This window comes from Engystomops pustulosus, chromosome 10, assembly GCF_040894005.1.
Source record: "Engystomops pustulosus chromosome 10, aEngPut4.maternal, whole genome shotgun sequence".
Classification (NCBI taxonomy): Eukaryota; Metazoa; Chordata; class Amphibia; order Anura; family Leptodactylidae; genus Engystomops; species Engystomops pustulosus.
This window is the reverse complement of record NC_092420.1, coordinates 1,571,424-1,643,512: the sequence shown is the minus strand read 5'-3', so window position 1 is coordinate 1,643,512 and position 72,089 is coordinate 1,571,424. Positions and strand designations below refer to the sequence as shown.

General features: G+C 51.9%; 3 protein-coding genes across 3 annotated transcripts in view; 2 read left to right on the top strand and 1 right to left on the bottom strand.

Annotated features, from left to right (window-relative positions):
• HEMK1 (HemK methyltransferase 1, mitochondrial release factors N(5)-glutamine) overlaps positions 1-8,498 on the top strand; it is a 23,089-nt gene extending 14,591 nt beyond the window's left edge. The window contains exons 12-13 of the transcript XR_011850424.1: positions 7,928-8,010; positions 8,238-8,498. The gene's annotated coding sequence lies outside the window, so the exon portion shown is untranslated. The remainder of the gene's footprint in view (positions 1-7,927; positions 8,011-8,237) is intronic.
• On the bottom strand, positions 8,302-10,436 carry CISH (cytokine inducible SH2 containing protein). The gene is made up of 3 exons (XM_072128562.1): positions 10,198-10,436; positions 9,779-10,032; positions 8,302-9,108 (listed from the first exon to the last, which is right to left on the bottom strand). The coding sequence occupies exons 1-3, from the start codon at positions 10,242-10,244 to the stop codon at positions 8,606-8,608; spliced, it is 804 nt and encodes a 267-aa protein (XP_071984663.1). The 5' UTR covers positions 10,245-10,436; the 3' UTR covers positions 8,302-8,605.
• Positions 10,437-19,497: 9,061 nt separating this feature from the next.
• Positions 19,498-58,365, top strand: MAPKAPK3 (MAPK activated protein kinase 3). The gene is made up of 10 exons (XM_072128559.1): positions 19,498-19,795; positions 37,007-37,146; positions 45,985-46,049; positions 46,233-46,312; positions 49,144-49,270; positions 49,338-49,413; positions 49,494-49,618; positions 55,804-55,889; positions 56,428-56,508; positions 57,818-58,365. Exons 1-10 carry the CDS (start codon positions 19,616-19,618, stop codon positions 57,968-57,970), a joined length of 1,113 nt encoding a protein of 370 aa, XP_071984660.1. The 5' UTR covers positions 19,498-19,615; the 3' UTR covers positions 57,971-58,365.
• Positions 58,366-72,089: the final 13,724 nt, after the last annotated feature.

Sequence of the window (72,089 nt, the reverse complement as noted above, 5' to 3'; positions counted from 1 at the left end):
TATACTGGCTGTACTGGTGTATAGTGCCGGGTATACTGGCTGTACTGGTGTATAGTGCCGGGTATACTGGCTGTACTGGTGTATAGTGCCGGGTATACTGGCTGTACTGGTGTATAGTGCCGGGTATACTGGCTGTACTGGTGTATAGTGCCGGGTATACTGGCTGTACTGGTGTATAGTGCCGGGTATACTGGCTGTACTGGTGTATAGTGCCGGGTATACTGGCTGTACTGGGGGTATAGTGCCGGGTATACTGGCTGTACTGGTGTATAGTGCCGGGTATACTGGCTGTACTGGGGGTATAGTGCCGGGTATACTGGCTGTACTGGTGTATAGTGCCGGGTATACTGGCTGTACTGGTGTATAGTGCCGGGTATACTGGCTGTACTGGTGTATAGTGCCGGGTATACTGGCTGTACTGGTGTATAGTGCCGGGTATACTGGCTGTACTGGTGTATAGTGCCGGGTATACTGGCTGTACTGGTGTATAGTGCCGGGTATACTGGCTGTACTGGTGTATAGTGCCGGGTATACTGGCTGTACTGGTGTATAGTGCCGGGTATACTGGCTGTACTGGTGTATAGTGCCGGGTATACTGGCTGTACTGGTGTATAGTGCCGGGTATACTGGCTGTACTGGTGTATAGTGCCGGGTATACTGGCTGTACTGGTGTATAGTGCCGGGTATACTGGCTGTACTGGTGTATAGTGCCGGGTATACTGGCTGTACTGGTGTATAGTGCCGGGTATACTGGCTGTACTGGTGTATAGTGCCGGGTATACTGGCTGTACTGGGGGTATAGTGCCGGGTATACTGGCTGTACTGGTGTATAGTGCCGGGTATACTGGCTGTACTGGGGGTATAGTGCCGGGTATACTGGCTGTACTGGTGTATAGTGCCGGGTATACTGGCTGTACTGGTGTATAGTGCCGGGTATACTGGCTGTACTGGGGGTATAGTGCCGGGTATACTGGCTGTACGGGGGTATAGTGCCGGGTATACTGGCTGTACGGGGGTATAGTGCCGGGTATACTGGCTGTACTGGTGTATAGTGCCGGGTATACTGGCTGTACTGGTGTATAGTGCCGGGTATACTGGCTGTACTGGTGTATAGTGCCGGGTATACTGGCTGTACTGGTGTATAGTGCCGGGTATACTGGCTGTACTGGGGGTATAGTGCCGGGTATACTGGCTGTACTGGGGGTATAGTGCCGGGTATACTGGCTGTACTGGTGTATAGTGCCGGGTATACTGGCTGTACTGGTGTATAGTGCTGGGTATACAGGCTGTACTGGGGGTATAGTGCCGGGTATACTGGCTGTACTGGGGGTATAGTGCCGGGTATACTGGCTGTACTGGGGGTATAGTGCCGGGTATACTGGCTGTACTGGTGTATAGTGCCGGGTATACTGGCTGTACTGGTGTATAGTGCCGGGTATACCGGCTGTACCGGTGTATAGTGCCGGGTATACCGGCTGTACCGGTGTATAGTGCCGGGTATACCGGCTGTACCGGTGTATAGTGCCGGGTATACTGGCTGTACTGGTGTATAGTGCCGGGTATACTGGCTGTACTGGGGGTATAGTGCCGGGTATACTGGCTGTACTGGGGGTATAGTGCCGGGTATACTGGCTGTACTGGTGTATAGTGCCGGGTATACTGGCTGTACTGGTGTATAGTGCCGGGTATACTGGCTGTACTGGGGGTATAGTGCCGGGTATACTGGCTGTACTGGTGTATAGTGCCGGGTATACTGGCTGTACTGGTGTATAGTGCCGGGTATACTGGCTGTACTGGTGTATAGTGCCGGGTATACTGGCTGTACTGGTGTATAGTGCCGGGTATACTGGCTGTACTGGTGTATAGTGCCGGGTATACTGGCTGTACTGGTGTATAGTGCCGGGTATACAGGCTGTACTGGGGGTATAGTGCCGGGTATACTGGCTGTACTGGGGGTATAGTGCCGGGTATACTGGCTGTACTGGTGTATAGTGCCGGGTATACTGGGGGTATAGTGCCGGGTATACTGGCTGTACTGGTGTATAGTGCCGGGTATACTGGCTGTACTGGTGTATAGTGCCGGGTATACTGGCTGTACTGGGGGTATAGTGCCGGGTATACTGGCTGTACTGGGGGTATAGTGCCGGGTATACTGGCTGTACTGGGGGTATAGTGCCGGGTATACTGGCTGTACTGGGGGTATAGTGCCGGGTATACTGGCTGTACTGGTGTATAGTGCCGGGTATACTGGCTGTACTGGTGTATAGTGCCGGGTATACTGGCTGTACTGGGGGTATAGTGCCGGGTATACTGGCTGTACTGGTGTATAGTGCAGGGTATACTGGCTGTACTGGGGGTATAGTGCCGGGTATACTGGCTGTACTGGGGGTATAGTGCCGGGTATACTGGCTGTACTGGGGGTATAGTGCCGGGTATACTGGGGGTATAGTGCCGGGTATACTGGCTGTACTGGGGGTATAGTGCCGGGTATACTGGCTGTACTGGGGGTATAGTGCCGGGTATACTGGCTGTACTGGGGGTATAGTGCCGGGTATACTGGCTGTACTGGTGTATAGTGCAGGGTATACTGGCTGTACTGGGGGTATAGTGCCGGGTATACTGGCTGTACTGGGGGTATAGTGCCGGGTATACTGGCTGTACTGGGGGTATAGTGCCGGGTATACTGGCTGTACTGGGGATCGTCTGGCCTCCTCCGGCTCCGGGAGATGTTTTGTCAGTTCCCAGGAAAACATGAGGGATTTTCCGAGCCTCCGTCTTCCTGGGAAGAGCTCGCTGCACGCACTGTGATTGGCTGCGCTCGGGCTCAGGCTCCGCCCCCAGCTTTATCAGGATTTCTTAGAAAGGGAAGAGTTCCAGTGAATTGTAGGAGAGGGGGGGGGGGGGAGCGTAATAACATCACCCGGAATGTAATAAGGTTCTGTGCAAGTCACAGAGGTACACAGCCACGCTGCAGAGCAATGCCACCAGCACCGGGGGTACAAGCTAGTACTCGCTGTTATCAGCCATTACACCCCGGGGGGAGGAGACTGTACAGGGGGGGATACAATCTATTACTCTCTGTTATCAGCCATTACATCCCGGGGAGAGGAGACTGTACAGGGGGGGATACAATCTATTACTCTCTGTTATCAGCCATTACATCCCGGGGAGAGGAGACTGTACAGGGGGGGATACAATCTATTACTCTCTGTTATCAGCCATTACACCCCGGGGGGAGGAGACTGTACAGGGGGGGATACAATCTATTACTCTCTGTTATCAGCCATTACACCCCGGGGAGAGGAGACTGTACAGGGGGATACAATCTATTACTCTCTGTTATCAGCCATTACACCCCGGGGAGAGGAGACTGTACAGGGGGGATACAATCTATTACTCTCTGTTATCAGCCATTACATCCCGGGGAGAGGAGACTGTACAGGGGGATACAATCTATTACTCTCTGTTATCAGCCATTACATCCCGGGGAGAGGAGACTGTACAGGGGGGATACAATCTATTACTCTCTGTTATCAGCCATTACATCCCGGGGAGAGGAGACTGTACAGGGGGGGGGGATACAATCTATTACTCTCTGTTATCAGCCATTACACCCCGGGGAGAGGAGACTGCACAGGGGGGATACAATCTATTACTCTCTGTTATCAACCATTACATCCCGGGGAGAGGAGACTGTACAGGGGGATACAATCTATTACTCTCTGTTATCAGCCATTACACCCCGGGGAGAGGAGACTGTACAGGGGGATACAATCTATTACTCTCTGTTATCAGCCATTACATCCCGGGGAGAGGAGACTGTACAGGGGGGATACAATCTATTACTCTCTGTTATCAGCCATTACATCCAGGGGAGAGGAGACTTTACAGGGGGGGGATACAATCTATTACTCTCTGTTATCAGCCATTACACCCCGGGGAGAGGAGACTGTACAGGGGGGGATACAATCTATTACTCTCTGTTATCAGCCATTACATCCCGGGGAGAGGAGACTGTACAGGGGGGATACAATCTATTACTCTCTGTTATCAGCCATTACACCCCGGGGAGAGGAGACTGTACAGGGGGATACAATCTATTACTCTCTGTTATCAGCCATTACACCCCGGGGAGAGGAGACTGTACAGGGGGATACAATCTATTACTCTCTGTTATCAGCCATTACATCCCGGGGAGAGGAGACTGTACAGGGGGGGGATACAATCTATTACTCTCTGTTATCAGCCATTACATCCCGGGGAGAGGAGACTGTACAGGGGGGATACAATCTATTACTCTCTGTTATCAGCCATTACACCCCGGGGAGAGGAGACTGTACAGGGGGGATACAATCTATTACTCTCTGTTATCAGCCATTACACCCCGGGGAGAGGAGACTGTACAGGGGGATACAATCTATTACTCTCTGTTATCAGCCATTACATCCCGGGGAGAGGAGACTATACAGGGGGGGATACAATCTATTACTCTCTGTTATCAGCCATTACACCCCGGGGAGAGGAGACTGTACAGGGGGGATACAATCTATTACTCTCTGTTATCAGCCATTACATCCCGGGGAGAGGAGACTATACAGGGGGGGATACAATCTATTACTCTCTGTTATCAGCCATTACACCCCGGGGAGAGGAGACTGTACAGGGGGGGATACAATCTATTACTCTCTGTTATCAGCCATTACACCCCGGGGAGAGGAGACTGTACAGGGGGATACAATCTATTACTCTCTGTTATCAGCCATTACACCGGGGAGAGGAGACTGTACAGGGGGGGATACAATCTATTACTCTCTGTTATCAGCCATTACACCCCGGGGAGAGGAGACTGTACAGGGGGGATACAATCTATTACTCTCTGTTATCAGCCATTACACCCCGGGGAGAGGAGACTGTACAGGGGGGGATACAATCTATTACTCTCTGTTATCAGCCATTACACCCCGGGGAGAGGAGACTGTACAGGGGGGATACAATCTATTACTCTCTGTTATCAGCCATTACATCCCGGGGAGAGGAGACTGTACAGGGGGGATACAATCTATTACTCTCTGTTATCAGCCATTATACCCCGGGGAGAGGAGACTGTACAGGGGGGATACAATCTATTACTCTCTGTTATCAGCCATTACATCCCGGGGAGAGGAGACTGTACAGGGGGGGGGATACAATCTATTACTCTCTGTTATCAGCCATTACACCCCGGGGAGAGGAGACTGTACAGGGGGGGGATACAATCTATTACTCTCTGGTATCAGCCATTACACCCCGGGGAGAGGAGACTGTACAGGGGGGATACAATCTATTACTCTCTGTTATCAGCCATTACACCCCGGGGAGAGGAGACTGTACAGGGGGGATACAATCTATTACTCTCTGTTATCAGCCATTACACCCCGGGGAGAGGAGACTGTACAGGGGGGGATACAATCTATTACTCTCTGTTATCAGCCATTACACCCCGGGGAGAGGAGACTATACAGGGGGGGATACAATCTATTACTCTCTGTTATCAGCCATTACACCCCGGGGGGAGGAGACTGTACAGGGGGGATACAATCTATTACTCTCTATTATCAGCCATTACATCCCGGGGAGAGGAGACTGTACAGGGGGGATACAATCTATTACTCTCTGTTATCAGCCATTACATCCCGGGGAGAGGAGACTGTACAGGGGGATACAATCTATTACTCTCTGTTATCAGCCATTACATCCCGGGGAGAGGAGACTGTACAGGGGGGGATACAATCTATTACTCTCTGTTATCAGCCATTACACCCCGGGGAGAGGAGACTGTACAGGGGGGGATACAATCTATTACTCTCTGTTATCAGCCATTACATCCCGGGGAGAGGAGACTGTACAGGGGGATACAATCTATTACTCTCTGTTATCAGCCATTACACCCCGGGGAGAGGAGACTGTACAGGGGGGATACAATCTATTACTCTCTGTTATCAGCCATTACACCCCGGGGAGAGGAGACTGTACAGGGGGGGATACAATCTATTACTCTCTGTTATCAGCCATTACACCCCGGGGAGAGGAGACTGTACAGGGGGGGATACAATCTATTACTCTCTGTTATCAGCCATTACACCCCGGGGAGAGGAGACTGTACAGGGGGATACAATCTATTACTCTCTGTTATCAGCCATTACATCCCGGGGAGAGGAGACTGTACAGGGGGGATACAATCTATTACTCTCTGTTATCAGCCATTACACCCCGGGGAGAGGAGACTGTACAGGGGGGGATACAATCTATTACTCTCTGTTATCAGCCATTACATCCCGGGGAGAGGAGACTGTACAGGGGGGGATACAATCTATTACTCTCTGTTATCAGCCATTACATCCCGGGGAGAGGAGACTGTACAGGGGGGGATACAATCTATTACTCTCTGTTATCAGCCATTACATCCCGGGGAGAGGAGACTGTACAGGGGGGGATACAATCTATTACTCTCTGTTATCAGCCATTACATCCCGGGGAGAGGAGACTGTACAGGGGGGATACAATCTATTACTCTCTGTTATCAGCCATTACACCGGGGAGAGGAGACTGTACAGGGGGGGATACAATCTATTACTCTCTGTTATCAGCCATTACACCCCGGGGAGAGGAGACTGTACAGGGGGGATACAATCTATTACTCTCTGTTATCAGCCATTACATCCCGGGGAGAGGAGACTGTACAGGGGGGGATACAATCTATTACTCTCTGTTATCAGCCATTACACCCCGGGGAGAGGAGACTGTACAGGGGGGATACAATCTATTACTCTCTGTTATCAGCCATTACACCCCGGGGAGAGGAGACTGTACAGGGGGATACAATCTATTACTCTCTGTTATCAGTCATGTTGATTATGGGGGTCTCTGGTAACATCACCTTTATGTTCCTGCAGACAGTTGCAGTGTCAGACATTTACTGGAGTCTACGATGCTGTCAGACCTGAGTGAAGCCAGTCTATTACTCTCTGTTATCAGCCGTGTAATGATATTGTAGGCATCATGTCCCCCTGTTGCTGTGTTTCCTCCTCTTTCCTTGCAGGTGAGGATATGAGCGGCGCTGCTGGTGGTGGCCCCCGGGATGTCACGTATGTAGTTGTCCCTGTCACTCTCCCTCCCTCCTCGTCTTGGTTCAGTTTCTCAGAAAGCGGTGGCGGAGCGTTTCCTGGTAAGTCCTGAGCGCAGACGGGGGAGGGGAGAAGACTGACAAATATGTGTAACCCTGCCCGGGGCTGGGGGCGCAGAGCACAGACTTACCTGAGGGTCCGGGCCCCGTGACATCATCCCCAGGGTCACCCCAAAATGGGCCAAATGATGAAGATCTGTGAGCGTACGGCGGAATCCATCCTTGTACGATAAGGCAGATATCCTGCTCAGGGGAATGGGAAAGCTGGGTGATGTGAGTGTGTACTTCTCCCAGAGGGCATTTACTGCTTCCCAGGATGCTTTGTTTTCAGGGTTTGGATTAGGACATATATATATATATATATATATACACATCTATCTATCTATATCTCACTATACTGGGCAGCCAAGGGTTAAAGGGAATAAGTATCAGGAAGTATCAGCTGCAGGAAGTGGGAGAACAGGCTGATACATTGTGACAACTTCTCTGCTTTCTATCGGTTAACCCTTTGTGCGTGTTCCTGTGTGATATCAGTGGCTACGGAAACCCCCCACTATTTGCCCACCTTACACCAGTCCTGTGGATGATGGGAGTGATAGTTTCAGTTCTTTTATACTGTCAAAATGTTGTACGGCACCTTCTGAAACCTCCAGCGTATGGGAGGTTGTTGTCATGTGACGCCCCTCGTAGTCTGTGGGGGACATTTATCTACAAAAATCTACATTCCTGCAAAAATCAGCAACTTTCCAGTTTTTCAATTTGCAGCTCATCCATCTTTACTCTCCTGATGAGGACTTGAGGGCGCGTTTTTATTGCGTTTTAAAACGAATTACAACAGCTGAGAAGAGGTGATTTGCCTAATTACATTACTATTAACTTTTGCGTTTACAAAATGCAGTGTAAACGCGACGTTAACGCATGCGTTAATAAAGTTTTAACAAAACACAAATGTAAATGAATAGTTAACACATGTGTTAACATGTCTACACTGCGTTTTGTAGATGCAAATGTTAACAGTAATGTAATTAGGCAAATCACCTCTTCTCAGCTGAGTATCATGTTGTTTGTCACCCAGCTTTACTAGGATCTGAGAAGTTGTCAGAAGACGGCAGCCCCTTTAAATGATGACAGGACGACCATTTTAGTAAGAAATCCTATTTATTTTCATCTCCAGCGACCTGACGGATCGATCCGCAGCGTTACCAGAGAAGTGCGTCCCCCGCTGGCCTCATCAGAGTGTCTGCAGTTGCCCACAAAGGTCCCTGACCTCGCCAGTCCAGTCGTTACAGTGTGTCAGGGAGTAGCTGGAGATATCCGCTGGCAACAGAAGTATAAACCCCCTTCCCACCTCAGAAAAAACCGTGGGTGAGGGATGTGATAATAAATACGGTGATTATGTACAGTCTTGGACACATGGGGATGGACAGTCCTGCCCTGGAACAATCAGAGCTTAAAGGGGTATCGCTGCAGGTACTCCACCATGCGCCGGGGCAGAGGTAGTCCTGTCATGTCCGCTCCTGGCGCCACGCTGCGGTTTATTTGGAGCCGGCACAGGTGCTGCAGGCTCGGGCTCTCCCCGCTCCGGTGCAGCGGCCGCAGCAGCTTGAGGTGAACGGCGGCGGGTTCTTTAACCGATGTGGGTGCAGGGGGCAACGGGCTGGGGGGGTCCTTAGAGCTGTCGGAGCTGCAGGACGACATGTAATATTGTACCAGGCTGACCACGTCAGGGAAGGACAGGATCCGAGGCTTAGACAGCCAGTTAGAGTCCAGCCGGAAAAGACTGTCCGAGTACTCAATGCGAACGTTTGTGGGTCCGCGGTTTGTCCGGACGGACAGTGTGAAGAGGTAACTGGGGTGGGTGCTGTCCCGCACCAGGAAGACGCCTTCTTCCATTTTCTGGAGTCTTTGTTTGGCCTCTGTGGCTGTGATCGGCCCCCAGTACCAACCTGAGAGGAGAGAAAGAGAGAACCAAAGCGTCAAGACAGTAACCCAAACTGTTACTAACTTCTCTACTCTTCTGGGAAAGCTGGGTGGCATCAACACCGCGGGGACAAGATTCCAGATTCTCACAGTTTTATACAAATAAAGTTGTTGCGATTTTATATCCGTCATTAAGTTCATCTACATGAAACCAGGTTGTTTGGGGTTAAAAAGTGAACTTTTTGAGGGGGTCCTATGTGACTGCCGTATCGTGTCACCCGTGGCTCATGTGCTGTAAAAGTGGCGTCTGTGTCCGTGAATATATGAGAGCGCGAATATCCGGGTGAAAATCCTAAGGGATGACTTTATCACCAAGTTAACTCTTTTAGTATTTCTGAATACGTCACAGTCGAGGCCCCTCCCCCATCGCGTGCCGCAGTAGCGTCCTCCGCGCTCATACAGCGGTCGCCCCAATCCTGTTTGTCACTTTAACTCTTGCGGTTCCATGACGGTGCTGAAACTACGCAGTAAGTATTGGCGTCCCCCCCCTTCTTACTCCGATGATGATTTTTTTTTAGCGCCTGCCCGTCGCATCTCATATTATATGCACTCATCGGAAAGGGTTAACTACCTCTTAAAGGGGCGCCCTCTTCTCTGCATATACAATAAAGTTTTGCCTCGTCTCTGCGGTCTTACCGGACTCTCGCAGGTAGCAGAAGGTCTTGGCGATGCAGAGTAGATCCTCCTCTGGGTCCCGGACGGTGTTTTGAGGAGGTGGGAAGGGTCGCTGGGGTTCAGACGTCCTTGGGGGCACCTCAGGCGCATTTGGCGTGTGCCCTGGACAGGTTGGGGGGTTCAGGGGGTGCATGACTTGGTCGGCTGCAAAGCCCGGGACCCCCACACACGACGAAGGTCGACAAACCCTCTGCTCTGCCAACAGGCTCTGAGGACTGGAGAGGAGGAGAGAGACGTTAGAGAGACGCAGGTGGAGAGGAAAACACATGACGTGCGGTGTCCTTCAGCGCCGCGGCACAATAAGCGGAGACACGTCACGCTCTCTGCCCTGCGCTGCAGACTAGGTTGGCGCTACGGAAATAACAAACCAATGTTCTTACCCTCTGACACAAAGAATCATATCCGTCCAGGAGGAGCGGAAAGGCATTGGGTGTCCCACCGCAGAGACGGCTCAGCACCGGAGGAAATCGCTGTCTGCTGCGCGGCTTATCCACGGACGGTGTGCTCGGCCAGCAGATCGCAGCTATCTAACCCCGCGCCGCCGCTCTGCCCTGTCTATATATAGGTGCATTGGGTGTGTGTGTTGTCCCAGTGTAACAGCAGAACTCGGCTAATATATTTCCAAGAACTTTCCAGGAAATGTGGGCGGAACTATGTAAATCCACCAATGACAGGGGGCCGGAGGAGGAGTGGCCCGGTCGCAGCCGCCTGCCCTGGGAGGGGTCTGAACCACAGGGCGATAGGAAGTGCTGCAGAGGGCTCCAGCATGATGGAGGGAGGAGGCTGAGGCACTGGCACTGCAGGGGTTAAGGCTCGCCTTTTCAGTTTTTTTTTCCTTTGCATTTCCAGGGAATTGGTCTGATTCCAGAAATTCCGCTGGACATTCTTCAGCTGCGCTTCCCCGCAGTCATTACGTGATCTCACAGGAACGTCTCACTATATTTAGCAGGACAAGCAGCGGAAGTGGCCTCAACCTCCGCACATGATGTCACACTGCCAGAGGTGATGTCATCATGTTCTGCAGGGGCCATAATGATCCCCATCATTGATAACAGGGCACCGAGTGGTGGGAAGAAGAGAATTTGGGGAACAGTAGATTGAAGCTGTGCATTATGGGATTTGTTTGGGACCCCAGAAATTCTGTATCTGTTGCTGTTTGGGGTCGGACGGATCAGATTGAGGTTTCGGGGAGGGACGCGCTGATGATCGTCCCTGTATTAGGGGTCTCCTCCGCACAATCGCTACTAGATCAGAAAGTTTCCCTATATTTTGGGACTTTCTATGTCGAGACCATAAATAAAGGAGCGTTTACCCCTGGGACGGGCATTGTCCAGGAATCACTTACCCCTCCCTAATACAAGACCTGGGGACAATGAAAGTGTAAAATGTCATGTGACCCTGTGTGAGGAGTCAGGTAGGCGGAGCATATACTTTAATGTATGCAGCAGTGCCCAGGTCCGATCATCTCGTTACAGCTTCATTCTAGTAGCACAAATCTCTGGACGGTGTAGAAGGTTCTAGAAATATCTACAGCGTGGCCCTTGTGGATTCACCGCGACGCAGCGGGGAGTATGAGGTGCGAGGTTACCTCCTGCTCTGTGATTGGTCCAGGCAGCGATGACATCAGGGGTGACCTGGGTCATGACCGATAAGGCAGCTGCTATTTTGTGTCGCTGTCATCACATAAATTATTCCCATGACGCCTCCACCACCGAGATAGTCACAGCAGGAGTAGAGAGCGTGTCGTTACAGTGTGCCAGGTCTATGTACTACAGTATGGAGGCGGGGCCTAGACAGGGGGTGGAGCTTTGTGATTAGTATCGGTATATGGGGGGGGGGTGCTGGGATTGTGGGGTATCTGCTACATGTACTGATCCTGCCTCTGTCACATTGATCCTCTTAGCTCCTCATCAGTATCACTGATTGCTGTCAGTGAATGGGAACATTGATTATTTACGGGCAGAGATTAAAAATCAGCACTGATCTAATATCTGCGGCACCGCCACTCATCATCCGATAGAGATCATTGAGATCACAGTCCACATCACTGGGAAGGGTTGTATCAGGAAGTTTTATGGCAGCCTGTATCCTGCGCAATATAGCCGGCGGCCTGTATCCTGCGCAATATAGCCGGCGGCCTGTATCCTGCGCAATATAGCCGGCGGCCTGTATCCTGCGCAATATAGCCGGCGGCCTGTATCCTGCGCAATATAGCCGGCGGCCCGTACCATGGTTACTGTAGCCGGCGGCCTGTATCCTGCGCAATATAGCCGGCGGCCTGTATCATGGTTACTGTAGCCGGCGGCCTGTATCCTGCGCAATATAGCCGGCGGCCCGTATCATGGTTACTGTAGCCGGCGGCCTGTATCCTGCGCAATATAGCCGGCGGCCTGTATCATGGTTACTGTAGCCGGCGGCCTGTATCATGGTTACTGTAGCCGGCGGCCTGTATCCTGCGCAATATAGCCGGCGGCCTGTATCATGGTTACTGTAGCCGGCGGCCCGTATCATGGTTACTGTAGCCGGCGGCCCGTATCATGGTTACTGTAGCCGGCGGCCCGTATCATGGTTACTGTAGCCGGCGGCCCGTGTCATGGTTACTGTAGCCAGCGGCCCGTATCATGGTTACTGTAGCCGGCGGCCCGTGTCATGGTTACTGTAGCCGGCGGCCCGTGTCATGGTTACTTTAGCCGGCGGCCGGTGTCATGGTTACTGTAGCCGGCGGCCCGTATCATGGTTACTGTAGCCGGCGGCCTGTGTCATGGTTACTGTAGCCGGCGGCCTGTATCCTGTGCAATATAGCCGGCGGCCCGTATCATGGTTACTGGAGCCGGCGGCCCGTGTCATGGTTACTGTAGCCGGCGGCCCGTGTCATGGTTACTGTAGCCGGCGGCCCGTATCATGGTTACTGTAGCCGGCGGCCCGTGTCATGGTTACTGTAGCCGGCGGCCCGTGTCATGGTTACTGTAGCCGGCGGCCCGTGTCATGGTTACTGTAGCCGGCTGCCCGTATCATGGTTACTGGAGCCGGCGGCCCGTATTATAGTTACTGTAGCCGGCGACCCGTGTCATGGTTACTGTAGCCGGCGGCCCGTATCATGGTTACTGTAGCCGGCGGCCCGTATCATGGCTACTGTAGCCGGCGGCCCGTGTCATGGTTACTGTAGCCGGCGGCCCGTATCGTGGTTACTGTAGCCGGCGGCCCGTATCATGGTTACTGTAGCCGGCGGCCCGTATCATGGCTACTGTAGCCGGCGGCCCGTGTCATGGTTACTGTAGCCGGCGGCCCGTGTCATGGTTACTGTAGCCGGCGGCCCGTGTCATGGTTACTGTAGCCGGCGGCCCGTGTCATGGTTACTGTAGCCGGCGGCCCGTGTCATGGTTACTGTAGCCGGCGGCCCGTGTCATGGTTACTGTAGCCGGCGGCCCGTGTCATGGTTACTGTAGCCGGCGGCCCGTGTCATGGTTACTGTAGCCGGCGGCCCGTGTCATGGTTACTGTAGCCGGCGGCCCGTGTCATGGTTACTGTAGCCGGGGGCCCGTTTCATGGTTACTGTAGCCGGCGGCCCGTATCATGGTTACTGTAGCCGGCGGCCTGTATCCTGTGCAATATAGCCGGCGGCCCGTGTCATGGTTACTGTAGCCGGCAGCCTGTATCATGGCTACTGTAGCCGGCGGCCCGTGTCATGGTTACTGTAGCCGGCGGCCCGTATCATGGTTACTGTAGCCGGCGGCCCGTATCATGGTTACTGTAGCCGGCGACCCGTGTCATGGTTACTGTAGCCGGCGGCCCGTATCATGGTTACTGGAGCCGGCGGCCCGTATCATGGCTACTGTAGCCGGCGGCCCGTGTCGTGGTTACTGTAGCCGGCGGCCCGTGTCATGGTTACTGTAGCCGGCGGCCCGTGTCATGGTTACTGTAGCCGGCGGCCCGTGTCATGGTTACTGTAGCCGGCGGCCCGTGTCATGGTTACTGTAGCCGGCGGCCCGTGTCATGGTTACTGTAGCCGGGGGCCCGTTTCATGGTTACTGTAGCCGGCGGCCCGTATCATGGCTACTGTAGCCGGCGGCCCGTATCATGGCTACTGTAGCCGGCGGCCCGTGTCATGGCTACTGTAGCCGGCGGCCCGTGTCATGGTTACTGTAGCCGGGGGCCCGTATCATGGTTACTGTAGCCGGCGGCCCGTGTCATGGTTACTGTAGCCGGCGGCCCGTGTCATGGTTACTGTAGCCGGCGGCCCGTGTCATGGTTACTGTAGCCGGCGGCCCGTGTCATGGTTACTGCAGCCGGCGGCCCGTGTCATGGTTACTGTAGCCGGCGGCCCGTGTCATGGCTACTGTAGCCGGCGGCCCGTGTCATGGTTACTGTAGCCGGCGGCCCGTGTCATGGTTACTGTAGCCGGCGGCCCGTGTCATGGTTACTGTAGCCGGCGGCCCGTGTCATGGTTACTGTAGCCGGCGGCCCGTATCATGGTTACTGTAGCCGGCGGCCCGTATCATGGTTACTGTAGCCGGCGGCCCGTGTCATGGTTACTGTAGCCGGCGGCCCGTGTCATGGTTACTGTAGCCGGCGGCCCGTATCATGGTTACTGTAGCCGGCGGCCCGTGTCATGGTTACTGTAGCCGGCGGCCCGTGTCATGGTTACTGTAGCCGGCATGAGGCCTGTAGGGCAGGAGAAGGGGTCTTATACACCCCAGATATAAATGCCTGATACGTGGTGATGTGTGTTCTAGTCACTAAGAATTTCTTGGCGTCTCCTTGGGGTGCTGTCACACGTTGAATTCTTGCTTTTTTTGAATTCTTCAAGGTTTTCTAGATCTCTGCTTGCTGTCATTCTATAGAACCTTCCATGTGTATTTCCGCTGGATAGAAATCTGTCCCTGCTCTCTTGTGGTGGACAAACAGGTGCACGAGCCGTTATAATGACAGAGAGCGATCGGAGCCGTGTGATAATAACAGCCCATCCCCAGACCAGGACAATCTGTACTATTAATAATGGGCACCAGGTGGCGCTGTACTATTAGTAATAGGCACCAGGTGGCGCTGTACTATTAGTAATGGGCACCAGGTGGCGCTGTACTATTAGTAATGGGCACTAGGTGGCGCTGTACTATTAGTAATGGGCACCAGGTGGCGCTGTACTATTAGTAATGGGCACCAGGTGGCGCTGTACTATTAGTAATGGGCACCAGGTGGCGCTGTACTATTAGTAATGGGCACCAGGTGGCGCTGTACTATTAGTAATGGGCACCAGGTGGCGCTGTACTATTAGTAATGGACACCAGGTGGCGCTGTACTATTAGTAATGGACACCAGGTGGCGCTGTACTATTAGTAATGGGCACCAGGTGGCGCTGTACTATTAGTAATGGACACCAGGTGGCGCTGTACTATTAGTAATGGGCACTAGGTGGCACTGTACTATTAGTAATGGGCACCAGGTGGCACTGTACTATTAGTAATGGGCACCAGGTGGCGCTGTACTATTAGTAATGGGCACCAGGTGGCGCTGTACTATTAGTAATGGACACCAGGTGGCGCTGTACTATTAGTAATGGGCACTAGGTGGCGCTGTACTATTATTAATGGGCACCAGGTGGCGCTGCACTATTAGTAATGGGCACCAGGTGGCGCTGTACTATTAGTAATGGGCACTAGGTGGCACTGTACTATTAGTAATGGGCACCAGGTGGCGCTGTACTATTAGTAATGGGCACCAGGTGGCGCTGTACTATTAGTAATGGGCACCAGGTGGCGCTGTACTATTAGTAATGGGCACCAGGTGGCACTGTACTATTAGTAATGGACACCAGGTGGCGCTGTACTATTAGTAATGGACACCAGGTGGCGCTGTACTATTAGTAATGGGCACCAGGTGGCGCTGTACTATTAGTAATGGACACCAGGTGGCGCTGTACTATTAGTAATGGGCACTAGGTGGCACTGTACTATTAGTAATGGGCACCAGGTGGCACTGTACTATTAGTAATGGGCACCAGGTGGCGCTGTACTATTAGTAATGGGCACCAGGTGGCGCTGTACTATTAGTAATGGGCACCAGGTGGCGCTGTACTATTAGTAATGGGCACTAGGTGGCACTGTACTATTAGTAATGGGCACCAGGTGGCGCTGTACTATTAGTAATGGGCACCAGGTGGCGCTGTACTATTAGTAATGGGCACCAGGTGGCGCTGTACTATTAGTAATGGGCACCAGGTGGCACTGTACTATTAGTAATGGACACCAGGTGGCGCTGTACTATTAGTAATGGACACCAGGTGGCGCTGTACTATTAGTAATGGGCACCAGGTGGCGCTGTACTATTAGTAATGGACACCAGGTGGCGCTGTACTATTAGTAATGGGCACTAGGTGGCACTGTACTATTAGTAATGGGCACCAGGTGGCACTGTACTATTAGTAATGGGCACCAGGTGGCGCTGTACTATTAGTAATGGGCACCAGGTGGCGCTGTACTATTAGTAATGGACACCAGGTGGCACTGTACTATTAGTAATGGGCACCAGATGGCACTGTACTATCAGTAATGGGCACTAGGTGGCACTGTACTATTAGTAATGGGCACTAGGTGGCGCTGTACTATTAGTAATGGGCACCAGGTGGCGCTGTACTATTAGTAATGGGCACTAGGTGGCACTGTACTATTAGTGATGGGCACCAGGCGGCGCTGTACTATTAGTAATGGGCACCACGTGGCGCTGTACTTTTTGTAATGGGCACCAGGTGGCGTTGAATTATTAGTAATGGGCACCAGGTGACGCTGCACTATTAGTAATGGGCACCAGGTGGCGCTGTACTATTAGTAATGGGTACCAGGTGGCACTGTACTATTAGTAATGGGCACCAGGTGGCGCTGTACTATTAGTAATGGGCACCAGGTGGCGCTGTACTATTAGTAATGGGCACTAGGTGGCGCTGTACTATTAGTAATGGGCACCAGGTGGCGCTGTACTATTAGTAATGGGCACCAGGTGGCGCTGCACTATTAGTAATGGACACCAGGTGGCGCTATACTATTAGTAATGGGCACCAGGTGGCGCTGTACTATTAGTAATGGGCACCAGGTGGCGCTGTACTATTAGTAATGGGCACCAGGTGGCGCTGTACTATTAGTAATGGGGACCAGGTGGCGCAGTACTATTAGTAATGGGCACCAGATAGCGCTGTACTATTAGTAATGGGCACCAGGTGGCACTGTACTATTAGTAATGGGGACCAGGTGGCGCAGTACTATTAGTAATGGGCACCAGGTAGCGCTGTACTATTAGTAATGGGGACCAGGTGGCGCTGTACTATTAGTGATTGGCACCAGGCGGCGCTGTACTATTAGTAATGGGCACCAGGTGGCGCTGTACTTTTTGTAATGGGCACCAGGTGGCGTTGAATTATTAGTAATGGGCACCAGGTGACGCTGCACTATTAGTAATGGGCATCAGGTGGCGCTGTACTATTAGTAATGGGCACCAGGTGGCACTGTACTATTAGTAATGGGCACCAGGTGGCGCTGTACTATTAGTAATGGGCACCAGGTGGCGCTGTACTATTAGTAATGGGCACTAGGTGGCGCTGTACTATTAGTAATGGGCACCAGGTGGCGCTGCACTATTAGTAATGGGCACCAGGTGGTTCTGTACTATTAGTAATGGGCACCAGGTGGCACTGTACTATTAGTAATGGGCACCAGGTGGCGCTGCACTATTAGTAATGGGCACTAGGGGGCGCTGTACTATTAGTAATGGGCACCAGGTGGCGCTGCACTATTAGTAATGGGCACCAGGTGGCGCTGTACTATTAGTAATGGGCACCAGGTGGCGCTGTACTATTAGTAATGGGCACCAGGTGGCGCTGTACTATTATTAATGGGCACCAGGTGGCGCTGTACTATTAGTAATGGGGACCAGGTGGCGCAGTACTATTAGTAATGGGCACCAGGTAGCGCTGTACTATTAGTAATGGGCACCAGGTGGCACTGTACTATTAGTAATGGGGACCAGGTGGCGCTGTACTATTAGTGATGGACACCAGGCGGCGCTGTACTATTAGTAATGGGCACCAGGTGGCGCTGTACTTTTTGTAATGGGCACCAGGTGGCGTTGAATTATTAGTAATGGGCACCAGGTGGCGCTGTACTATTAGTAATGGGCACCAGGTGGCGCTGTACTATTAGTAATGGGCACCAGGTGGCGCTGTACTATTAGTAATGGGCACCAGGTGGCGCTGTACTATTAGTAATGGGCACCAGGTGGCGCTGTACTATTAGTAATGGGCACCAGGTGGCGCTGTACTATTAGTAATGGGCACTAGGTGGCGCTGTACTATTAGTAATGGGCACCAGGTGGCGCTGCACTATTAGTAATGGGCACCAGGTGGCGCTGTACTATTAGTAATGGGCACTAGGTGGCACTGTACTATTAGTAATGGGCACCAGGTGGCGCTGTACTATTAGTAAAGGGCACTAGGTGGCGCTGTACTATTAGTAATGGGCACCAGGTGGCGCTGTACTATTAGTAATGGGCACCAGGTGGCGCTGTACTATTAGTAATGGGCACCAGGTGGCACTGTACTATTAGTAATGGGCACCAGGTGGCGCTGCACTATTAGTAATGGGCACCAGGTGGCGCTGCACTATTAGTAATGGGCACCAGGTGGCGCTGTACTATTAGTAATGGGCACCAGGTGGCGCTGTACTATTAGTAATGGGCACCAGGTGGCGCTGTACTATTAGTAATGGGCACTAGGTGGCGCTGTACTATTAGTAATGGGCACCAGGTGGCGCTGCACTATTAGTAATGGGCACCAGGTGGCACTGTACTATTAGTAATGGGCACCAGGTGGCGCTGCACTATTAGTAATGGGCACCAGGTGGCGCTGTACTACTAGTAATGGGCACCAGGTGACGCTGCACTATTAGTAATGGGCACCAGGTGGCGCTGTACTACTAGTAATGGGCACTGGGTGGCGCTGTACATCACTGACATGCAGCAGAGATCTTGTAACACAAAGTCAGTCCCAGGTGGACAGAACTTCATATTTTTTGGGGGATTAAGCAATAATAATGGGGGTCTCGGTTGTGTATCTGTGACTGCAGGACCACGTGATCGCTGTGATCCATTCCCTCTGTGAACCTCTGGGGTTGTCAGAACCTCCCTTGTGTCAGGCCTTAGTACAACCACTGATCAGATCACATTGTATCATGTATACTGGGGTCCTCCGAGAGATTGGGGGGGGACAATCCTGAGGAGCAGCAATCACAGACCCGTGTCTTCTGCCGGCACATAGATTGCCAGCTCTGGGGGGCAGAGATCGGGGGCAGTTAACCCCATACGTCCCAGTGTTGTACAATTCCATCTGATCCAATGTCAGTGAAGTCCTTCTAGTGATCTCTGTACAATCTGTTATCATACAATCATGTCGGTACAATCTCTGGACTCTGTTGACCATCATGAGATGTTGCGACTCTGGAATTTGTTACAATGTTGTAGACAATCAGAATACTTTATCTTGTATCTGCCCCGTCTATAGGGGGCGCTGGGCTGGGGCTATACCATGTGAGGGCCTGGATGCAGAACATTTAAAGGGCCGGTACGAAGTTCTCCTGTACTAAGCTTTGTGTGGGGCATCTGGAGGGACAGGGGTTAATGGCTGTGGCTCCTCCCCCTGATGCGCCCCTCCCCCTCCTCGCTGGAAGCAGATTTGCTGTGGGAGTCACAGTCACCAGGACTTTAGCACCGGGTGTCGCCATGAGGCCTCTGCCTGTCAGAGCGTCCTGAGCGGGCACCATGGAGGAGAATGCCAACCTGCCGGAGCCCCCCGGCCTGGCGCAGACCACCAAATACGAGATCAAGCGCCACGCCATCACCGATGACTACAAAGTATCCAAGCAGGTGCTGGGCCTGGGCATCAACGGCAAAGTGCTGGAGTGCTACCGCCGGGACAGCGGGCAGAAGTGCGCCCTGAAGGTGGGTGCCCACCCCACCCATACCAGACACACTGGAGATATGGGAGGGGCACAGAATGACACAAGGGGTATTATGTATGTGCCAGGACTGGGCACTTCCGGCAACACTATTGGAGTCTGCAGGGTTAATGGTCCAGTAACCATAAAGTCCCCCCAGTACAGTCTCCTCTCCCCGGGGTGTAATGGCTGATAACAGAGAGTAATAGATTGTATCCCCCCAGTACAGTCTCCTCTCCCCGGGGTGTAATGGCTGATAACAGACAGTAATAGATTGTATCCCCCCCTGTACAGTCTCCTCTCCCCGGGGTGTAATGGCTGATACCAGAGAGTAATAGATTGTATCCCCCCCTGTACAGTCTCCTCCCCCCGGGATGTAATGGCTGATAACAGAGAGTAATAGATTGTATCCCCCCTGTACAGTCTCCTCTCCCCGGGGTGTAATGGCTGATAACAGAGAGTAATAGATTGTACCCCCCCTGTACAGTCTCCTCTCCCCGGGGTGTAATGGCTGATAACAGAGAGTAATAGATTGTATCCCCCCCCTGTACAGTCTCCTCTCCCCGGGATGTAATGGCTGATAACAGAGAGTAATAGATTGTATCCCCCCCTGTACAATCTCCTCTCCCCGGGATGTAATGGCTGATAACAGAGAGTAATAGATTGTATCTCCCCCCCCTGTACAGTCTCCTCTCCCCGGGGTGTAATGGCTGATAACAGAGAGTAATAGATTGTATCCCCCCCTGTACAGTCTCCTCTCCCCGGGGTGTAATGGCTGATAACAGAGAGTAATAGATTGTATCCCCCCCTGTACAGTCTCCTCTCCCTGGGGTGTAATGGCTGATAACAGAGAGTAATAGATTGTATCCCCCCTGTACAGTCTCCTCTCCCCGGGGTGTAATGGCTGATAACAGAGAGTAATAGATTGTATCCCCCCCTGTACAGTCTCCTCTCCCCGGGATGTAATGGCTGATAACAGAGAGTAATAGATTGTATCCCCCCCTGTACAGTCTCCTCTCCCCGGGATGTAATGGCTGATAACAGAGAGTAATAGATTGTATCCCCCCTGTACAGTCTCCTCTCCCCGGGGTGTAATGGCTGATAACAGAGAGTAATAGATTGTATCCCCCCTGTACAGTCTCCTCTCCCCGGGGTGTAATGGCTGATAACAGAGAGTAATAGATTGTATCCCCCTGTACAGTCTCCTCTCCCCGGGATGTAATGGCTGATAACAGAGAGTAATAGATTGTATCCCCCCCTGTACAGTCTCCTCTCCCCGGGATGTAATGGCTGATAACAGAGAGTAATAGATTGTATCCCCCCCTGTACAGTCTCCTCTCCCCGGGATGTAATGGCTGATAACAGAGAGTAATAGATTGTATCCCCCCCTGTACAGTCTCCTCTCCCCGGGGTGTAATGGCTGATAACAGAGAGTAATAGATTGTATCCCCCCCTGTACAGTCTCCTCTCCCCGGGATGTAATGGCTGATAACAGAGAGTAATAGATTGTATCCCCCCTGTACAGTCTCCTCTCCCCGGGGTGTAATGGCTGATAACAGAGAGTAATAGATTGTATCCCCCCTGTACAGTCTCCTCTCCCCGGGGTGTAATGGCTGATAACAGAGAGTAATAGATTGTATCCCCCCCTGTACAGTCTCCTCTCCCCGGGATGTAATGGCTGATAACAGAGAGTAATAGATTGTATCCCCCCTGTACAGTCTCCTCTCCCCGGGATGTAATGGCTGATAACAGAGAGTAATAGATTGTATCCCCCCCCCCTGTACAGTCTCCTCTCCCCGGGGTGTAATGGCTGATAACAGAGAGTAATAGATTGTATCCCCCCTGTACAGTCTCCTCTCCCCGGGATGTAATGGCTGATAACAGAGAGTAATAGATTGTATCCCCCCCTGTACAGTCTCCTCTCCCCGGGATGTAATGGCTGATAACAGAGAGTAATAGATTGTATCCCCCCCCCCTGTACAGTCTCCTCTCCCCGGGGTGTAATGGCTGATAACAGAGAGTAATAGATTGTATCCCCCCCTGTACAGTCTCCTCTCCCCGGGGTGTAATGGCTGATAACAGAGAGTAATAGATTGTATCCCCCCCCCTGTACAGTCTCCTCTCCCCGGGATGTAATGGCTGATACCAGAGAGTAATAGATTGTATCCCCCTGTACAGTCTCCTCTCCCCGGGATGTAATGGCTGATAACAGAGAGTAATAGATTGTATCCCCCCCTGTACAGTCTCCTCTCCCCGGGATGTAATGGCTGATAACAGAGAGTAATAGATTGTATCCCCCCCCCTGTACAGTCTCCTCTCCCCGGGGTGTAATGGCTGATAACAGAGAGTAATAGATTGTATCCCCCTGTACAGTCTCCTCTCCCCGGGGTGTAATGGCTGATAACAGAGAGTAATAGATTGTATCCCCCTGTACAGTCTCCTCTCCCCGGGGTGTAATGGCTGATAACAGAGAGTAATAGATTGTATCCCCCTGTACAGTCTCCTCTCCCCGGGATGTAATGGCTGATAACAGAGAGTAATAGATTGTATCCCCCCTGTACAGTCTCCTCTCCCCGGGGTGTAATGGCTGATAACAGAGAGTAATAGATTGTATCCCCCTGTACAGTCTCCTCTCCCCGGGGTGTAATGGCTGGTAACAGAGAGTAATAGATTGTATCCCCCTGTACAGTCTCCTCTCCCCGGGATGTAATGGCTGATAACAGAGAGTAATAGATTGTATCCCCCCCTGTACAGTCTCCTCTCCCCGGGATGTAATGGCTGATAACAGAGAGTAATAGATTGTATCCCCCCTGTACAGTCTCCTCTCCCCGGGGTGTAATGGCTGATAACAGAGAGTAATAGATTGTATCCCCCTGTACAGTCTCCTCTCCCCGGGATGTAATGGCTGATAACAGAGAGTAATAGATTGTATCCCCCCCCTGTACAGTCTCCTCTCCCCGGGGTGTAATGGCTGATAACAGAGAGTAATAGATTGTATCCCCCCCCTGTACAGTCTCCTCTCCCCGGGATGTAATGGCTGATAACAGAGAGTAATAGATTGTATCCCCCCCTGTATAGTCTCCTCTCCCCGGGGTGTAATGGCTGATTACAGAGAGTAATAGATTGTATCCCCCTGTACAGTCTCCTCTCCCCGGGATGTAATGGCTGATAACAGAGAGTAATAGATTGTATCCCCCCTGTACAGTCTCCTCTCCCCGGGATGTAATGGCTGATAACAGAGAGTAATAGATTGTATCCCCCCCTGTACAGTCTCCTCTCCCCGGGGTGTAATGGCTGATAACAGAGAGTAATAGATTGTATCCCCCCCCTGTACAGTCTCCTCTCCCCGGGATGTAATGGCTGATAACAGAGAGTAATAGATTGTATCCCCCCTGTACAGTCTCCTCTCCCCGGGGTGTAATGGCTGATTACAGAGAGTAATAGATTGTATCCCCCTGTACAGTCTCCTCTCCCCGGGATGTAATGGCTGATAACAGAGAGTAATAGATTGTATCCCCCTGTACAGTCTCCTCTCCCCGGGTGTAATGGCAGATAACAGAGAGTAATAGATTGTATCCCCCCTGTACAGTCTCCTCTCCCCGGGGTGTAATGGCTGATAACAGAGAGTAATAGATTGTATCCCCCCTGTACAGTCTCCTCTCCCCGGGGTGTAATGGCTGATAACAGAGAGTAATAGATTGTATCCCCCCTGTACAGTCTCCTCTCCCCGGGATGTAATGGCTGATAACAGAGAGTAATAGATTGTATCCCCCCTGTACAGTCTCCTCTCCCCGGGGTGTAATGGCTGATAACAGAGAGTAATAGATTGTATCCCCCTGTACAGTCTCCTCTCCCCGGGGTGTAATGGCAGATAACAGAGAGTAATAGATTGTATCCCCCCTGTACAGTCTCCTCTCCCCGGGGTGTAATGGCTGATAACAGAGAGTAATAGATTGTATCCCCCCTGTACAGTCTCCTCTCCCCGGGGTGTAATGGCTGATAACAGAGAGTAATAGATTGTATCCCCCCTGTACAGTCTCCTCTCCCCGGGATGTAATGGCTGATAACAGAGAGTAATAGATTGTATTCCCCTGTACAGTCTCCTCTCCCCGGGATGTAATGGCTGATAACAGAGAGTAATAGATAGTATCCCCCCTGTACAGTCTCCTCTCCCTGGGGTGTAATGGCTGATAACAGAGAGTAATAGATTGTATCCCCCTGTACAGTCTCCTCTCCCCGGGGTGTAATGGCTGATAACAGAGAGTAATAGATTGTATCCCCCTGTACAGTCTCCTCTCCCCGGGGTGTAATGGCTGATAACAGAGAGTAATAGATTGTATCCCCCCCTGTACAGTCTCCTCTCCCCGGGGTGTAATGGCTGATAACAGAGAGTAATAGATTGTATCCCCCCCTGTACAGTCTCCTCTCCCCGGGGTGTAATGGCTGATAACAGAGAGTAATAGATTGTATCCCCTCTGTACAGTCTCCTCTCCCCGGGTGTAATGGCTGATAACAGAGAGTAATAGATTGTACCCCCCCTGTACAGTCTCCTCTCCCCGGGGTGTAATGGCTGATAACAGAGAGTAATAGATTGTATCCCCCTGTACAGTCTCCTCTCCCCGGGATGTAATGGCTGATAACAGAGAGTAATAGATTGTATCCCCCCCTGTACAGTCTCCTCTCCCGGGGTGTAATGGCTGATAACAGAGAGTAATAGATTGTATCCCCCCCTGTACAGTCTCCTCTCCCCGGGATGAAATGGCTGATAACAGAGAGTAATAGATTGTATCCCCCCCTGTACAGTCTCCTCTCCCCGGGGTGTAATGGCTGATAACAGAGAGTAATAGATTGTATCCCCCCTGTACAGTCTCCTCTCCCCGGGATGAAATGGCTGATAACAGAGAGTAATAGATTGTATCCCCCCCCCTGTACAGTCTCCTCTCCCCGGGGTGTAATGGCTGATAACAGAGAGTAATAGATTGTATCCCCCCTGTACAGTCTCCTCTCCCCGGGATGTAATGGCTGATAACAGAGAATAATAGATTGTATCCCCCCTGTACAGTCTCCTCTCCCCGGGGTGTAATGGCTGATAACAGAGAGTAATAGATTGTATCCCCTGTACAGTCTCCTCTCCTGGGGTGTAATGGCTGATAACAGAGAGTAATAGAGTGTATCCCCCCTGTACAGTCTCCTCTCCCCGGGGTGTAATGGCTGATAACAGAGGAGTAATAGATTGTATCCCCCCCTGTACAGTCTCCTCTCCCCGGGATGTAATGGCTGATAACAGAGAGTAATAGATTGTATCCCCCTGTACAGTCTCCTCTCCCCGGGGTGTAATGGCTGATAACAGAGAGTAATAGATTGTATCCCCCCCCCCTGTACAGTCTCCTCTCCCCGGGATGTAATGGCTGATAACAGAGAGTAATAGATTGTATCCCCCCCTGTACAGTCTCCTCTCCCCGGGGTGTAGTGGCTGATAACAGAGAGTAATAGATTGTACCCCCCCCTGTACAGTCTCCTCTCCCCGGGATGTAATGGCTGATAACAGAGAGTAATAGATTGTATCCCCCTGTACAGTCTCCTCTCCCCGGGATGTAATGGCTGATAACAGAGAGTAATAGATTGTATCCCCCCCCTGTACAGTCTCCTCTCCCCGGGGTGTAATGGCTGATAACAGAGAGTAATAGATTGTATCCCCCCCCTGTACAGTCTCCTCTCCCCGGGATGTAATGGCTGATAACAGAGAGTAATAGATTGTATCCCCCCTGTATAGTCTCCTCTCCCGGGGTGTAATGGCTGATTACAGAGAGTAATAGATTGTATCCCCTGTACAGTCTCCTCTCCCCGGGATGTAATGGCTGATAACAGAGAGTAATAGATTGTATCCCCCCCTGTACAGTCTCCTCTCCCCGGGATGTAATGGCTGATAACAGAGAGTAATAGATTGTATCCCCCCCTGTACAGTCTCCTCTCCCCGGGGTGTAATGGCTGATAACAGAGAGTAATAGATTGTATCCCCCCCTGTACAGTCTCCTCTCCCCGGGATGTAATGGCTGATAACAGAGAGTAATAGATTGTATCCCCCTGTACAGTCTCCTCTCCCCGGGGTGTAATGGCTGATAACAGAGAGTAATAGATTGTATCCCCCCTGTACAGTCTCCTCTCCCCGGGGTGTAATGGCAGATAACAGAGAGTAATAGATAGTATCCCCCCTGTACAGTCTCCTCTCCCTGGGGTGTAATGGCTGATAACAGAGAATAATAGATTGTATCCCCCCTGTACAGTCTCCTCTCCCCGGGGTGTAATGGCTGATAACAGAGAGTAATAGATTGTATCCCCCTGTACAGTCTCCTCTCCCTGGGGTGTAATGGCTGATAACAGAGAGTAATAGAGTGTATCCCCCTGTACAGTCTCCTCTCCCCGGGGTGTAATGGCTGATAACAGAGAGTAATAGATTGTATCCCCCCTGTACAGTCTCCTCTCCCCGGGATGTAATGGCTGATAACAGAGAGTAATAGATTGTATCCCCCCTGTACAGTCTCCTCTCCCCGGGGTGTAATGGCTGATAACAGAGAGTAATAGATTGTATCCCCCTGTACAGTCTCCTCTCCCCGGGGTGTAATGGCTGATAACAGAGAGTAATAGATTGTATCCCCCCTGTACAGTCTCCTCTCCCCGGGATGTAATGGCTGATAACAGAGAGTAATAGATTGTATCCCCCTGTACAGTCTCCTCTCCCCGGGGTGTAATGGCTGATAACAGAGAGTAATAGATTGTATCCCCCCTGTACAGTCTCCTCTCCCCGGGATGTAATGGCTGATAACAGAGAGTAATAGATTGTATCCCCCCTGTACAGTCTCCTCTCCCCGGGATGTAATGGCTGATAACAGAGAGTAATAGATTGTATCCCCCTGTACAGTCTCCTCTCCCCGGGGTGTAATGGCTGATAACAGAGAGTAATAGATTGTATCCCCCCTGTACAGTCTCCTCTCCCCGGGGTGTAATGGCTGATAACAGAGAGTAATAGATTGTATCCCCCCCCCTGTACAGTCTCCTCTCCCCGGGGTGTAATGGCTGATAACAGAGAGTAATAGATTGTATCCCCCCCTGTACAGTCTCCTCTCCCCGGGGTGTAATGGCTGATAACAGAGAGTAATAGATTGTATCCCCCCCTGTACAGTCTCCTCTCCCCGGGATGTAATGGCTGATAACAGAGAGTAATAGATTGTATCCCCCCCTGTACAGTCTACTCTCCCCGGGATGTAATGGCTGATAACAGAGAGTAATAGATTGTATCCCCCCCCCCCTGTACAGTCTCCTCTCCCCGGGATGTAATGGCTGATAACAGAGAGTAATAGATTGTATCCCCCCTGTACAGTCTCCTCTCCCCGGGGTGTAATGGCTGATAACAGAGAGTAATAGATTGTATCCCCCCTGTACAGTCTCCTCTCCCCGGGATGTAATGGCTGATAACAGAGAGTAATAGATTGTATCCCCCCTGTACAGTCTCCTCTCCCCGGGGTGTAGTGGCTGATAACAGAGAGTAATAGATTGTATCCCCCTGTACAGTCTCCTCCCCCCGGGGTGTAGTGGCTGATAACAGAGAGCAGTAGCTTGCTCGCTCCTCCTGATGCTGTGGATCCTGGAAGCAGAAGTGACATTTTTCGCGCCGTTTCCTTCCCCGTCGTCCTCTGCACAGACACACAGTGACGACACCGCTGCAGGTCTCATGCTGTTTCTATTCCTTCCTGTTATCAGGATCTCTGCTTGCTGCCAGTGGCTGGATTCTGTTTCTGATTGGTTATAGCTCACAGCTGAGGTTCTGTTACAGTGTACTAGAGCAGGTGTAGTCCTGTGTTATCAGTCCTGGGTGCGGCGCCATGGAATGTGTCACCTCGGGGAGCGGAGAATGTACCGAGCGCCTGCGGGGGAGGGGCCGCACTGACATCACCACTACATGTATATATATATATACTGCGGGGGAGGGGCCGCACTGACATCACCACTACATGTATATATATATATACTGCGGGGGAGGGGCCGCACTGACATCACCACTACATGTATATATATATACTGCGGGGGAGGGGCCGCACTGACATCACCACTACATGTATATATATATATACTGCGGGGGAGGGGCCGCACTGACATCACCACTACATGTATATATATATACTGCGGGGGAGGGGCCGCACTGACATCACCACTACATGTATATATATATATATATATATACTGCGGGGGAGGGGCCGCACTGACATCACCACTACATGTATATATATATATACTGCGGGGGAGGGGCCGCACTGACATCACCACTACATGTATATATATATATATACTGCGGGGGAGGGGCCGCACTGACATCACCACTACATGTATATATATATACTGCGGGGGAGGGGCCGCACTGACATCACCACTACATGTATATATATATATATATACTGCGGGGGAGGGGCCGCACTGACATCACCACTACATGTATATATATATATATACTGCGGGGGAGGGGCCGCACTGACATCACCACTACATGTATATATATATATATACTGCGGGGGAGGGGCCGCACTGACATCACCACTACATGTATATATATATATACTGCGGGGGAGGGGCCGCACTGACATCACCACTACATGTATATATATATACTGCGGGGGAGGGGCCGCACTGACATCACCACTACATGTATATATATATATACACTGCGGGGGAGGGGCCGCACTGACATCACCACTACATGTATATATATATATACACTGCGGGGGAGGGGCCGCACTGACATCACCACTACATGTATATATATATATATACTGCGGGGGAGGGGCCGCACTGACATCACCACTACATGTATATATATATATACTGCGGGGGAGGGGCCGCACTGACATCACCACTACATGTATATATATATATACTGCGGGGGAGGGGCCGCACTGACATCACCACTACATGTATATATATATATACTGCGGGGGAGGGGCCGCACTGACATCACCACTACATGTATATATATATACTGCGGGGGAGGGGCCGCACTGACATCACCACTACATGTATATATATATACTGCGGGGGAGGGGCCGCACTGACATCACCACTACATGTATATATATATATACTGCGGGGGAGGGGCCGCACTGACATCACCACTACATGTATATATATATACTGCGGGGGAGGGGCCGCACTGACATCACCACTACATGTATATATATATATATACACTGCGGGGGAGGGGCCGCACTGACATCACCACTACATGTATATATATATATACACTGCGGGGGAGGGGCCGCACTGACATCACCACTACATGTATATATATATATATATATATACTGCGGGGGAGGGGCCGCACTGACATCACCACTACATGTATATATATATACTGCGGGGGAGGGGCCGCACTGACATCACCACTACATGTATATATATATATATACTGCGGGGGAGGGGCCGCACTGACATCACCACTACATGTATATATATATACTGCGGGGGAGGGGCCGCACTGACATCACCACTACATGTATATATATATATATATACTGCGGGGGAGGGGCCGCACTGACATCACCACTACATGTATATATATATATATACTGCGGGGGAGGGGCCGCACTGACATCACCACTACATGTATATATATATATACTGCGGGGGAGGGGCCGCACTGACATCACCACTACATGTATATATATATATATACTGCGGGGGAGGGGCCGCACTGACATCACCACTACATGTATATATATATATACTGCGGGGGAGGGGCCGCACTGACATCACCACTACATGTATATATATATACTGCGGGGGAGGGGCCGCACTGACATCACCACTACATGTATATATATATATACACTGCGGGGGAGGGGCCGCACTGACATCACCACTACATGTATATATATATACTGCGGGGGAGGGGCCGCACTGACATCACCACTACATGTGTATATATATATATACTGCGGGGGAGGGGCTGCACTGACATCACCACTACATGTATATATATATACTGCGGGGGAGGGGCCGCACTGACATCACCACTACATGTGTATATATATATATACTGCGGGGGAGGGGCTGCACTGACATCACCACTACATGTATATATATACACTGCGGGGGAGGGGCCGCACTGACATCACCACTACATGTATATATATATATATATACTGCGGGGGAGGGGCCGCACTGACATCACCACTACATGTATATATATATATACTGCGGGGGAGGGGCCGCACTGACATCACCACTACATGTATATATATATATACACTGCGGGGGAGGGGCCGCACTGACATCACCACTACATGTATATATATATATATACTGCGGGGGAGGGGCCGCACTGACATCACCACTACATGTATATATATATATACTGCGGGGGAGGGGCCGCACTGACATCACCACTACATGTATATATATATATACTGCGGGGGAGGGGCCGCACTGACATCACCACTACATGTATATATATATATACTGCGGGGGAGGGGCCGCACTGACATCACCACTACATGTATATATATATATACTGCGGGGGAGGGGCCGCACTGACATCACCACTACATGTATATATATATACTGCGGGGGAGGGGCCGCACTGACATCACCACTACATGTATATATATATATACTGCGGGGGAGGGGCCGCACTGACATCACCACTACATGTATATATATATATATACTGCGGGGGAGGGGCCGCACTGACATCACCACTACATGTATATATATATATATACTGCGGGGGAGGGGCCGCACTGACATCACCACTACATGTATATATATATACTGCGGGGGAGGGGCCGCACTGACATCACCACTACATGTATATATATATACTGCGGGGGAGGGGCCGCACTGACATCACCACTACATGTATATATATATATACTGCGGGGGAGGGGCCGCACTGACATCACAACTACATGTATATATATATATACTACAGGGGAGGGGCCGCACTGACATCACCACTACATGTATATATATATATATATACTGCGGGGGAGGGGCCGCACTGCCCCCCCTGTATACGCTGCAGCCCCCTGTATACGCTGCCCCCCCCTGTATACGCTGCCCCCCCCTGTATACGCTGCCCCCCCTGTATACACTGCCCCCCCTGTATACGCTTCACCCCCCTGTATACGCTGCACACCCTGTATACACTGCACCCCCCTGTATACACTGCCCCCCCTGTATACACTGCCCCCCCTGTATACACTGCAGCCCCTGTATACACTGCCCCCCCTGTATACGCTGCCCCCCCTGTATACGCTGCACCCCCCTGTATACACTGCCCCCCTGTATACACTGCAGCCCCTGTATACACTGCAGCCCCTGTATACACTGCAGCCCCTGTATACACTGCCCCCCCTGTATACACTGCCCCCCTGTATACACTGCACCCCCCTGTATACACTGCAGCCCCTGTATACACTGCAGCCCCTGTATACACTGCCCCCCTGTATACACTGCACCCCCTGTATACACTGCAGCCCCTGTATACACTGCAGCCCCTGTATACACTGCAGCCCCTGTATACACTGCAGCCCCTGTATACACTGCAGCCCCTGTATACACTGCCCCCCCTGTATACACTGCCCCCCCTGTATACACTGCACCCCCCTGTATACACTGCAGCCCCTGTATACACTGCCCCCCCTGTATACACTGCAGCCCCTGTATACACTGCAGCCCCTGTATACACTGCCCCCCCTGTATACACTGCACCCCCCTGTATACACTGCCCCCCCTGTATACACTGCAGCCCCTGTATACACTGCCCCCCCTGTATACACTGCACCCCCCTGTATACACTGCACCCCCCTGTATACACTGCCCCCCCCTGTATACACTGCCCCCCCCTGTATACACTGCCCCCCCTGTATACACTGCCCCCCCTGTATACACTGCCCCCCCTGTATACACTGCCCCCCCTGTATACACTGCAGCCCCCTGTATACGCTGCCCCCCCTGTATACACTGCATCCCCTGTATACGCTGCACCCCCCTGTATACGCTGCCCCCCCTGTATACACTGCATCCCCTGTATACACTGCCCCCCCTGTATACGCTGCCCCCCCTGTATACACTGCCCCCCCTGTATACACTGCCCCCCCTGTATACACTGCCCCCCCTGTATACACTGCCCCCCCTGTATACACTGCCCCCCCTGTATACACTGCACCCCCCTGTATACACTGCACCCCCCTGTATACACTGCATCCCCTGTATACGCTGCCCCCCCTGTATACGCTGCCCCCCCTGTATACACTGCCCCCCCTGTATACACTGCCCCCCCTGTATACACTGCCCCCCCTGTATACGCTGCCCCCCCTGTATACGCTGCCCCCCCTGTATACGCTGCCCCCCCTGTATACGCTGCCCCCCCTGTATACACTGCCCCCCCTGTATACACTGCCCCCCCTGTATACACTGCCCCCCCTGTATACGCTGCCCCCCCTGTATACACTGCCCCCCCTGTATACACTGCCCCCCCTGTATACACTGCCCCCCCTGTATACACTGCCCCCCCTGTATACACTGCCCCCCCTGTATACACTGCCCCCCCTGTATACACTGCCCCCCCTGTATACGCTGCCCCCCCCTGTATACGCTGCCCCCCCTGTATACACTGCCCCCCCTGTATACACTGCCCCCCCTGTATACGCTGCCCCCCCCCTGTATACACTGCCCCCCTGTATACACTGCACCCCCTGTATACACTGCAGCCCCTGTATACACTGCAGCCCCTGTATACACTGCAGCCCCTGTATACACTGCCCCCCCTGTATACACTGCACCCCCCTGTATACACTGCACCCCCCTGTATACACTGCATCCCCTGTATACGCTGCCCCCCCTGTATACGCTGCCCCCCCTGTATACACTGCCCCCCCTGTATACGCTGCCCCCCCTGTATACGCTGCCCCCCCTGTATACGCTGCCCCCCCTGTATACGCTGCCCCCCTGTATACGCTGCCCCCCCTGTATACGCTGCCCCCCCTGTATACGCTGCCCCCCCTGTATACGCTGCCCCCCCTGTATACGCTGCCCCCCCTGTATACACTGCCCCCCCTGTATACACTGCCCCCCCTGTATACACTGCCCCCCCTGTATACACTGCCCCCCCCTGTATACACTGCCCCCCCTGTATACACTGCAGGTTTTTCCTCTTCCTTGTAAACATCGCACCCTCGTCCCGTCTCGCAGTTATATTTGGAGGGCGATGATGTCACCAGTGTCATATGAGTGTGGACCCCCGGGTGCAGAATCCAGGAGCACAGGGAGTGCCCTCGCCCCGCAGCTACCGGCCCCCGCACCCACCGGCCCTCGCCCCACAGCTACCGGCCCCCGCACCCACCGGCCCTCACCCCACAGCTACCGGCCCCCGCACCCACCGGCCCTCACCCCGCAGCTACCGGCCCCTGCACCCACCGGCCCTCACCCCACAGCTACCGGCCCCCGCACCCACCGGCCCTCACCCCACAGCTACCGGCCCCTGCACCCACCGGCCCCTGCACTCACCGGCCCTCGCCCCGCAGCTATCGGCCCCCGCACCCACCGGCCCTCACCCCGCAGCTACCGGCCCTCACCCCGCAGCTACCGGCCCTCGCACCCACCGGCCCCTGCACCCACCGGCCCTCACCCCGCAGCTACCGGCACCTGCACCCACCGGCCCTCGCCCCGCACACCCCCAGCCCTCTCCCACCGGCCCTCACCCCGCAGCTATCAGCCCCTGCACCCACCGGCCCTCGCCCCGCAGCTACCGGCCCCTGCACCCACCGGCCCTCGCCCCGCAGCTACCGGCCCCTGCACCCACCGGCCCTCACCCCGCAGCTACCGGCCCCTGCACCCACCGGCCCTCGCCCCGCACACCCCCAGCCCTCTCCCACCGGCCCTCGCCCCGCAGCTACCGGCCCCCGCACCCACCGGCCCTCGCCCCGCAGCTACCGGCCCCTGCACCCACCGGCCCTCACCCCGCAGCTACCGGCCCCTGCACCCACCGGCCCTCGCCCCGCACACCCCCAGCCCTCTCCCACCGGCCCTCGCCCCGCAGCTACCGGCCCCCGCACCCACCGGCCCTCGCCCCGCAGCTACCGGCCCCTGCACCCACCGGCCCTCAACCCGCAGCTACCGGCCCCTGCACCCACCGGCCCTCGCCCCGCAGCTACCGGCCCCTGCACCCACCGGCCCTCGCCCCGCAGCTACCGGCCCCTGCACCCACCGGCCCTCAATCCGCAGCTACCGGCCCCCGCACCCACCGGCCCTCACCCCACAGCTACCGGCCCCTGCACTCACCGGCCCTCGCCCCGCAGCTATCGGCCCCCGCACCCACCGGCCCTCACCCCGCAGGTACCGGCCCCTGCACCCACCGGCCCTCGCCCCGCAGCTACCGGCCCCTGCACCCACCGGCCCCTGCACCCACCGGCCCTCGCCCCGCAGCTACCGGCCCCCGCACCCACCGGCCCTCGCCCCATTCCCAATGGTCCTGCACTCCTCCGGCTATTGGGACACTTGTTGCAGGGCCCTGGCATTATTCGGGGGGGGGGGGGGGGGGTCCTGTGTAATCTTAGCCGGGTGACTTTTGATCTTTAAAAAGAAACTAAGAAACTGCTGGGAAAGTGCCCCCCCCCCCCAGTGCTACATCTTAAAGGGAGACTCGTACCCTGGGGCTTAGATTGTGTATGGGGCATCATGGACCTCATATAAATGTCACAGCTGAGAGCAGCAGCAGCTATCGTTACAGTGTGCCAGAGCTCATGGTGCTGACACACGCCGCGGCCATGTACATCGCACCTGCAGGACAGACGCGGATTATCCGATTAGGAGCCTGAGGATTATTCATTATCCCGGGGGGAAGGGAAAAGTCACCTGACTGCAGCCATATAATCACCGGAACGTAATAACTGATACATAATAACACCAGGAGAAGTGACGATACATACACGGCGCCGGATTATACTCCCCATGTGTCTCTATGGCTCATACACAGCGCCGGATTATACTCCCCATGTATCTCTATGGCTCATACACAGCGCCGGATTATACTCCCCGTGTATCTCTATGGCTCATACACAGCGCCAGATTATACTCCCCATGTGTCTCTATGGCTCATACACAGCGCCGGATTATACTCCCCGTGTATCTCTATGGCTCATACACGGCGCCGGATTATACTCCCCATGTATCTCTATGGCTCATACACGGCGCCGGATTATACTCCCCGTGTATCTCTATGGCTCATACACAGCGCCGGATTATACTCCCCATGTGTCTCTATGGCTCATACACAGCGCCGGATTATACTCCCCATGTATCTCTATGGCTCATACACGGCGCCGGATTATACTCCCCATGTATCTCTATGGCTCATACACAGCGCCGGATTATACTCCCCGTGTGTCTCTATGGCTCATACACGGCACCGGATTATACTCCCCATGTGTCTCTATGGCTCATACACAGCGCCGGATTATACTCCCCGTGTATCTCTATGGCTCATACACAGCGCCGGATTATACTCCCCGTGTGTCTCTATGGCTCATACACGGCACCGGATTATACTCCCCATGTGTCTCTATGGCTCATACACAGCGCCGGATTATACTCCCCATGTGTCTCTATGGCTCATACACAGCGCCGGATTATACTCCCCGTGTGTCTCTATGGCTCATACACGGCGCCGGATTATACTCCCCATGTGTCTCTATGGCTCATACACAGCGCCGGATTATACTCCCCATGTATCTCTATGGCTCATACACAGCGCCGGATTATACTCCCCATGTGTCTCTATGGCTCATACACAGCGCCGGATTATACTCCCCATGTGTCTCTATGGCTCATACACGGCGCCGGATTATACTCCCCATGTGTCTCTATGGCTCATACACGGCGCTGGATTATACTCCCCATGTGTCTCTATGGCTCATACACAGCGCCGGATTATACTCCCCGTGTATCTCTATGGCTCATACACGGCGCCGGATTATACTCCCCGTGTATCTCTATGGCTCATACACAGCGCCGGATTATACTCCCCATGTATCTCTATGGCTCATACACAGCGCCGGATTATACTCCCCATGTGTCTCTATGGCTCATACACAGCGCCGGATTATACTCCCCGTGTATCTCTATGGCTCATACACAGCGCCGGATTATACTCCCCATGTATCTCTATGGCTCATACACGGCGCCGGATTATACTCCCCATGTATCTCTATGGCTCATACACGGCGCCGGATTATACTCCCCATGTATCTCTATGGCTCATACACGGCGCCGGATTATACGTCCAGATCGGACATGGAGAGTCAGCAGAACAAATCTATAAATGTCAGACATGAAACACTTCCAGACATTATCCATAGATTTGGGTGCTCGGACCTTATGGCAGACGCTACACGTGGCCCGGTCAGGCTCCCGCCCCTTATTCTGGACTCTCTGGGGGATTTCCTATCATCATAGACGGCAGAACATCTGTAGCTCACACTGGGCTGAACCCTTCTGGTACCAGAGACCCGAGGGCCCCACGATTCCTCCTCTTGGGGTTCTCGGGGGAAGCTCCAATGATTTCCCTCCTGTCATTGTTATTGGTTTCCTCAGGATCAGTAAAAGCTGTGGTAGAGATTGCTAGAAGTTACTACTCGCTGTGCCGGTGGGTCGTTGGGTTGCTGTGCCGGTGGGTCGTTGGGTTGCTGTGCCGGTGGGTCGTTGGGTTGCTGTGCCGGTGGGTCGTTGGGTTGCTGTGCCGGTGGGTCGTTGGGTTGCTGTGCCGGTGGGTCGTTGGGTTGCTGTACCGGTGGGTCGCTGTGCCGGTGGGTCGCTGTGCCGGTGGGTCGCTGTGCCGGTGGGTCTCGGTGGGTCGTTGGGTTGCTGTGCCGGTGGGTCGCTGTGCCGGTGGGTCGCTGTGCCGGTGGGTCGCTGTGCCGGTGGCTGCTGTGCAGGTGGGTCGCTGTGCCGGTGGGTCGTTGGGTTGCTGTGCAGGTGGGTCGCTGTGCCGGTGGGTCACTGTGCAGGTGGGCCGGTGGGTCGCTGTGCCGGTGGGTCGCTGTGCCGGTGGGTCACTGTGCCGGTGGGTCGCTGTGCCGGTGGGTCGCTGTGCCGGTAGGTCGCTGTGCCGCAGTTTTGGGCCCGCTCTATCCCTTATTAACTCCTCTGTCTCGACTTTGTCCTCCAGATTCTCTATGACAGCCCCAAAGCCCGGCGAGAGGTGGAGTACCACACCCGAGCCTCCGGGGGGCCTCACATCGTGGCCGTGCTGGACGTCTACGAGAATATCCACCGAGGGAAGCGATGCCTCCTGATTGTCATGGAGTGGTGAGGACACGGCACACGTCACGTAACATATTATACCGCCATGTCATATAATACCGCGTGACGTGATATACCGCCATGTCATATAATACCGCGTGACGTGATATACCGCCATGTCATATAATACCGCGTGACGTGATATACCGCCATGTCATATAATACCGCGTGACGTGATATACCGCCATGTCATATAATACCGCGTGACGTGATATACCGCCATGTCATATAATACCGCGTGACGTGATATACCGCCATGTCATATAATACCGCGTGACGTGATATACCGCCATGTCATATAATACCGCGTGACGTGATATACCGCCATGTCATATAATACCGCGTGACGTGATATACCGCCATGTCGTATTATACCGCGTGACGTGATATACCGCCATGTCGTATTATACCGCGTGACGTGATATATACCGCCATGTCATATTATAGTGCGTGACGTGATATATACCGCCATGTCATATTATACCGCGTGACGTGATATATACCGCCATGTCATATTATACCGCGTGACGTGATATACCGCCATGTCATATTATACCGCGTGACGTGATATACCGCCATGTCATATTATACCGCGTGACGTGATATACCGCCATGTCATATTATACCGCGTGACGTGATATACCGCCATGTCAGATTATACCGCGTGACGTGATATACCCCCATGTCATATTATACCGCGTGACGTGATATACCGCCATGTCGTATTATACCGCGTGATGTGATATACCGCCATGTCGTATTATACCGCGTGATGTGATATACCCCCATGTCGTATTATACCGCGTGATGTGATATACCGCCATGTCATATTATACCGTGTGACGTGATATACCGCCATGTCATATTATACCGCGTGATGTGATATACCCCCATGTCATATTATACCGCGTGACGTGATATACCGCCATGTCATATTATACCGCGTGACGTGATATACCGCCATGTCATATTATACCGCGTGACGTGATATACCGCCATGTCAGATTATACCGCGTGACGTGATATACCCCCATGTCGTATTATACCGTGTGACGTGATATACCGCCATGTCATATTATACCGCGTGACGTGATATACCCCCATGTCATATTATACCGCGTGACGTGATATACCGCCATGTCATATTATACCGCGTGACGTGATATACCGCCATGTCATATTATACAGCGTGACGTGATATACCGCCATGTCATATTATACCGCGTGACGTGATATACCGCCATGTCATATTATACCGCGTGACGTGATATACCGCCATGTCATATTATACCGCGTGACGTGATATATACCGCCATGTCATATTATACAGCGTGACGTGATATACCGCCATGTCATATTATACCGCGTGACGTGATATACCGCCATGTCATATAATACCGCGTGACGTGATATAGCGCCATGTCATATTATACCGCGTGACGTGATATACCGCCATGTCATATTATACCGCGTGACGTGATATACCGCCATGTCATATAATACCGCGTGACGTGATATAGCGCCATGTCATATTATACCGCGTGACGTGATATACCGCCATGTCATATTATACCGCGTGACGTGATATACCGCCATGTCATATTATACCGCGTGACGTGATATACCGCCATGTCATATAATACCGCGTGACGTGATATACCGCCATGTAATATATTATACCGCGTGACGTGATATAGCGCCATGTCATATAATACCGCGTGACGTGATAAAGCGCCATGTCATATTATACCGCGTGACGTGATATACCGCCATGTCATATTATACCGCGTGACGTGATATACCGCCATGTCATATTATACCGCGTGACGTGATATACCGCCATGTCATATAATACCGCGTGACGTGATATACCGCCATGTAATATATTATACCGTGTGACGTGATATACCGCCATGTCATATTATACCACGTGACGTGATATACCGCCATGTTATATAATACCGCGTGACGTGATATACCGCCATGTAATATATTATACCGCGTGACGTGATATATACCGCCATGTCATATTATACCGCGTGACGTGATATACCGCCATGTCTTATTATACCGCGTGACGTGATATACCCCCATGTCATATTATACTGCGTGACGTGATATATACCGCCATGTCATATTATACCTCGTGACGTGAAATACCCCTATGTCATATTATACCGCGTGATGTGATATACCCCCATGTCTTATTATACCGCGTGATGTGATATACCGCCATGTCTTATTATACCGCGTGATGTGATATATACCGCCATGTCGTATTATACCGCGTGATGTGATATACCGCCATGTCGTATTATACCGCGTGATGTGATATATACCGCCATGTCGTATTATACCGCGTGATGTGATATACCGCCATGTCGTATTATACCGCGTGATGTGATATACCGCCATGTCGTATTATACCGCGTGATGTGATATACCCCCATGTCTTATTATACCGCGTGATGTGATATACCCCCATGTCTTATTATACCGCGTGATGTGATATACCCCCATGTCATATTATACCGCGTGATGTGATATACCGCCATGTCATATTATACCGCGTGACGTGATATATACCGCCATGTCATATTATACCGCGTGACGTGATATACCCCCATGTCATATTATACCGCGTGACGTGATATACCCCCATGTCATATTATACCGCGTGACGTGATATACCCCCATGTCATATTATACCGCGTGACGTGATATACCGCCATGTCATATTATACCGCGTGACGTGATATACCCCCATGTCATATTATACCGCGTGACGTGATATACCGCCATGTCATATTATACAGCGTGACGTGATATACCGCCATGTCATATTATACCGCGTGACGTGATATACCGCCATGTCATATAATACCGCGTGACGTGATATACCCCCATGTCATATAATACCGCGTGACGTGATATACCCCCATGTCATATTATACCGCGTGACGTGATATACCCCCATGTCATATTATACCGCGTGACGTGATATACCGCCATGTCATATTATACCGCGTGATGTGATATACCCCCATGTCATATTATACCGCGTGACGTGATATATACCGCCATGTCATATTATACCGCGTGACGTGATATATACCGCCATGTCATATTATACCGCGTGACGTGATATATACCCCCATGTCATATTATACCGCGTGACGTGATATATACCGCCATGTCATATTATACCGCGTGACGTGATATATACCGCCATGTCATATTATACCGCGTGACGTGATATATACCCCCATGTCGTATTATACCGCGTGACGTGATATACCGCCATGTCATATAATACCGCGTGACGTGATATACCGCCATGTCATATAATACCGCGTGACGTGATATACCCCCATGTCATATTATACCGCGTGACGTGATATACCCCCATGTCATATTATACCGCGTGACGTGATATACCGCCATGTCATATTATACCGCGTGACGTGATATACCCCCATGTCATATTATACCGCGTGACGTGATATACCCCCATGTCATATTATACCGCGTGACGTGATATACCCCCATGTCATATTATACCGCGTGACGTGATATACCGCCATGTCATATTATACCGCGTGACGTGATATACCGCCATGTCATATAATACCGCGTGACGTGATATACCCCCATGTCATATAATACCGCGTGACGTGATATACCCCCATGTCATATTATACCGCGTGACGTGATATACCCCCATGTCATATTATACCGCGTGACGTGATATACCGCCATGTCATATTATACCGCGTGATGTGATATACCCCCATGTCATATTATACCGCGTGACGTGATATATACCGCCATGTCATATTATACCGCGTGACGTGATATATACCCCCATGTCATATTATACCGCGTGACGTGATATATACCGCCATGTCATATTATACCGCGTGACGTGATATATACCGCCATGTCATATTATACCGCGTGACGTGATATACCGCCATGTCATATAATACCGCGTGACGTGATATACCCCCATGTCATATTATACCGCGTGACGTGATATACCGCCATGTCATATTATACCGCGTGACGTGATATACCGCCATGTCATATTATACCGCGTGACGTGATATAGCGCCATGTCATATAATACCGCGTGACGTGATATAGCGCCATGTCATATTATACCGCGTGACGTGATATACCCCCATGTCATATTATACCGTGTGACGTGATATATACCGCCATGTCATATTATACCGCGTAACGTGATATATACCGCCATGTCATATTATACCGCGTGACGTGATATAGCGCCATGTCATATTATACCGCGTGACGTGATATATACCGCCATGTCATATTATACCGCGTGACGTGATATAGCGCCATGTCATATTATACCGCGTGATGTGATATATACCGCCATGTCATATTATACCGCGTGACGTGATATACCCCCATGTCATATTATACCGCGTGACGTGATATACCGCCATGTCATATTATACCGCGTGACGTGATATACCGCCATGTCATATTATACCGCGTGACGTGATATACCGCCATGTCATATTATACCGCGTGACGTGATATATACCGCCATGTCATATTATACCGCGTGACGTGATATATACCGCCATGTCATATTATACCGCGTGACGTGATATACCGCCATGTCATATTATACCGTGTGACGTGATATACCGCCATGTCATATTATACCGCGTGACGTGATATACCCCCATGTCATATTATACCGCGTGACGTGATATACCGCCATGTCATATTATACCGCGTGACGTGATATACCGCCATGTCATATTATACCGCGTGACGTGATATACCGCCATGTCATATTATACCGCGTGACGTGATATACCGCCATGTCATATTATACCGCGTGACGTGATATACCGCCATGTCATATTATACCGTGTGACGTGATATACCGCCATGTCATATTATACCGCGTGACGTGATATAGCGCCATGTCATATTATACCGCGTGACGTGATATACCGCCATGTCATATTATACTGTATAGAGAATCCTGCAATATTCTCATTTTCCATCTGTTTACATCCCAATAAATCTCTTCCAGGGAAACGGTTTCCTCACTTTGTATCTAATTTACTAAGGGCCCGATTCACGTTTTCCCGATGTGTTACCCGAATATTTCCGATTTGCGATGATTTTTCCTGAATTGCCCCGGGATTGTGGCGCATCGGCGCCGGCATGCATGTGATGGAAATTGGGGGGCGTGGCCGAATGAAAACCCAACGGATTCGGAAAAAACGCCGCATTTTTGTAAAAAAAAAAAAAAAAAGTGTCGCTGGACAGGCGCTTACCTTCACCAAGTATAGGATGGTGAACTCCAGCGGGCCTCGGGGGACTTCAGCGCAGCAGCGACACCTGGTGGACGTCGGAGGAACTGCCTTAGTGAATCGCCGGAAGACCCGAATCCACCGCAGAGAACGCGGCGCTGGATGGCGAATGGACCGGGTAAGTAAAGTAAAAATAACCATGTGAGCGCGGGTTATAGCGCTGCGCCCCTGTAATCAGACATAACGTCTCTCTAGAACATTTCAGAAATGTCGTCTATAAAATGAAAACCTATGGGTGTAAATGTTTTATGTATTTTCTGGAATGTTCTGAGAGACGTTATATCTGGTTGCTGGGCGCAGCGCTATAACCCGCGCTCACATGGTTATTGTTCTGTGATATTATTCTAGAATATTGTGTAACATTTTATTAGATACAAAGTTTCCCTGGAAAAGATTTATTGGGATAATCAGATGGAGAATCCGGGAATCCCCCCCCCCCGCGCTGCGGATGTGTGATGTGTGATCCGCTGCGGATGTGTGATGTGTGATCCGCTGCGGATGTGTGATGTGTGATCCGCTGGTGATGTGTGATCCGCTGCGGATGTGTGATGTGTGATCCGCTGCGGATGTGTGATGTGTGATGTGTGATCCGCTGCGGATGTGTGATGTGTGATGTGTGATCCGCTGCGGATGTGTGATGTGTGATCCGCTGCGGATGTGTGATGTGTGATGTGTGATCCGCTGCGGATGTGTGATGTGTGATCCGCTGCGGATGTGTGATGTGTGATCCGCTGCGGATGTGTGATGTGTGATCCGCTGCGGATGTGTGATGTGTGATCCGCTGGTGATGTGTGATCCGCTGCGGATGTGTGATGTGTGATCCGCTGCGGATGTGTGATGTGTGATGTGTGATCCGCTGCGGATGTGTGATGTGTGATGTGTGATCCGCTGCGGATGTGTGATGTGTGATCCGCTGCGGATGTGTGATGTGTGATGTGTGATCCGCTGCGGATGTGTGATGTGTGATCCGCTGCGGATGTGTGATGTGTGATGTGTGATCCGCTGCGGATGTGTGATGTGTGATCCGCTGGTGATGTGTGATCCGCTGCGGATGTGTGATGTGTGATCCGCTGCGGATGTGTGATGTGTGATCCGCTGCGGATGTGTGATGTGTGATGTGTGATCCGCTGGTGATGTGTGATCCGCTGGTGATGTGTGATGTGTGATCCGCTGCGGATGTGTGATGTGTGATCCGCTGGTGATGTGTGATGTGTGATCCGCTGGTGATGTGTGATGTGTGATGTGTGATCCGCTGGTGATGTGTGATGTGTGATCCGCTGGTGATGTGTGATCCGCTGGTGATGTGTGATCCGCTGCGGATGTGTGATGTGTGATGTGTGATCCGCTGCGGATGTGATGTGTGATGTGTGATCCGCTGCGGATGTGTGATGTGTGATGTGTGATCCGCTGGTGATGTGTGATGTGTGATCCGCTGTGGATGTGTGATGTGTGATCCGCTGCGGATGTGATGTGTGATGTGTGATGTGTGATGTGTGATCCGCTGCGGATGTGTGATGTGTGATGTGTGATCCGCTGCGGATGTGTGATGTGTGATCCGCTGCGGATGTGTGATGTGTGATGTGTGATCCGCTGGTGATGTGTGATGTGTGATCCGCTGGTGATGTGTGATGTGTGATCCGCTGCGGATGTGTGATGTGTGATCCGCTGCGGATGTGTGATGTGTGATGTGTGATCCGCTGGTGATGTGTGATCCGCTGGTGATGTGTGATCCGCTGCGGATGTGTGATGTGTGATGTGTGATCCGCTGCGGATGTGTGATGTGTGATCCGCTGCGGATGTGATGTGTGATGTGTGATCCGCTGCGGATGTGTGATGTGTGATCCGCTGGTGATGTGTGATGTGTGATCCGCTGGTGATGTGTGATGTGTGATCCGCTGCGGATGTGTGATGTGTGATCCGCTGCGGATGTGATGTGTGATGTGTGATCCGCTGGTGATGTGTGATGTGTGATCCGCTGCGGATGTGTGATGTGTGATCCGCTGCGGATGTGTGATGTGTGATCCGCTGCGGATGTGTGATGTGTGATGTGTGATCCGCTGGTGATGTGTGATGTGTGATCCGCTGCGGATGTGTGATGTGTGATGTGTGATCCGCTGGTGATGTGTGATCCGCTGCGGATGTGTGATGTGTGATCCGCTGCGGATGTGTGATGTGTGATGTGTGATCCGCTGCGGATGTGTGATGTGTGATCCGCTGGTGATGTGTGATGTGTGATGCTGCGGATGTGTGATGTGTGATGTGTGATCCGCTGCGGATGTGTGATGTGTGATGCTGCGGATGTGTGATGTGTGATGTGTGATCCGCTGGTGATGTGTGATCCGCTGCGGATGTGTGATGTGTGATGCTGCGGATGTGTGATGTGTGATCCGCTGCGGATGTGTGATGTGTGATGTGTGATCCGCTGCGGATGTGTGATGTGTGATGCTGCGGATGTGTGATGTGTGATGTGTGATCCGCTGGTGATGTGTGATGTGTGATGTGTGATCCGCTGGTGATGTGTGATGCTGCAGATGTGTGATGTGTGATGCTGCGGATGTGTGATGTGTGATGTGTGATGTGTGATCCGCTGGTGATGTGTGATGTGTGATGTGTGATCCGCTGCGGATGTGTGATGTGTGATGTGTGATCCGCTGGTGATGTGTGATGTGTGATCCGCTGGTGATGTGTGATGTGTGATCCGCTGCGGATGTGTGATGTGTGATCCGCTGCGGATGTGTGATGTGTGATCCGCTGCGGATGTGTGATGTGTGATCCGCTGCGGATGTGTGATGTGTGATCCGCTGCGGATGTGTGATGTGTGATGTGTGATCCGCTGCGGATGTGTGATGTGTGATCCGCTGCGGATGTGTGATGTGTGATGCTGCGGATGTGTGATGTGTGATCCGCTGCGGATGTGTGATGTGTGATGTGTGATCCGCTGCGGATGTGTGATGTGTGATGTGTGATGTGTGATGCTGCGGATGTGTGATGTGTGATGCTGCGGATGTGTGATGTGTGATGTGTGATCCGCTGGTGATGTGTGATGTGTGATCCGCTGCGGATGTGTGATGTGTGATGTGTGATGTGTGGTGTGTGATGTGTGATGTGTGATCCGCTGCGGATGTGTGATGTGTGATGCTGCGGATGTGTGGTGTGTGATGTGTGATCCGCTGCGGATGTGTGATGTGTGATGTGTGATCCGCTGCGGATGTGTGATGTGTGATGTGTGATCCGCTGCGGATGTGTGATGTGTGATGTGTGATGTGTGATGTGTGATGTGTGATGTGTGATGCCCCATTAGTTATTACTATAATATTACGCCGTGTCTTCTGTACATTGTGTCATATAATGCCGTATAATCCAGTCCTGATGCATTCAAGTAACGCAGCGTCTCCGTACTACAACTCCCATCATGCTACAGCAGGAGCGCTGCTCCCCCTAGTGTCACCCCGTCTCATGTGTCTCCGTATTGTGTACGCAGCATGCAGGGCGGGGAGCTCTTCACCCGGATCCAGAAGAGAGGGGACCAGGCGTTCACCGAGCGAGGTGAGGGGCACCGGGGTCTTACACCTCTGCTTGCTGTCATTGAATAGAAGCATTTGTGTATTTTGTTCCTAGATGTGTTTACTGAGGGTTTGTTACAGTGTGTCAGAGCGGTCCCACCCGCTGTATCCTTTCACTGACATGAAGCAGAGATCCAGTGTCACTCTTCTACCTGTTTGTCTCCAGAGGCGTCTGAAATCATGCGAGACATCGGGACGGCGATCCGGCACCTCCACGAGCTGAACATCGCGCACCGGGACGTCAAGGTGAAGACCAGGAAGACACAGTCACACTCACTCACTGACACTCACACTCACTCACTGACACTCACACTCACTCACTGACACTCACTGACACTCACACTCACTCACTGACACTCACACTCACTCACTGACACTCACACTCACTCACTGACACTCACAGACACTCACACTCACTCACTGACACTCACTGACACTCACTGACACTCACACTCACTCACTGACACTCACTCACTGACACTCACACTCACTGACACTCACTGACACTCACTGACACTCACTGACACTCACTGACACTCACTGACACTCACTGACACTCACTGACACTCACTGACACTCACTCACTGACACTCACACTCACTGACACTCACTGACACTCACTGACACTCACTGACACTCACTCACTGACACTCACACTCACTGACACTCACTGACACTCACTCACTGACACTCACTGACACTCACTCACTGACACTCACTGACACTCACTCACTGACACTCACTGACACTCACTGACACTCACTGACACTCACACTCACTGACACTCACTCACTGACACTCACTCACTGACACTCACTCACTGACACTCACTCACTGACACTGACACTCACTCACTGACACTCACTGACACTCACTCACTGACACTCACTCACTGACACTCACTCACTGACACTCACTCACTGACACTCACTGACACTCACTCACTGACACTCACTGACACTCACTCACTGACACTCACTGACACTCACTCACTGACACTCACTGACACTCACTCACTGACACTCACACTCACTCACTGACACTCACCCTGACACTCACACTCACTCACTGACACTCACTGACACTCACTGACACTCACTGACACTCACTCACTGACACTCACCCTGACACTCACTCACTGACACTCACTCACTGACACTCACTGACACTCACTCACTGACACTCACTCACTGACACTCACTCACTGACACTCACACTCACTCACTGACACTCACTGACACTCACTCACTGACACTCACTCACTGACACTCACACTCACTCACTGACACTCACTCACTGACACTCACTCACTGACACTCACTCACTGACACTCACACTCACTCACTGACACTCACTCACTGACACTCACTCACTGACACTCACACTCACTCACTGACACTCACTGACACTCACTCACTGACACTCACACTCACTCACTGACACTCACTGACACTCACTCACTGACACTCACTCACTGACACTCACTCACTGACACTCACTGACACTCACTCACTGACACTCACTGACACTGACACTCACTCACTGACACTCACTGACAATCACTGACACTCACACTCACTGACACTCACTGACACTCACTGACACTCACACTCACTCACTGACACTCACACTCACTCACTGACACTCACTGACAATCACTGACACTCACACTCACTGACACTCACTGACACTCACTGACACTCACTGACACTCACACTCACTCACTGACACTCACACTCACTCACTGACACTCACTGACACTCACTCACTGACACTCACTGACACTCACTCACTGACACTCACTGACACTCACTCACTGACACTCACTGACACTCACTCACTGACACTCACTCACTGACACTGACACTCACTCACTGACACTCACTCACTGACACTCACTGACACTCACTCACACTCACTCACACTCACTGACACTCACTGACACTCACACTCACTGACACTCACACTCACTCACTGACACTCACACTCACTGACACTCACACTCACTCACTGACACTCACTGACACTCACTGACACTCACTGACACTCACACTCACTCACTGACACTCACTGACACTCACTCACTGACACTCACTGACACTCACTCACTGACACTCACTGACACTCACTCACTGACACTCACTGACACTCACTGACACTCACTGACACTCACACTCACTGACACTCACACTCACTGACACTCACACTCACTCACTGACACTCACACTCACTGACACTCACTGACACTCACTGACACTCACTGACACTCACACTCACTGACACTCACACTCACTGACACTCACACTCACTCACTGACACTCACTGACACTCACTGACACTCACTGACACTCACACTCACTCACTGACACTCACTGACACTCACACTCACTGACACTCACTGACACTCACTGACAATCACTGACACTCACTGACACTCACACTCACTGACACTCACACTCACTGACACTCACACTCACAGACACTCACACTCACAGACACTCACACTCACTGACACTCACACTCACTGACACTCACACTCACAGACACTCACACTCACAGACACTCACACTCACTGACACTCACACTCACTGACACTCACACTCACTGACACTCACACTCACAGACACTCACACTCACAGACACTCACACTCACTGACACTCACTGACACTCACTGACACTCACTGACACTCACTGACACTCACACTGACACTCACACTCACTGACAACAGACAATGTCTCTTAGTGACGGTCAGGGATGTCTCTCGGGGATGTCTCTCGGGGATGTCTCTCGGGGATGTCTCTTAGTGATGTCTCGGTGACGTCTCTTAGTGATGTCTCGGTGACGTCTCTTAGTGATGTCTCAGGGATGTCTCGGGGATGTCTCGGGGATGTCTCGGGGATGTCTCTTAGTGATGTCTCGGTGACGTCTCTTAGTGATGTCTCGGTGACGTCTCTTAGTGATGTCTCTTGGTGATGTCTCTTAGTGATGTCTCGGGGATGTCTCGGGGATGTCTCTTAGTGATGTCTCGGGGATGTCTCTTAGTGATGTCTCGGGGATGTCTCTTCCCCCCCGCAGCCGGAGAATCTCCTCTACACGTCTGTGGACACGGATGCGGAGCTGAAGATCACGGATTTCGGATTCTCCAAGGAGACGCTGGTGCAGAACGCGCTGCAGACGCCGTGTTACACTCCGTATTATGTGGGTGAGTGCGGGGTCACGCGGGGGTCACTGCCGCTGACACACTGTAACGACTCCTCTGCTCCCTGCAGCTCCCGAGGTCCTGGGTCCAGAGAAGTATGACAAGTCATGTGACATGTGGTCGCTGGGGGTCATCATGTACATCCTGTAAGTGTAACGCACCATGCAGGGCCCATCAGCACCCGGGAAAGCTGGGTGTCTCCTCTGATCTTCTTGTCCCTCCGTAGGCTCTGTGGTTACCCCCCCTTCTACTCCAACACGGGGCAAGCAATCTCCCCGGGCATGAAGAAGAGGATCCGCATGGGGCAGTACGAATTCCCGGCCCCCGAGTGGAACGAGGTGTCAGAAGAAGGTAAACAGAGCACAGAGCACAGCAGTGTGAGGACTGACTACACATCTCTCCAGGGACAATACATAACACTGACTGCAGAGAGCACAGAGCACAGCAGTGTGAGGACTGACTACACATCTCTCCAGGGACAATACAGAACACTGGCTGCAGAGAGCACAGAGCACAGCAGTGTGAGGTCTGATTACACATCTCTCCAGGGACAGTACATAACACTGGCTGCAGAGAGCACAGAGCACAGCAGTGTGAGGACTGACTACACATCTCTCCAGGGACAATACAGAACACTGGCTGCACAGAGCACAGAGAACAGCAGTGTGAGGTCTGATTACACATCTCTCCAGGGACAATACATAACACTGGCTGCAGAGAGCACAGAGCACAGCAGTGTGAGGACTGATTACACATCTCTCCAGGGACAATACAGAACACTGGCTGCACAGAGCACAGAGAACAGCAGTGTGAGGTCTGATTACACATCTCTCCAGGGACAATACATAACACTGGCTGCAGAGAGCACAGAGCACAGCAGTGTGAGGTCTGAGTACACATCTCTCCAGGGATAATACATAACACTGGCTGCAGACAGCACAGAGCACAGCAGTGTGAGGACTGATTACACATCTCTCCAGGGACAATACATAACACTGGCTGCAGAGAGCACAGAGCACAACAGTGTGAGGTCTGATTACACATCTCTCCAGGGACAATACATAGCACTGGCTGCAGAGAGCACAGAGCACAGCAGTGTGAGGACTGACTACACATCTCTCCAGGGACAATACAGAACACTGGCTGCAGAGAGCAAAGAGCACAGCAGTGTGAGGACTGATTACATATCTCTCCAGGGACAATACATAACACTGGCTGCAGAGAGCACAGAGTACAGCAGTGTGAGGTCTGATTACACATCTCACCAGGGACAATACATAACACTGGCTGCAGAGAGCACAGAGCACAGCAGTGTGAGGTCTGATTACACATCTCTCCAGGGACAATACATAACACTGGCTACAGAGAGCACAGAGCACAGCAGTGTGAGGTCTGATTACACATCTCTCCAGGGACATTACATAACACTGGCTGCAGAGGGCACAGAGCACAGCAGTGTGAGGTCTGATTACACATCTCTCCAGGGACAATACATAACACTGGCTGCAGAGAGCACAGAGCACAGCAGTGTGAGGTCTGATTATACATCTCTCCAGGGACAATACATAACACTGGCTGCAGAGAGCACAGAGCACAGCAGTGTGAGGTCTGATTACACATCTCTCCAGAGACAATACATAACACTGGCTGCAGAGAGCACAGAGCACAGCAGTGTGAGGACTGACTACACATCTCTCCAGGGACAATACATAACACTGGCTGCACAGAGCACAGAGCACAGCAGTGTGAGGTCTGATTACACATCTCTCCAGGGACAATACATAATACTGGCTGCAGAGAGCACAGAGCACAGCAGTGTGAGGTCTGATTACACATCTCACCAGGGACAATACATAACACTGGCTGCAGAGAGCACAGAGCACAGCAGTGTGAGGTCTGATTACACATCTCTCCAGGGACAATACATAACACTGGCTGCAGAGAGCACAGAGCACAGCAGTGTGAGGTCTGATTACACATCTCTCCAGGGACATTACATAACACTGGCTGCAGAGAGCAGAGAGCACAGCAGTGTGAGGTCTGATTACACATCTCTCCAGGGACAATACATAACACTGGCTGCAGAGAGCACAGAGCACAGCAGTGTGAGGTCTGATTACACATCTCTCCAGGGACAATACATAACACTGGCTGCAGAGAGCACAGAGCACAGCAGTGTGAGGTCTGATTACACATCTCTCCAGGGACAGTACATAACACTGGCTGCAGAGAGCACAGAGCACAGCAGTGTGAGGTCTGATTACACATCTCTCCAGGGACAGTACATAACACTGGCGGCAGAGAGCACAGAGCACAGCAGTGTGAGGTCTGATTACACATCTCTCCAGGGACAATACATAACACTGGCTGCAGAGAGCACAGAGCACAGCAGTGTGAGGTCTGATTACACATCTCTCCAGGGACAATACATAACACTGGCTGCAGAGAGCACAGAGCACAGCAGTGTGAGGTCTGATTACACATCTCTCCAGGGACAATACATAACACTGGCTGCAGAGAGCACAGAGCACAGCAGTGTGAGGTCTGATTACACATCTCTCCAGGGACAGTACATAACACTGGCTGCAGAGAGCACAGAGCACAGCAGTGTGAGGTCTGATTACACATCTCTCCAGGGACAATACATAACACTGGCTGCAGAGAGCACAGAGCACAGCAGTGTGAGGTCTGATTACACATCTCTCCAGGGACAATACATAACACTGGCTGCAGAGAGCACAGAGCACAGCAGTGTGAGGTCTGATTACACATCTCTCCAGGGACAATGCATAACACTGGCTGCAGAGAGCACAGAGCACAGCAGTGTGAGGTCTGATTACACATCTCTCCAGGGACAATACATGACACTGGCTGCAGAGAGTACAGAGCACAGCAGTGTGAGGTCTGATTACACATCTCTCCAGGGACAATACATAACACTGGCTGCAGAGAGCACAGAGCACAGCAGTGTGAGGTCTGATTACACATTTCTCCAGGGACAATACATGACACTGGCTGCAGAGAGCACAGAGCACAGCAGTGTGAGGACTGATTACACATCTCTCCAGGAACAATACATAACACTGGATGCAGAGAGGAAAGAGCACAGCAGTGTGAGGACTGACTACACATCTCTCCAGGGACAATACATAACACTGGCTGCAGAGAGCACAGAGCACAGCAGTGTGAGGTCTGATTACACATCTCTCCAGGGACAATACATAACACTGGCTGCAGAGAGCACAGCAGTGTGAGGTCTGATTACACATCTCTCCAGGGACAATACATAACACTGGCTGCAGAGAGCACAGAGCACAGCAGTGTGAGGTCTGACTACACATCTCTCCAGGGATAATACATAACACTGGCTGCAGAGAGCACAGAGCACAGCAGTGTGCGGTCTGATTACACATCTCTCCAGGGACAATACATAACACTGGCTGCAGAGAGCACAGAGCACAGCAGTGTGAGGTCTGATTACACATCTCTCCAGGGACAGTACATACCACTGGCTGCAGAGAGCACAGAGCACAGCAGTGTGAGGTCTGATTACACATCTCTCCAGGGACAATACATAACACTGGCTGCAGAGAGCACAGAGCACAGCAGTGTGAGGTCTGATTACACATCTCTCCAGGGACAATACATAACACTGGCTGCAGAGAGCACAGAGCACAGCAGTGTGAGGTCTGATTACACATCTCTCCAGGGACAGTACATAACACTGGCTGCAGAGAGCACAGAGCACAGCAGTGTGAGGTCTGATTACACATCTCTCCAGGCACAGTACATAACACTGGCTGCAGAGAGCACAGAGCACAGCAGTGTGAGGACTGATTACACATCTCTCCAGGGACAATACATAACACTGGCTGCAAAGAGCACAGAGCACAGCAGTGTGAGGTCTGATTACACATCATTCCAGGGATAATACATAACACTGGCTGCAGAGAGCACAGAGCACAGCAGTGTGAGGTCTGATTACACATCTCTCCAGGGACAATACATAACACTGGCTGCAGGAAGCACAGAGCACAGCAGTGTGAGGTCTGATTACACATCTCTCCAGGGACAATACATAGCACTGGCTGCAGAGAGCACAGAGCACAGCAGTGTGAGGTCTGATTACACATCTCTCCAGGGACAATACATAACACTGGCTGCAGAGAGTACAGAGCACAGCAGTGTGAGGTCTGATTACACATCTCTCCATGGACAATACATAACACTGGCTGCAGAGAGCACAGGGCACAGCAGTGTGAGGTCTGATTACACATCTCTCCAGGGACAATACATAACACTGGCTGCAGAGAGCACAGAGCACAGCAGTGTGAGGTCTGATTACACATCTCTCCAGGGACAATACATAACACTGGCTGCAGAGAGCACAGAGCACAGCAGTGTGAGGTCTGATTACACATCTCTCCAGGGACAATACATAACACTGGCTGCAGAGAGCACAGAGCACAGCAGTGTGAGGTCTGATTACACATCTCTCCAGGGCCAATACATAACACTGGCTGCAGGGAGCACAGAGCACAGCAGTGTGAGGTCTGATGACACATCTCTCCAGGGACAATACATAACACTGGCTGCAGAGAGCAGAGAGCACAGGAGTGTGAGGACTGATTACACATCTCTCCAGGGACAATACATAACACTGGCTGCAGAGAGCACAGAGCACAGCAGTGTGAGGTCTGATTACACATCTCTCCAGGGCCAATACATAACACTGGCTGCAGAGAGCACAGAGCACAGCAGTGTGAGGTCTGATGACACATCTCTCCAGGGACAATACATAACACTGGCTGCAGAGAGCACAGAGCACAGGAGTGTGAGGACTGATTACACATCTCTCCAGGGACAATACATAACACTGGCTGCAGAGAGCACAGAGTACAGCAGTGTGAGGACTGATTACACATCTATCCAGGGACAGCACATAACACTGGCTGCAGAGAGCACAGAGCACATCAGTGTGAGGTCTGATTACACATCTCTCCAGGGACAGTACATAACACTGGCTGCAGAGAGCACAGAGCACAGCAGTGTGAGGTCTGATTACACATCTCTCCAGGCACAGTACATAACACTGGCTGCAGAGAGCACAGAGCACAGCAGTGTGAGGACTGATTACACATCTCTCCAGGGACAATACATAACACTGGCTGCAAAGAGCACAGAGCACAGCAGTGTGAGGTCTGATTACACATCATTCCAGGGATAATACATAACACTGGCTGCAGAGAGCACAGAGCACAGCAGTGTGAGGTCTGATTACACATCTCTCCAGGGACAATACATAACACTGGCTACAGAGAGCACAGCAGTGTGAGGACTGATTACACATCTCTCCAGGGACAATACATAACACTGGCTGCAGAGAGCACAGAGCACAGCAGTGTGAGGACTGATTACACATCTATCCAGGGACAGTACATAACACTGGCTGCAGAGAGCACAGAGCACATCAGTGTGAGGTCTGATTACACATCTCTCCAGGGACAGTACATAACACTGGCTGCAGAGAGCACAGAGCACAGCAGTGTGAGGTCTGATTACACATCTCTCCAGGCACAGTACATAACACTGGCTGCAGAGAGCACAGAGCACAGCAGTGTGAGGTCTGATTACACATCTCTCCAGGGACAGTACATAGCACTGGCTGCAGAGAGCACAGAGCACAGCAGTGTGAGGTCTGATTACACATCTCTCCAGGGACAATACATAACACTGGCTGCAGAGAGCACAGAGCACAGCAGTGTGAGGTCTGATTACACATCATTCCAGGGATAATACATAACACTGGCTGCAGAGAGCACAGAGCACAGCAGTGTGAGGTCTGATTACACATCTCTCCAGGGACAATACATAACACTGGCTGCAGAGAGCACAGAGCACAGCAGTGTGAGGTCTGATTACACATCTCTCCAGGGACAATACATAACACTGGCTGCAGAGAGCACAGAGCACAGCAGTGTGAGGAATGATTACACATCTCTCCAGGGACAATACATAACACTGGCTGCAGAGAGCACAGAGCACAGCAGTGTGAGGTCTGATTACACATCTCTCCAGGGACAGTACATAACACTGGCTGCAGAGAGCACAGAGCACAGCAGTGTGAGGTCTGATTACACATCTCTCCAGGGACAGTACATAACACTGGCTGCAGAGAGCACAGAGCACAGCAGTGTGAGGTCTGATTACACATCTCTCCAGGGACAATACATAACACTGGCTGCAGAGAGCACAGAGCACAGCAGTGTGAGGTCTGATTACACATCTCTCCAGGGACAATACATAACACTGGCTGCAGAGAGCACAGAGCACAGCAGTGTGAGGTTTGATTACACATCTCTCCAGGGATAATATATAGCACTGGCTGCAGGGAGCACAGAGCACAGCAGTGTGAGGTCTGATTACACATCTCTCCAGGGATAATATATAGCACTGGCTGCTGTCTGTGGGGTCACACCTGCTGATGGTTTCCCTGTGACTGATGGGTGCTCTGACTGCTTTCCCTCCATCCACAGCGAAGCAGATGATCCAGCATCTCCTGAGGACGGAGCCGACAGAGCGGATGACAATCACTCAGTTCATGAACCATCCTTGGATAAATGTATGTATGGGACTTCATCAGGATGGGCGGGGCCATTTTGTAAAGGGTGGAGTCATCATTGTAATAGGCGGAGTTGTTCTTCCTGCTGATGCAGTTACAGGTTGCAGTAACCGCTGTGGGGCAGCAGATGGCGCCAGTTCCCGGGTTCAGGATGTATATGAGATTAGAATCCCGGGAACTGGCGCCATCTGCTGCCCAACAGCGGTTACTGCAACCTGTAACTGCATCAGCAGGAAGAACACTCCCCCTGCTGAGCTGGGACAGTACTACAACTGAAAGCAGTATAACCTGCACATCTCTGGGTCCATCTTGGAACAACAGAACAAAACCCTCGACTTTAATAAGAATATTTAATAATTTTAATACAATTTAGATTCAGGCAGAAAATAATTGATATTTTATATTTTTACAGAGGTCCAAGATGAATCCACCAGTGATTCATAGTCAGTACATCACTCTGTCCGCAGGCTGGGGGCTCTGCAGGGTCTGTCTAGTCAGATGGGGGGTCCTTAGTAACAATGTGTTTTCTTGTTTGCAGCAATACATGGCGGTCCCGCAGACCCCCCTACACACAGCGCGTGTCCTGCAGGAGGACAAGGAACACTGGGACGAAGTCAAGGTGCGTATCACAAGGATGTCTCCATTCTGGAAGCTCTGCCCCGATCCGAGATACCCCACTCCTGATGATCCCGGATCTCCTCCCCCTGATCCCAGATCTCCTCCCCCTGATCCCAGATCACCTCCCTCTCATCCCAGATCTCCTCCCTCTCATCCCAGATCTCCTCCCCCTGATCCCAGATCTCCTCCCCCTGATCCCAGATCTCCTCCCCCTGATCCCAGATCACCTCCCTCTCATCCCAGATCTCCTCCCCCTGATCCCAGATCTCCTCCCCCTGATCCCAGATCTCCTCCCCCTGATCCCAGATCACCTCCTCCTCCTCCCCCTGATCCCAGATCTCCTCCTCCTCCTCCCCCTGATCCCAGATCTCCTCCTCCTGGTCCCAGATCTCCTCCCCCTCATCCCAGATCATCTCCTCCCCCTGGTCCCAAATTTCCTCCCCCTGATCCCAGATCTCCTCCCCCTGATCCCAGATCTCCTCCTCCCCCTGATCCCAGATCTCCTTCTCCCCCTGATCCCAGATCTCCTTCTCCCCCTGATCCCAGATCTCCTTCTCCCCCTGATCCCAGATCTCCTTCTCCCCCTGATCCCAGATCTTCTCCCCCTCATCCCAGATCTTCTCCCCCTCATCCCAGATCTCCTCCCCCTCATCCCAGATTTCCTCCCCCTCATCCCAGATTTCCTCCCCCTCATCCCAGATTTCCTCCCCCTGATCCCAGATTTCCTCCCCCTGATCCCAGATTTCTTCCCCCTGATCCGAGATCTCCTCCTCCCCCTCATCCCAGATCTCCTCCCCCTGATCCCAGATCTCCTCCCCCTCATCCCAGATTTCCTCCCCCTCATCCCAGATTTCCTCCCCCTGATCCCAGATTTCTTCCCCCTGATCCGAGATCTCCTCCCCCTGATCCCAGATCTCCTCCCCCTGGTCCCAGATCTCCTCCCCCTGATCCCAGATCTCCTCCTCCTCCCCCTGATCCAGATCTCCTCCCCCTGGTCCCAGATCTCCTCCCCCTCATCCCAGATCATCTCCTCCCCCTGGTCCCAAATTTCCTCCCTCTCATCCCAGATCTCCTCCTTCCCCTGGTCCCAGATCTCCTCTCCCTTGTCCAAGATCTCCTCCCCCTGATCCCAGACCTTCTCTCCCCCTGATCCCTACTCCTCTCCCTTGTCCAAGATCTCCTCCCCCTCATCCATACTCCTCTCCTTTGGATTATAGCCCCTCCCAGCCGCAGGAAATAGATTTCGGCTGTTTGTGACTTTTTGGAGCCTTTTTTGAGACCGACACCTGGTCCTCTTCTTGTGTCCTCAGGAGGAGATGACCAGCGCTCTGGCCACCATGAGAGTGGACTACGACCAGGTCAAGATAAAAGACCTCAACTCGTCCACCAACAGATTACTCAACAAGCGCCGCAAGAAGCAAAGTGATGGGACAGCGCCCCCCCCTGGCTGCAACAACCAATAGGAAGGAATGGCTGCAGACCAGGAAGTGTTGTCAGGGGGTCGCCGGATGATGGAGTGTTGTCAGGGGGTCGCCGGATGATGAAGTGTTGTCAGGGGGTCGCCGGATGATGGAGTGTTGTCAGGGGGTCGCCGGATGATGGAGTGTTGTCAGGGGGTCGCCGGATGATGGAGTGTTGTCAGGGGGTCGCCGGATGATGGAGTGTTGTCAGGGGGTCGCCGGATGATGGAGTGTTGTCAGGGGGTTTGTCGTCTGTGTGATTTTTGGTTGTTTTTATGGTGATTTTACTGTAGAATTTCTGGCTCCGCTGTGGGGCCCCGCGTCTGCTGTGGGCCCCTCCTCACTGTAAATACGTATTTATGGAAAATGACTGCTGATAAAACATTTTTGTCTCAGGATATCGCGATTATTTCACATGATTAATACGACACGGGGATCAGGGACGGATCACACCCTGGGGAGCGTCTCAGTGCAGAGAGCTAAGGGCTCAGCAGTGTGAGGACCCCCCAGGAGACACGACAACGCGCCTCTAGGTCACCTGTACTTCACATCAGACATCAGCGGCTTCTACCTACACGCCTCCTGATAGAGGGCACAGGCAGCTCCTGCTGCAGCCGGGGGACATCAGCGGCTTCTACCTACACGCCTCCTGATAGAGAGCACAGGCAGCTCCTGCTGCAGCCGGGGGACATCAGCGGCTTCTACCTACACGCCTCCTGATAGAGAGCACAGGCAGCTCCTGCTGCAGCCGGGGACATCAGCGGCTTCTACCTACACGTCTCCTGATAGAGGACACAGGCAGCTCCTGCTGCAGCCGGGGGGACATCAGCGGCTTCTACCTACACGCCTCCTGATAGAGGGCACAGGCAGCTCCTGCTGCAGCCGGGTGACATCAGTGGCTCCTACCTACACGCCTCCTGATAGAGGGCACAGGCAGCTCCTGCTGCAGCCGGGGGGACATCAGCGGCTTCTACCTACACGTCTCCTGATAGAGGGCACAGGCAGCTCCTGCTGCAGCCGGGGGACATCAGCGGCTTCTACCTACACGCCTCCTGATAGAGGGCACAGGCAGCTCCTGCTGCAGCCGGGTGACATCAGTGGCTCCTACCTACACGCCTCCTGATAGAGGGCACAGGCAGCTCCTGCTGCAGCCGGGGGACATCAGCGGCTTCTATCTACACGTCTCCTGATAGAGGACACAGGCACCTCCTGCTGCAGCCGGGGGACATCAGCGGCTTCTACCTACACGTCTCCTGATAGAGGGCACAGGCACCTCCTGCTGCAGCCGGGGGACATCAGCGGTTTCTACCTACACGTCTCCTGATAGAGGGCACAGGCAGCTCCTGCTGCAGCCGGGTGACATCAGTGGCTTCTACCTACACGCCTCCTGATAGAGGGCACAGGCAGCTCCTGCTGCAGCCGGGGGACATCAGCGGCTTCTACCTACACGCCTCCTGATAGAGGGCACAGGCAGCTCCTGCTGCAGCCGGGAGGACATCAGCGGCTTCTACCTACACGCCTCCTGATAGAGGGCACAGGCAGCTCCTGCTGCAGCCGGGGGGACATCAGCGGCTTCTACCTACACGTCTCCTGATAGAGGGCACAGGCAGCTCCTGCTGCAGCCGGGAGGACATCAGCGGCTTCTACCTACACGTCTCCTGATAGAGGGCACAGGCAGCTCCTGCTGCAGCCGGGGGGACATCAGCGGCTTCTACCTACACGCCTCCTGATAGAGGGCACAGGCAGCTCCTGCTGCAGCCGGGGGACATCAGCGGCTTCTACCTACACGCCTCCTGATAGAGGGCACAGGCAGCTCCTGCTGCAGCCGGGAGGACATCAGCGGCTTCTACCTACACGCCTCCTGATAGAGGGCACAGGCAGCTCCTGCTGCAGCAGAGGGGACATCAGCGGCTTCTACCTACACGTCTCCTGATAGAGGGCACAGGCAGCTCCTGCTGCAGCCGGGTGACATCAGCGGCTTCTACCTACACGTCTCCTGATAGAGGGCACAGGCAGCTCCTGCTGCAGCCGGGGGACATCAGCGGCTTCTACCTACACGTCTCCTGATAGAGGACACAGGCAGCTCCTGCTGCAGCCGGGGGACATCAGCGGCTTCTACCTACACGTCTCCTGATAGAGGGCACAGGCAGCTCCTGCTGCAGCAGAGGGGACATCAGCGGCTTCTATCTACACGTCTCCTGATAGAGGACACAGGCACCTCCTGCTGCAGCAGAGGGGACATCAGCGGCTGCTGATATACTCCCGGCTGCAGCAGGAGCTGCCTGAGTGACTACAAGTGTCTCTCACCACTTTCCTGTCTGTTCTCTTGCAGTCACTCACCACTTTCCTGTCTGTTCTCTTGTAGTCTCTCACCACTTTCCTGTCTGTTCTCTTGTAGTCACTCACCACTTTCCTGTCTGTTCTCTTGTAGTCACTCACCACTTTCCTGTCTGTTCTCTTGTAGTCACTCACCACTTTTCTGTCTGTCCTCTTGTAGTCACTTACCACTTTCCTGTCTGTTCTCTTGTAGTCTCTCACCACTTTCCTGTCTGTCCTCTTGTAGTCACTCACCACTTTCCTGTCTGTTCTCTTGTAGTCTCTCACCACTTTCCTGTCTGTTCTCTTGTAGTCTCTCACCACTTTCCTGTCTGTTCTCTTGCAGTCTCTCACCACTTTCCTCTCTGTTCTCCTGTAGTCACTCACCACTTTCCTGTCTCTTCTCTTGTAGTCTCTCACCACTTTCCTGTCTGTTCTCTTGTAGTCACTCACCACTTTCCTGTCTGTCCTCTTGTAGTCTCTCACCACTTTCCTATCTGTTCTCCTGTAGTCACTCACCACTTTCCTGTCTGTTCTCTTGTAGTCTCTCACCACTTTCCTGTCTGTTCTCTTGTAGTCACTCACCACTTTCCTGTCTGTTCTCTTGTAGTCACTCACCACTTTCCTGTCTGTTCTCTTGTAGTCACTCACCACTTTCCTGTCTGTTCTCTTGTAGTCACTCACCACTTTCCTGTCTGTTCTCTTGTCGTCGCTCACCACTTTCCTGTCTGTTCTCTTGTAGTCACTCACCACTTTCCTGTCTGTTCTCTTGTAGTCTCTCATCACTTTCCTGTCTGTTCTCTTGTAGTCTCTCACCACTTTCCTCTCTGTTCTCTTGTAGTCACTCACCACTTTCCTGTCTGTTCTCTTGTAGTCACTTACCACTTTCCTGTCTGTTCTCTTGTAGTCACTCACCACTTTCCTGTCTGTTCTCTTGTAGTCTCTCACCACTTTCCTCTCTGTTCTCTTGTAGTCACTCACCACTTTCCTGTCTGTTCTCTTGTAGTCACTTACCACTTTCCTGTCTGTTCTCTTGTAGTCACTCACCACTTTCCTGTCTGTTCTCTTGTAGTCACTCACCACTTTCCTGTCTGTTCTCTTGTCGTCGCTCACCACTTTCCTGTCTGTTCTCTTGTAGTCACTCACCACTTTCCTGTCTGTTCTCTTGTAGTCTCTCATCACTTTCCTGTCTGTTCTCTTGTAGTCTCTCATCACTTTCCTGTCTGTTCTCTTGTCGTCGCTCACCACTTTCCTGTCTGTTCTCTTGTAGTCACTCACCACTTTCCTGTCTGTTCTCTTGTAGTCACTCAGCACTTTCCTCTCTGTTCTCTTGTAGTCTCTCACCACTTTCCTATCTGTTCTCCTGTAGTCACTCACCACTTTCCTGTCTGTTCTCTTGTAGTCTCTCACCACTCTCCTGTCTGTTCTCCTGTAGTCACTCACCACTTTCCTGTCTGTTCTCTTGTAGTCTCTCACCACTGTCCTGTCTGTTCTCTTGTAGTCACTCACCACTTTCCTGTCTGTCCTCTTGTAGTCTCTCACCACTTTCCTGTCTCTTCTCTTGTAGTCTCTCACCACTTTCCTGTCTGTTCTCTTGTAGTCACTCACCACTTTCCTGTCTGTCCTCTTGTAGTCTCTCACCACTTTCCTATCTGTTCTCCTGTAGTCACTCACCACTTTCCTGTCTGTTCTCTTGTAGTCACTGACCACTTTCCTGTCTGTTCTCTTGTAGTCTCTCACCACTTTCCTGTCTGTTCTCTTGTAGTCACTCACCACTTTCCTGTCTGTTCTCTTGTAGTCTCTCACCACTTTCCTCTCTGTTCTCCTGTAGTCACTCACCACTTTCCTGTCTCTTCTCTTGTAGTCACTCACCACTTTCCTGTCTCTTCTCTTGTAGTCACTCACCACTTTCCTGTCTGTCCTCTTGTAGTCTCTCACCACTTTCCTATCTGTTCTCCTGTAGTCACTCACCACTTTCCTGTCTGTTCTCTTGTAGTCACTCACCACTTTCCTATCTGTTCTCTTGTAGTCACTCACCACTTTCCTGTCTGTTCTCTTGTAGTCACTCACCACTTTCCTGTCTGTTCTCTTGTAGTCTCTCACCACTTTCCTGTCTGTTCTCTTGTAGTCACTCACCACTTTCCTATCTGTTCTCCTGTAGTCACTCACCACTTTCCTGTCTGTTCTCTTGTAGTCTTTCACCACTTTCCTATCTGTTCTCTTGTAGTCACTCACCACTTTCCTGTCTGTTCTCTTGTAGTCACTCACCACTTTCCTGTCTGTTCTCTTGTAGTCACTCACCACTTTCCTGTCTGTTCTCTTGTAGTCTCTCACCACTTTCCTGTCTGTTCTCTTGTAGTCACTCACCACTTTCCTGTCTGTTCTCTTGTAGTCTCTCACCACTTTCCTGTCTGTTCTCTTGTAGTCACTCACCCCTTTCCTGTCTGTTCTCTTGTAGTCTCTCACCACTTTCCTGTCTGTTCTCTTGTAGTCACTCACCACCTTCCTGTCTGTTCTCTTGTAGTCTATCATCACTTTCCTGTCTGTTCTCTTGTAGTCACTCACCACTTTCCTATCTGTTCTCCTGTAGTCACTCACCACTTTCCTATCTGTTCTCCTGTAGTCACTCACCACTTTCCTATCTGTTCTCCTGTAGTCACTCACCACTTTCCTGTCTGTTCTCTTGTAGTCTCTCGCCAGTTTCCCATCTGTTCTCTTGTAATCACTCACCACTTTCCTGTCTGTCCTCTTGTAGTCTCTCACCACTTTCCTATCTGTTCTCCTGTAGTCACTCACCACTTTCCTGTCTGTTCTCTTGTAGTCACTCACCACTTTCCTGTCTGTTCTCTTGCAGTCACTCACCACTTTCCTATCTGTTCTCCTGTAGTCACTCACCACTTTCCTATCTGTTCTCCTGTAGTCACTCACCACTTTCCTGTCTGTTCTCCTGTAGTCACTCACCACTTTCCTGTCTGTCCTCTTGTAGTCTCTCACCACTTTCCTATCTGTTCTCCTGTAGTCACTCACCACTTTCCTGTCTGTCCTCTTGTAGTCTCTCACCACTTTCCTGTCTGTTCTCTTGTAGTCTCTCACCACTTTCCTGTCTGTTCTCTTGCAGTCTCTCACCACTTTCCTCTCTGTTCTCCTGTAGTCACTCACCACTTTCCTGTCTCTTCTCTTGTAGTCTCTCACCACTTTCCTGTCTGTTCTCTTGTAGTCACTCACCACTTTCCTGTCTGTCCTCTTGTAGTCTCTCACCACTTTCCTATCTGTTCTCCTGTAGTCACTCACCACTTTCCTGTCTGTTCTCTTGTAGTCTCTCACCACTTTCCTGTCTGTTCTCTTGTAGTCACTCACCACTTTCCTGTCTGTTCTCTTGTAGTCACTCATCACTCTCCTGTCTGTTCTCTTGTAGTCACTCACCACTTTCCTGTCTGTTCTCTTTTAGTCTCTCACCACTTTCCTGTCTGTTCTCTTGTAGTCACTCACCACTTTCCTGTCTGTTCTCTTGTAGTCACTCACCACTTTCCTGTCTGTTCTCTTGTAGTCTCTCACCACTTTCCTGTCTGTTCTCTTGTAGTCACTCACCACTTTCCTGTCTGTTCTCTTGTAGTCTCTCACCACTTTCCTCTCTGTTCTCCTGTAGTCACTCACCACTTTCCTGTCTCTTCTCTTGTAGTCACTCACCACTTTCCTGTCTCTTCTCTTGTAGTCACTCACCACTTTCCTGTCTGTCCTCTTGTAGTCTCTCACCACTTTCCTATCTGTTCTCCTGTAGTCACTCACCACTTTCCTATCTGTTCTCCTGTAGTCACTCACCACTTTCCTATCTGTTCTCCTGTAGTCACTCACCACTTTCCTGTCTGTTCTCTTGTAGTCTCTCACCACTGTCCTGTCTGTTCTCTTGTAGTCACTCACCACTTTCCTGTCTGTCCTCTTGTAGTCTCTCACCACTTTCCTATCTGTTCTCCTGTAGTCACTCACCACTTTCCTATCTGTTCTCCTGTAGTCACTCACCACTTTCCTGTCTGTTCTCTTGTAGTCACTCACCACTTTCCTGCCTGTTCTCTTGTAGTCACTCACCACTTTCCTGTCTGTCCTCTTGTAGTCTCTCACCACTTTCCTGTCTGTTCTCTTGTAGTCACTCACCACTTTCCTGCCTGTTCTCTTGTAGTCACTCACCACTTTCCTGTCTGTTCTCTTGTAGTCTCTCACCACTTTCCTGTCTGTTCTCTTGTAGTCTCTCACCACTTTCCTGTCTGTTCTCTTGTAGTCACTCACCACTTTCCTCTCTGTTCTCTTGTAGTCACTCATCACTTTCCTGTCTGTTCTCTTGTAGTCACTCACCTCTTTCCTGTCTGTTCTCTTGTAGTCACTCACCACTTTCCTGTCTGTTCTCTTGTAGTCACTCACCACTTTCCTGTCTGTTCTCTTGTAGTCACTCACCACTTTCCTGTCTGTTCTCTTGTAGTCACTTACCACTTTCCTGTCTGTTCTCTTGTAGTCTCTCACCACTTTCCTGTCTGTTCTCTTGTAGTCTCTCACCACTTTCCTGTCTGTTCTCTTGTAGTCTCTCACCACTTTCCTGTCTGTTCTCTTGTAGTCTCTCACCACTTTCCTGTCTGTTCTCTTGTAGTCTCTCATCACTTTCCTGTCTGTTCTCTTGTCGTCGCTCACCACTTTCCTGTCTGTTCTCTTGTAGTCGCTCACCACTTTCCTGTCTGTTCTCTTGTCGTCACTCACCACTTTCCTGTCTGTTCTCTTGTAGTCACTCACCACTTTCCTGTTTGTTCTCTTGTAGTCACTCACCACCTTCCTGTCTGTTCTCTTGTAGTCACTCACCACTTTCCTGTCTGTTCTCTTGTAGTCACTCATCACTCTCCTGTCTGTTCTCTTGTAGTCTCTCACCACTTTCCTGTCTGTTCTCTTGTAGTCACTCACCACTTTCCTGTCTGTTCTCTTGTAGTCACTCACCACTTTCCTGTCTGTTCTCTTGTAGTCACTCACCACTTTCCTGTCTGTTCTCTTGTAGTCACTCACCACTTTCCTGTCTGTTCTCTTGTAGTCTCTCACCCCTTTCCTGTCTGTTCTCTTGTAGTCACTCACCACTTTCCTGTCTGTTCTCTTGTAGTCACTCATCACTTTCCTGTCTGTTCTCTTGTAGTCTCTCATCACTTTCCTGTCTGTTCTCTTGTAGTCTCTCATCACTTTCCTGTCTGTTCTCTTGTAGTCACTCACCACTTTCCTGTCTGTTCTCTTGTAGTCTCTCACCACTTTCCTGTCTGTTCTCTTGTAGACTCTCACCACTTTCCTGTCTGTTCTCTTGTAGTCACTCATCACTTTCCTGTCTGTTCTCTTGTAGTCACTCACCACTTTCCTGTCTGTTCTCTTGTAGTCACTCACCACTTTCCTGTCTGTTCTCTTGTAGTCACTCACCACTTTCCTGTCTGTACTCTTGTAGTCACTCATCACTTTCCTGTCTGTTCTCTTGTAGTCTCTCACCACTTTCCTGTCTGTTCTCTTGCAGTCTCTCACCACTTTCCTGTCTGTTCTCTTGCAGTCTCTCACCACTTTCCTGTCTGGTCTCTTGTAGTCACTCAGCACTTTCCTGTCTGTTCTCTTGTAGTCACTCATCACTTTCCTGCCTGTTCTCTTGTAGTCTCTCACCACTTTCCTGTCTGTTCTCTTGTAGTCTCTCACCACTTTCCTGTCTGTTCTCTTGTAGTCACTCACCACTTTCCTGTCTGTTCTCTTGTAGTCACTCACCACTTTCCTGTCTGTTCTCTTGTAGTCTCTCACCACTTTCCTGTCTGTTCTCTTGTAGTCACTCACCACTTTCCTGTCTGTTCTCTTGTAGTCTCTCACCACTTTCCTGTCTGTTCTCTTGTAGTCTCTCACCACTTTCCTGTCTGTTCTCTTGTAGTCACTCACCACTTTCCTGTCTGTTCTCTTGTAGTCACTCACCACTTTCCTGTCTGTTCTCTTGTAGTCACCACTTTCCTGTCTGTTCTCTTGTAGTCTCTCACCACTTTCCTGTCTGTTCTCTTGTAGTCACTCACCACTTTCCTGTCTGTTCTCTTGTAGTCACTCACCACTTTCCTGTCTGTTCTCTTGTAGTCACTCACCACTTTCCTGTCTGTTCTCTTGTAGTCTCTCACCACTTTCCTGTCTGTTCTCTTGTAGTCACTCACCACTTTCCTGTCTGTTCTCTTGTAGTCACTCACCACTTTCCTGTCTGTTCTCTTGTAGTCTCTCACCACTTTCCTGTCTGTTCTCTTGTAGTCACTCACCACTTTCCTGCCTGTTCTCTTGTAGTCACTCACCACTGTCCTGTCTGTTCTCTTGTAGTCTCTCACCACTTTCCTGTCTGTTCTCTTGTAGTCTCTCACCACTGTCCTGTCTGTTCTCTTGTAGTCTCTCACCACTTTCCTGTCTGTTCTCTTGTAGTCACTCACCACTCTCCTGTCTGTTCTCTTGTAGTCTCTCACCACTTTCCTGTCTGTTCTCTTGTAGTCACTCACCACTTTCCTGTCTGTTCTCTTGTAGTCTCTCACCACTTTCCTGTCTGTTCTCTTGTAGTCACTCACCACTTTCCTGTCTGTTCTCTTGCAGTCACTCATCACTTTCCTGTCTGTTCTCTTGTAGTCACTCACCACTTTCCTGTCTGTTCTCTTGCAGTCACTCACCACTTTCCTGTCTGTTCTCCTGTAGTTACTCTCTACGTGTAGGGGATCGCATTGTGCTGCCTGTTCAGGTATTTGTACAATGTAATGAGTTCTCAGTCATATTTTCTAAAATACATAATCCTAAATTTAGAAATCTGTCAGAAATTTAGAAATCCACTGCCGTAATAATCTTGGTCGGCTTCTTCTGCTCCTGTTCCAGTTCTTCTATGTCCTTTTTATACACTGGTATAATATTCACCTCATGCAAAACTTATAAAATGCCTCCGTCCAGCAGCCCCAAATCCCCTGATATATTCTTCCAACTGAATTTACAGAGAAATATTCAGAAAGCGCTGACACATTGATGAGAAATGTTACACTCAGTGACTCTACACGTGCTGAGAGCTGCTCACTGGTCACAGTACATTAGTGACATCTAGTTCTCATCAGGAACAGGAATCCATTATGACTTCTCCCGGCTGCGAGTTATCACTGCTGAATTCGCCACCCGATGTCCTAAGCTCTGTGCAGCTCATCCCACACTGCGCTCCTAAAAATACCACAGTCACTTCCAGTATAGTGTCACCTGGAGACAAATGTCCCACACTGCGCTCCTAAAAATACCACAGTCACTTCCGCCATAGTGTCAACTGGATACAAATGTCCCACACTGTGCTCCTAAATTATATATAACCCTCACAACACAACTGACTACACTGTGCCCACATAGAAAATATCCACTTGGTTGTCTACATATATTTATAGTCCCCGGGCATCATAGTATATACTGCGCTGGAAACTTATATTATATACTTCACCCCCCCCCCTGATTAATCACATAAACAGACCGCCCCTATGGGTGTGGTCACACATACCACTAGCGTTACATTTATATACACAGCGCTAGTGTGAGGCCGGACCTCGGCCCGATCACATATACACTTCTATGGAACCTGGTGTCTTCCATTAAAACAATACAAGGCCCCGGGTTCTGGTTACCGATCGCTTGCGTTTCTGAGTAAGCACATGTGTGATTGGACCCAGACCCGGCCCTCTACGCTGCTGCTGCGTTTGTAAAGCCTGCACCCTAAGGCTGGGTTCATTGCCCATTGGAACCCAGTGCAAATGCATCATGGGAAGTTTCTATAAGTCAGAACATGGGTTTTATCTTTACCATTAGTAATAATGAATCTTGTAGGTGCTATACCTCCCTAAGTAATGAATGTATATGGTGCCCCCTCATTTATTACCATACAGTCCCCTGAAATACACTCCCCCTAAAGGCCTCAATATACAACCACCAATACAGCCCTCCCCAAAATAAATTGTATACAGTTCTACCAGTTTAATTACAATCCTATACAGATCGGAGCAAGATATACTGTGCCCCCAGCTTAATTATATGCAGTACCCCATATATAGCCGCTTATTCTCTGCAGGGAGGGAGGTGCTATGATGTCATCACATGCCCCCCCCCCCCCCCCCCCCGTGTCCTGCTGAGAATACGGAGCAAGTGCAGCTGGTTCCTACAACATGCAGAGTTTTCCAGTGGGTGAATGCAATCGGTGACACTAGAGTAGGACATTCTGCCGCCTCCCAAAGGGCTCTGCTTTCTGCCGCCTGAAGGGAGATGCTCACCTCACCCTGTGGCTCTGGTTCTATGAACTTTGAACTCGGCTACTCCACTATGAAGGCGGACGATATCCTAATGAGGAGACGCTCTTTTTATATGAGTTGTTGCTCCTGTCCAAATTGATTTATACCAAGTGCATGAGTGGGGATTACCCCAGACAGAAGAGTATTCCGGTGTAACTCCCTCCGGTCACAGGCAAATTCTGCTGTATTCTGCTTTTGTTTGTTTGTAATTGTATGGATTTTCCTAATGTGTCTCTGATGTTTGTCCTGGATCTGTGTTACAAAAATGGAAAATTGGTTAATGGGTTAATAAAAATTATCTGATTTAAAAAAATAAAGAAACAACCGTAGGTGTTGCCAGCTTAGTCCTGTGTCTCTTCTTGAGATCCGAGATTCCTCTTCGAGGATGATCCTAAATGACCAGGGCTTCAGGGTGCACAGAGCACAGCAGTGTTATGACGTGCACTTGGAGAAGCTACAATCACAGTCCTGCTGCTACTACCAACATAGTTATTTCTCTCTGAAAGTTTTCTTCCTGAGCACTAGGTGGCGGCATAACCCAGGACATGATGTGTGTACAATCCCTACAAGATATAAATGATGGCTGTGGCCGGTGGCGCAGATATCCGCCCTTCATACCCTCATAGGGACACAGAACCCTCCCATCTTGTGCTGGAAGTCATTACATTATATATATATATATATATATACACGGGAGATCAAAATTAGAGAACAAAATTCAGAAAAAATGTCCTCTCCTTTGCAGAACATGTGATGGATGTACGGGGTCTCCAAGTCACTAGATCAGGGATTTACACAATTACCAAAGTATCAGCATAAAAGCTTTATTATACATTAAATGTGATGGTGATAATTAGAGAGTACTGTAGGACCCAGCAGTCACCAATCAGTAGGGAGAGCACAGGACCTCAGCCCCGGCCACAGGACCTCATACCCGGCCACAGGACCTCCGCCCCGGCCACAGGACCTCCGCCCCGGCCACAGGACCTCCGCCCCGGCCACAGGACCTCATACACGGCCACAGGACCTTATACACGGCCACAGGACCTCAGCCCACGGCCACAGGACCTCATACCCGGCCACAGGACCTCATACCCGGCCACAGGACCTCATACCCGGCCACAGGACCTCAGCCACGGCCACAGGACCTCATACCCGGCCACAGGACCTCAGCCCCGGCCACAGGACCTCAGCCCCGGCCACAGGACATCAGCACCGGCCACAGGACATCAGCACCGGCCACAGGACCTCCGCCCCGGCCACAGGACCTCATACACGGCCACAGGACCTCATACACGGCCACAGGACCTCAGCCCCGGCCACAGGACCTCATACCCGGCCACAGGACCTCATACCCGGCCACAGGACCTCATACACGGCCACAGGACCTCATACCCGGCCACAGGACCTCATACACGGCCACAGGACCTCATACCCGGCCACAGGACCTCATACCTGGCCACAGGACCTCTGCCCCAGCCACAGGACCTCTGCCCCGGCCATAGGACCTCATACACGGTCACAGGACCTCAGCCCCGGCCACAGGACCTCAGCCCAGGCCAGAGGACCTCAGCCACGGCCACAGGACCTCAGCCACGGCCACAGGACCTCCACCCCGGCCACGGGACCTCATACACGGCCACAGGACCTCAGCCCCGGCCACAGGACCTCAGCCCCGGCCACAGGACCTCGGCCACAGGACCTCATACCCGGCCACAGGATCTCCGTCCCGGCCACAGGACCTCAGCACCAGCCACAGGACATCAGCCCCAGCCACAGGACCTCCACCCCGGCCATAGTACCTCATACACGGCCACAGGACCTCAGCCCTGGCCACAGGACCTCAGCCCCGGCCACAGGACCTCAGCCCCGGCCACAGGACCTCAGCCCCGGCCATAGGACCTCATACACGGCCACAGGACCTCAGCCCCGGCCACAGGACCTCATACCCGGCCACAGGACCTCAGCCCCGGCCACAGGACCTCAGCCCCGGCCACAGGACCTCAGCCACGGCCACAGGACCTCCACCCCGGCCATAGGACCTCATACACGGCCACAGGACCTCAGCCCCGGCCACAGGATCCCCGCCCCGGACACAGGACGTCATACCCAGCCACAGGATCTCCGTCCCGGCCACAGGACCTCAGCACCAGCCACAGGACATCAGCCCCGGCCACAGGACATCAGCCCCGGCCACAGGACCTCCACCCCGGCCATAGGACCTCAGCCCCGGCCACAGGACCTCATACCCGGTCACAGGATCTCCGTCCCGGCCACAGGACCTCAGCACCAGCCACAGGACCTCAGCCCCAGCTACAGGACCTCATACACGGCCACAGGACCTCAGCCCCGGCCACAGGACCTCAGCCCCGGCCACAGGACCTCAGCCACGGCCACAGGACCTCCACCCCGGCCATAGGACCTCATACACGGCCACAGGACCTCAGCCCCGGCCACAGGATCCCCGCCCCGGCCACAGGACCTCATACCCAGCCACAGGATCTCCGTCCCGGCCACAGGACCTCAGCTCCAGCCACAGGACATCAGCCCCGGCCACAGGACATCAGCCCCGGCCACAGGACCTCCACCCCGGCCACAGGACCTCATACACGGCCACAGGACCTCAGCCCCGGCCACAGGACATCAGCCCCGGCCACAGGACCTCCACCCCAGCTACAGGACCTCATACACGGCCACAGGATCTCAGCCCCGGCCACAGGACCTCCGCCCCGGCCACAGGATCTCATACCCGGCCATAGGACCTCATACCCGGCCACAGGACCTCATACCCGGCCACAGGACCTCAGCCCCGGCCACAGGACCTCAGCCCAGGCCACAGGACCTCAGCCACGGCCACAGGACCTCCTCCTCCGGCCACAGGACCTCATACACGGCCACAGGACCTCAGCCCCGGCCACAGGACCTCCACCCCAGGCCACAGGACCTCAGCCCCGGCCACAGGTCCTCAGCCCCGGCCACAGGACATCAGCCCCGGCCACAGGACCTCCACCCCGGCCATAGGACCTCATACACGGCCACAGGACCTCAGCCCCGGCCACAGGACCTCATACCCGGTCACAGGATCTCCGTCCCGGCCACAGGACCTCAGCACCAGCCACAGGACCTCAGCCCCTGGTCACAGGACCTCACTGGTCTCTCACAAGACTCTGCTGGGATCTGCTCTTCTTCCAGTCTCTTCCACAGTTCTGTGACTCTATTGGGTTTGGATCAGGACTCTGAGCTGCGGCCATTTCATTGTTACAATCTTTTCTGTTTCAAGGAACTGCATTACCTGTTTTGCCATGTGATAGGGGCATTGTCCTGCATGAAAATAAGTGCAGAACACAAGGAAGGAGCCGCCTGTAGTATAAGAAGCTTCTGAAACAGCTACAAGTGCAAGTGAGTATGAGAGCTCCGGCTCCTGCTGCAGAAAACATTCCCCAAACCCTGACACTTGCTCCACCTCCTGTCACTGACTTGTTACA

Coding starts and splice junctions, on each gene's coding strand:
- CISH (XM_072128562.1), bottom strand. CDS start 10,244: ATGCCTTTCCGCTCCTCCTGGACGGATATGATTCTTTGTGTCAGAGG. Junction 10,033..10,197: donor ATGATTCTTTGTGTCAGAGG/GTAAGAACATTG, acceptor CCTCCTCTCCAG/TCCTCAGAGCCTGTTGGCAG. Junction 9,109..9,778: donor CTGCTACCTGCGAGAGTCCG/GTAAGACCGCAG, acceptor CTCTCCTCTCAG/GTTGGTACTGGGGGCCGATC.
- MAPKAPK3 (XM_072128559.1), top strand. CDS start 19,616: ATGGAGGAGAATGCCAACCTGCCGGAGCCCCCCGGCCTGGCGCAGACC. Junction 49,619..55,803: donor GAACGAGGTGTCAGAAGAAG/GTAAACAGAGCA, acceptor CTCCATCCACAG/CGAAGCAGATGATCCAGCAT. Junction 55,890..56,427: donor TGAACCATCCTTGGATAAAT/GTATGTATGGGA, acceptor TCTTGTTTGCAG/CAATACATGGCGGTCCCGCA.